Source organism: Cervus canadensis, chromosome 5 (assembly GCF_019320065.1).
Source record: "Cervus canadensis isolate Bull #8, Minnesota chromosome 5, ASM1932006v1, whole genome shotgun sequence".
Lineage (NCBI taxonomy): Eukaryota > Metazoa > Chordata > Mammalia > Artiodactyla > Cervidae > Cervus > Cervus canadensis.
In genome coordinates, this window is record NC_057390.1 from 61,205,675 (window position 1) to 61,277,763 (window position 72,089).

Consider the following 72,089-nt stretch of genomic DNA (forward strand, 5'->3'; position numbering starts at 1 on the left):
TGTTTAGCTGTTGTGAAAGTAATAAATGCTTATTTTTTAAAATCAGTGGCACAGTATTTCATGAAACAAAATGGTATAGTTTCTCCTCATTTCTCTTGTTTTACCCACTCTCCAACCTATCCCCTAGTGATAACCACTGTTCAATTTTCTTTTATCATTTTGAACATTACTGGGCTTATTCAGACATTTATATTGTACTTTAAAAATGCAAATGAAAGTATACAGTGTATTTTTTATTTATTTTTTTAAATAAAATTTGGGGAACACCTTGCCCTGACAATACATAAAGGCACATCTTCTTTTAATCAGCTATAATAGAGGTCTATTTCACAGTTTGCATACATGATTTAGCACATCTTCTAATAGAAATAGTTAAGGTGTTGTTGTGGTCTGAATGTCTGTCTCTCCCAAATTCATATATTGAAAACCTAATGCCCAAGATGCCCAAGGTATTAGGAACTGGGGCCTCTAGAAGGTGATTATGTCATGAGGGAGCCCTCTTGAATGAGATGAATTTTTTTTTTTTTTTTTGAAAAAAAGACCTCCCTAAGGTCCAGGGGCTAAGACTCCACACTCCGAATGCACGGGGCCTGTGTTCGACCCCTGATCAGGGAACTAGATCCCATATGAGGCCACTGAGTTCACATTCTGCAATTGAAGGTCCTGTGGGCTGCAGCCAAGACCAGGTGCAGCCAAATAAATACTTTTTAAAAGGGCTCAGGGAGCTAGCTAACCCCTCTGCCACATGAGGATACAGTAAGTCTGTGATGTGGAAGGGACCCCTCACTTGACCAGGCTAGCACACTGACCTTGGACTTGCAGCTCCTAGAACTGTAAGAAATAAATCTCTATTGTTTGTAAGCCACCCTGTCTGTGATATTTGTTATCTCAGCCTGAACGAACTAAAACAACTGTTTATTTTTACCAGAAATAGATGATTTCTAAGATTCCTTTCAGTGTTACGATTCTATAGTCACACATCTATTGGTTAGCTTCCTGCACTTCCTACATTCACTCAACAAATATTTATGGGGACATATCATGTGACAGAAACTATTTTTCACAACTCCGTATGAATGAATTATGAATAAGTGATTTGAACGTGCTGTGTTCAGTGCATTTCCCGTATACAAACAGACTTAAGTTCCAATGGATGCCTTCTTAGCAATACCCAGAACAGCAAACAATGGGTAAGAAGGAGAATTCAGAAGTCACAACCCGTAGTTGACTCTGGAAAAGTGGGCATGTATTATTTTCTTGAAGAAGTGTGCAGAGGATCTTCTGTAATCCTCCATATAGTGACTAAACATCTGAACTTGCTCCACTGAAATAGCCCAAAAATCTTAATTTTGCCACCAGGCCTACTTGCTAAAAACTAACTCTGTGAGAGTGTGGCTCAGCGGAAATCTGCCTGCAATTCTAGAGACATAGGAGGATGTGAGCTCAATCCCTGGGTCGGGAAGATCCTCTGGAGAAAGAAATGGCAACCCACTCCAGTATTCTTGCCTGTAGAATCCCATGGACAGAGGTGCCTGGTGGATTACAGTCCATAGGGTCTCAAGAGTCAGACATGAATTAATGACTAAACCACCACCACCAGGACTATATGTATTCAAAGAGCTTGTCCTTTAGATTATGTATTTTATTCTTTTCACACACTAGTAGAAGGTGATATTGGCATAGGCATACCATCATCATTAATAAAAATAAGATATTCTTGGGACTTCCCTGATGATCCAGTGGCTGGGAGTCCACGCTCCCGTAACTGTGGGCTCAGGATCCATCCCTGGTCAGGGAACTAGATCCCATATGCCACAACTAAAGATCCCACATGCCGCAACAAAGATCAAAGATCCTGTGTTCTGCAACTTAAAACCCAGCATAGCCAAATAAATAAAAATAAACATTAAAAAAAAGTAAGCTATGGGATTCTTTGGGAGTCAGCAAGGGACACCTGGTCTAGGTCAGAGAAGTCTTTGGAAAAAAAAAGAATAATATATTCTTAACTCTTAATTCATATTATTAGGAAGAGTAATACATATCTATTACATATTTGCTGCTCCCTCTGTAGCAATACCAAGTCCTTTACATACATTTTCTCTAATCCTTAGATCTCTCCTGCAAGGTTGATACCAATGTCCCCATTGAACAGCAGAGGAGAAGTAGGGAAGTCAGGATTCCTCCATAGACTATTTCCCCCTCACTGAGTTGTCCTAGTGTCACTTGGAAATGCCAGACACAAGCTTTTTGTAAAATCTTAGCTAGAGATTTAAAAAAGAAAACCAGAGGGCTTTAGTTAACGGAGAGACCTCAGAAAAGATCCTTGATTAGATTAATATTTAATATTCTTTGAAAACTATTAAACCACCACCCAACTACCCCCATCCAACTTCACGCTCCTGAAATTCCCTTAGATTGAGATATTCTCATCACTGCTTCAGTTTGTGATTTGAAATCTTAGTCTTCAGGCAGCTGGTTTTCCCTGTAGTTTTGTTTTACAATCACTGAGCAACTCTTTGCCGTAAGAAGTGAAGACTTTCCCTCTGCCAACCCAATTACACAGCAGCATCGCGCATAGCCCTCTGATGTAAATGCCTCTCTACGTGCCAGTCAACACTTAATTATCCACCTGAAGATTATCTATGTCAGAATTGTCTCCTGCTAATTTTTAATCCCCAAATGAGTTTCTCTTGCTGCCCAGGGTGGCCTTTCCTGACAGCGATGAGTGTCTGTCCAGAAAGTGATGCTAATATTGACAATAACTTGTGTAAGATCTAATTAAAGGATGTGAATCTGCTGCCCAAAAATTCAAAAAATTAAAAATATGATCCCTCCTGAGGCCAAAGAAGAGATGGTTGGGGATTATCTGTTGTGTTGGATTTTCTGCACTGCCACGCCCTCCCTCTGGCATGTAGAATTGAGAACTGGCTGCCCAACATGTTTTCAATGACTGTTTTTAGAGTGAAGCTATTGATGAGCAAGACTGTTGTCATAGCACATGTCAAACTTGGTAATTATCATATTTTCTTACAACAAGCTCTACAGCTGCTCTTCTATGGTTCATTTGTCTCTAAAACTTGGGAAATAATTGCTTTCAGTCAGGAATTTACAAGAACAAAACCAACTATGCTGGTGCAAATGATTAGATACTCTGCGTTTTCTAGTAATCAAATCATAACTTGAAGGGAATTTTAGGTCTTCTCCAGCCATACCCAGCTACTCTTTTATAAGCTCACTATGTAATGAAAAGAACCAGATGCTTTAATGCTAAATTGCCCCAACCCCTCCATAAGAGAATGTTCTGGTAAAGACAAAAATTTTCTGCAGGGTGCCAGCACTAATTCCCCAGATTTGGGACCTTGCTTTTTCTAAGGGTAAATAAACCTAAACTGTTCTAGCTCAAGACGAAATTCTCAGGTACTTGTGAGTGGTAAATATCTCATAGACCCATCAAACAAAGACATGCCTTGCAACACTGTCAGGGCTTCTTAACAAAAAGAGAGATGTTTGGGTCTTTGTGAAAGAAGCACGTAACCCAGAGCAACCAGTAAATGCCAGGTTTCATTGATATTTCTTGTGCAATCTTTAGGCCAAATACAAAGCTTGTACTCTACCCCATAGTGTTTAGGTTATCTTGAAATTGCTTTTTCTCTTACAATGTGGAGTTAAATTGATGCCCTCCTCAGGTGTTTCACAGTACTTACCCTGTAGTTTCCCATACCACCTGGTGAACAGCCTCATTTACCACCTAGGGATATGAAGACCTGAAGTTATAAAACAGAGATCTTAAAAAAAAAAAAAAAAAAAACTCCTTTCTAATGACGCAGTTTCAGATATCAATTTGAGCAACAAGGGGGATACTGCTAGATCTCAAGATGCACTCAGACACAGGTGCCAGCATTCTCATTTCCATGTTCTCAGCCAAAAGAAAGGCAAGATTTCTGATTGTTCCTTTTATTGAAGACTGTCCAAGGGACCACAGGGATCCAGGATGCATTTGGAAACTGATCTGAGGGTCGGAAGACATCTCTAAACCAAAGTGGTTTCATATCATATGATCTGTCTCAAGCAGAGAATTTTGCAGTATTGAGTTGGCCTAAAGATGATTTAATTTATCACTTTTTCCTATATAGTTATAAACTAAGCCTCAGAGAGTATCGATAGCTGCCCAGGGTAAGATGCAATCTCTGCGTTTACCAGTCTAACTGGGGAGAAAAACCATACACTTGAAACAAGCCTGATCTATACAAGCCACCATGGGCTGAAAAACTAAATTGTGTGTTACAGAAACCCCAAGGGAACAGTAAGTGTTCAAAAACAATAGGAGAAGATCCCATGGATGGTGTGAGAATTTGAAGAATGGACAGAGTCAAGACCAAGAAAAATGGAATAGGAAGGTTTTCCCAAAAAGTAACTATGGAGAAAAGCAGGACTTGAAATGTAGACACAGACATGGGCCTCTGGTGGCATGTGGGGAGAGGTTTCCAGAAGTGAAGAAACCAGCTAAACAAGTCCATCTCAGCTTTAAGTCACCCTGTTGGCAATATTATAGGGTAAGCCTCCTTGAACAAGCCGACCATACTGTTTGGAAGACATTTGAGGAAATCTGATCATCTTTATAACAAGCAAATATGTAAAGGCTTCTTTATTTAAAAAACAGCATGCATAGCTAAACCCTCATCATAGTCCTTCCTTGTAAAACTTTGTAAAATCCTTTTATAAAGAAAAAAAATGTAGACTGTAAGATGGTAACGATAACCCTATATGCAAAACAGAAAAAGAGACACAGAAGTACAGAACAGACTTTTGAACTCTGTGGGAGAAGGTGAGGGTGGGATGTTTCAAAAGAACAGCATGTATATTATCTATGGTGAAACAGATCACCAGCCCAGGTGGGATGCATGAGACAAGTGCTCGGGCCTGGTGCACTGGGAAGACCCAGAGGAATCGGGTGGAGAGGGACGTGGGAGGGGGGATCGGGATGGGGAATACGTGTAACTCTATGGCTGATTCATATCAATGTATGACAAAACCCACTGAAATGTTGTGAAGTAATTAGCCTCCAACTAATAAAATAAATAAATAAATAAAAAGAAAAAAAGTGTAGACTGCAGACATCTCAGTTCCTGCAGTTAATATCAGGCATCTTAGGCATCTGGCATGTGCATCATCTTTTGGGATAACCTGAAAATATTGCCACAATGTGTCAAGTGGCATCACAGGGACTTGAATGTTAAAGAGCCAACAATGGGCTTGGGGTCTAATACCCAGGTGTTCAGGAGTCTGGTAGCCAGCCAGATTAATTTTCCTTTCTTGTTTTGCAATTCTTGTAAGGCATCTTCAGTTCTTGAGGAATGAAATGTGGGAGATGTTTATGCTTTTGAAGCAATAAGAGGAAATAATTATTAGTGGAGCAAGTATGAATGGGAAATAAGGCTGGCACAGTGGCTCTGATGGAATGATGACATGCAACAGCTGGGAGAATGTAGCACTCTTAGGAAAAGCCTAGAATTATTTGGAAGAGAACTCTTTTCAAGTTACACTGGATGGAAGACTGGGATTTTGTTACCTGTGTATAAAGTTACAGAAAATGGACTTGGCAGGGGGGCCAGGGGAGTCATACTACATTAAACGTAGTGACCAGTAGTATACATTTATAGATACATACTAGAAATGGACCACATATTTGGTATCACCCCTGGGCAGTGCTGCTCTTCTTTTTCTATCTGTCTCATCACCCTATGCTCTGCTTGCTTTATGCTCTGATAAGAGCCAGGACTGATCCAAAGCCACAGAAGCCCTCTTCTGAAATCCATATACAGTGGATGCTGCAGTATCCATCTAGGTCTCCTTCGCTGGGATGTACATCCATCCCTCAGCTTCCCATTTCTGGATGAACTGGCCTTCCAGGTGGCGCTAGTGGTAAAGAACCTGCCTGCCAATGCAGGGAATGTAAGAGACAAAGATTCGATCCCTGAGTTGGGGTGATCCCCTGTGGGAGGGCATGGCAACCCACTCCAGTATTCCTGCCTGGAGAATCCCCATGGACAGAGGAGCCTGGCAATCTACAGTCCATGGGGTCACAAAGAGTTGGACATGACTGAGCAACTTGGCACATGGATGAACAGGAGTCATCTCCATGGGGAAGTATTCCTCTTCCCTTGCCAGCAACCAATACATGACTGGCATAGTGGTGCCAAATACCAAGCCCCTTACCTCAAGATCAACAGGACTTCCCTGGCCATCCAATGGATAAGACTCCGTGCTCCCAATGCAGGGAGCCTAGGGTTCGATCCCTGGTTGGGGAACCAAGATCCCACATTCTGCAACTAAGCCTGTGTGCCACAACAAAGACCCAGTATAGCCAAAAAGAAAGAAAAAAAAATCCTGTTGTGTGGGGGCAGTTCATCCTCCAGACCTGCCAATAGGGTCACTCTGAAGATAGTCTCCAGCTGAGACCCTATCCTTCCTTTGTTCTCTTCTGCCCTTTCTTGCTTCATACTCCTTCTCCTAAGAGCACTTTCCCACTAAAATCACTTAACCAAGAATCCCCACCACACACTCTGCTTCTGGAGAACCCATCTTAAGACACCACAGAACATGGGACACAGCAGGAGGAGGATGGATTCTGGGCAGGGTTTGGAAAGGACAGGGAAGAAGCAGGAAAAACCATGAAGCTTGGAAGTGGCAGGTGGCGGTGGGAAAGTTGTTAAGTCAGTCCGACTCTTTGCAACCCCATGGACTGTAGCCTGCCAGGTTCCTCTGTCCATGGGATTCTCCAGGCAAGAATACTGGAGTGGGTTGCCATGTCCTCTACCAGGGGATCTTCCCAACCCAGGGATTGAACCCAGGCCTCCTGCATTTAATGTGATCTCTTGCATTGCAGGCAGATTCTTTACCAACTGAACCATCAGGAAAGCCTGTAAGTGGCAGGAGATAAGGGAGTGTCAGGGCCCAGATAGGGGTAAGGAGGGGTGGTATTAGGGCTGAAAGAAGTGGCTGCAGCAAGTGGAGAAGGAAGATGCATAGGAAGCCAGCAGCGAGAGGCTCCGTGTCAGCAAAGCTATTTCCTCTGCGACTGGGGCCTCCTCTGGGGACACACCCTGCCCAGAGACTGCTAAGTGCTGTGCTCTTAGCTCCCAGCAGAAGCAGAGATTTCAGGGACTATTCCTGCTTGAACTTGCCCATTCTGTCATGGTAAGAGGAGGTCTCCAGCTGATCTATTTGTTAATCCCCTGGATTAAGCTCACATAAAGAGTGAAAACACCACTAGGGGAGAATTCCTACAGCTTCCTGCTGGCAAACAAGATTTGCCTGCAGCTAATGGGCATGCCCAGCTCCACCGACAGCTACTATAAACCCTGGGTAGGGTTTGAGAGAAAAGGAGGGTGGGGGCAGCCAAAAGAGAAGGGGAAAAGACCAGGAGAGGGAATGAAAAGGAGAAAGACAGGGGACATGGCAGCGGGGGAGGGGTCTCTCCCTTCCACAGCAGCCTCTGGAATGCGTTCTCTGCACCCAAGACGGAAGGAGACAGTTGTCTTGATCTTTTAGCACCATTGGCAGCAAACAGAAAGAAAACACTAAGCCCTTTTGATACTATTTTGAGCAGAAGAGGTTTGAGGAAGAAAGAGATGTCTTCACTACTTGGGTTATTTACTACTTGATTATTTTACTCCTTTACTACTTGATTATTCTCCATGCCCTTGAGATATAAACAAACAAACAAATAACAACAACAACAAAAAACTATGGGGAAAAGTAACCACATTTCTTAAACTTGAGTGAAAACCCTAATCAAGAGTCATCCATGGTTTTGGGATACATTAGTATATCTCTCCATGAGCTTCTGAAAAAGAGTCTCAAACCTAAGACTGAAATGCTGAAGGGAGGTTTGCATTAAGTGCCTTACTGTTTGGAGGTGAGAGAAATTGAATTTTGGAAATTGCTGGGGCTATACTATGCTTTATTGAAAGTTCAAACCTGGTTAGATGCATTAGGTGGTTAGGATTCATTTAACAACTATTTCTTGAGCATTTCCTATGAATCATCTCTTGTACTGGGTGCTAGCAATATGGAGGAATATGAGCCCATCCCCAAAAGTTAGAAGCCACTGATCTAGACCAAACTTCATTTTCTAGACACAGAAAGTTTACCCAAATAACTGTGACTTTGGGAAAGACTTTGCCAAACTGAGACTTTAATCAAGGACATCTATGTCTTCCTAAGTTATAATCAGACCAGTCTCACTTCCTGGTCTTTTCTTCCCTGCTTGTATGAAGGGCAGTAGGTGAATATGGGCTCTCAAGTCAGCCTGGCTCTAGCACTAACGATTTGCTTGAGCTTGCATAGTGTATTTGTTTCTTTAATCCTGGGTTACCAAATCTTTTTCTTTTTTTAAAAAAATAATTTCCACTTTCTTTTTTTAATGAAGTACAGTTGATTTCTATCATTATATTAGTTTCAGGTCTACAGCATAGTGGTTTGGTACTTTTGCAAATTATACTCCATTATAGGTTATTGCAAAGATAATGGCTACAGTTTCCTTCACTGTAGCCTTTCTCCTGATCTGTTTCACACTTAGCGTTTTATATCTGTTAACTCCATTCACCTCATTTGTTCCTCACTCTCTCCCACTTTCCTTTGGTAACCACACATTTATTTTCTGAATCTGTGAGTCTGTTTCTGTTTTGCCTAGGCATTCATTTGTATTATTTTCTTTTAGTTTCCACATATATGAGTGATATATTTGTCTTTCTCTGATATATGTCACTTAGTATGATAATCTCCAGGTCCATTCATATTGCTGCAAATGGAAGAATTTCATTCCTTTTTAAGGCTGAGTAATGGGTGTGTGTATGTGTCTCCACACCGTCTTAATCCAATCATCTGTTGATGGGCACTTCAGTTTGCTTCCATGTCTTGGCTGTTGTAAACAGTGCTGCTATGAACACCAGGGCACATGAATCTTTTTGAGTCAGAGCTTTCATTTTTTCCAGATATATATACAGTAGTGGAATTGCTGGATCATGTGGTAGTCCTGTTTTAGTTTTTGGGGGACCCTCCATTGTGTTCTCCATAGTGGCTGTATCAATTTACATTCCCACCAACAGTGTAAGAGTGTCTCCTTTTCTCCACATCTCCAAAATTTGTTATTTGTAGACTTTTTGGTGACGGCCATTCTGACAGAAATGAGGTAATACTTCATTGTAGTTTCAATTTCCATTTCTTTAATAGTGAGCAATGTTGCGTGTATTTCATATATTTATTAGCCACCTATATGTCTTCTTTAGAAAAATGTCCATTCAGGTCTTCTAACTGTTTTTAAGATGAAATCAAAACTAACATGCCTGTATCCATCAGAGTTCTTTGTTTTGAGTGATATAAACTAACAAAGGTTGATTTAGACAGGAAGGAATTTACTGCAAGAATAAGAGGGAGCTCAAGGGGAAGGCTTCTTTGTGGCTCAACTTCAGGAACAGCACCCATATTATATTTTATGTTTCTAACAAAACATCAAAGACTGGAGAACCAGACTCAGAAATGGCAGAAAGAAGGGATCTAGGCAATAGCCAGACCACAGCCAAAATGATGCTCTAAAGCTAGTTGGTGGAGACTTTGTCACTGCAGCTGCTGACACGGAATAGTGGAATTTATCCACCACTACTATTAGCCTTGGACACTGGCTGCCACCCCGTGAACACTGCAGCCCCTGGGAGCTGCATGCTGAAACCACCTATGTCACCACTATCTGAGAAACAAATTCTCAACTTTCTTGCCTTTCTTATCCCTAACTACCATCTTAAAGTCTGAGGCAGATATCACTCTTTGGCTGAGTGTAGGTCATATGCCCACACCCCAGCTGCAAGGAAGTCTCGTACAACAAGTATCTGAACATTTTTTAGCTTCTGTACTGAGATATTCCATCTAAATTCATATTATCAGTAATTTCTCAAACACAGAAAATGAGTTCAAAGGTTGGACAACTCTCCAAATAAAACTCACATGGTTCCACTACTCTATAAGATTGACATAAGGATTAAATAAGATAATACAAAGATTAATAAGAAGATATAGAGCTCAACAAAGGTTCAATTAATGTTCATTTTTATCATCACCTTATGGGGCTTCCCTGGTGGCTCAGAGGGTAAAGCGTCTGCCTGCAATGCGGGAGACCTGGGTTCGATCCCTGGGTTGGAAAGATCCCCTGGAAAAGGAAATGGCAACCCACTCTAGTATTGTTGCCTGGGAAATCCCATGGACAGAGGAGCCTGGTAGGCCACAGACCATGGGGTCGCAAAGACTGAGCGACTTTGCTTGCTTGCTTGCTTGCTTCACCACTATTCTTATTGTAAGAGTCAGGCCATCTGCTCTTCATATCATATCAGTTGTTCATAATGCCTGTAGCTGAGAAGGGTGAATGGTAAAAGTATAGCGAAAATTAAGGAAATGAAGGGTAATGACAGAAGGGTAAGGGAAAAGATTGGAAGACAGAAACAAGGGAAAGAAACGGGCACTTTCTTTTCTTTACTGATTCCTGGAGAGAAATTAATTACCCAGGAAAAAGAGCCTGACAGGACTTAACACAGAGATGTAGCAATAAGGAGAGTTGTGTTATTCAGAGCCCTGGACCTCAGATATGACCTTTCCTAGCCAAGGGACCCAGACTGAAAGAACACAACAGTTGAAGACAAATGAAGAGGCTCAGAAAGAAATGTTGTTGGTCTTGTTATAAATAAACCCTTATAGCTTGTATCCGTTTGGTGGTGGTAGTGATGGAGATGTGTGTATATAGACGCATGTGTTTATTTACTTTAATAAAGGCGTTTCTTTTTTAATTAATTATTTATTTCCGGCTGTGCTGAGACTTTGTTGTTTTGCTTGGTCTTTCTCTAGTTGCAGGGGCTACTTTTTGTCTCAGTGCACAGGCTTCCCACAGCAGTGGCTTCTCTTGTGGTGGAACACAGGCTCTAAACACACAGGCTTCAGTAGTTGCAGCACATAGGCTCGGTAGTTGTGGCTCTCAACCACAGGCTTCGCTGCTGAATGGCATGTGGAATCTTCCTGAACCAGGGATTAAGCCCGTGATCCTGCATTGGCAGGTAGATGCCCATCCAACGTACCACCAGGGAAGTGCTGCATGAGTTTGTTCTGTCGTGTTTTAAATTTATAGAAGAGAATTGAGATTTGAATTTTAAGGGGATTTTGATTTTTGTTTTGGCAGCTCCCGTTTCCTCTCCTCCCACTCAGATATGCAAAGACACACAAATCACAGTTGAGGTTGGCTGCAAACAGTGCCTCCCGGGGTATTTCCCTTGGTTTCATCAGGGCTTAGCTGACTTCTGATACCTGGTAGAGAATCCTGGTTAAAGGATCAATTGATGATGATAATTATTCTAGGACAGTAATTCCCAATCCTTGTAAGTATAAGTGTAAATATGAGAACTGCCCTGGCAGAGGGTAAGCATTGCTTGTCTGTGCATCTGCTTCTTTTGTTTGGAAATTGGCCTCTCCCTCTGTCCATGTGACTCTAGTAGGGCTATGAATCAAGGGACTTCATCTCTCCTCCCCTTTCAGGGGTCAGCACATAATTCATGCTGACCAATCAGATGATCATCTCCACCTTACCTCTTGTGGTGAGTCCAGAGAGGGATCCACGAAGTAGTGTTGGGCAATCACACTTTGTTTAATCATAGTTCGAAGTTAATACGGATGTTGGGATAAAGTCTCCCTGGAGTTCACAAGTCTTCAGGACCACGTGATCATGTGACAAGGACCCTCTCATCACCCTTTGGACAAACCACACCTGAGGATGAAGCCAAGCAAAGGCATACAGAGTTCAGCTTATCTCTGAGTTACCTGAGCCAATAACTTTTCCTTTTGGTTTTAGTTAGTATGAGTTAGAATTTTTTTACTGGCAATTGGGAGACTTTCATACCAAACTGCACCCCCCCCTCCAATTGCTTTAGACTCCTATGTGATATGAATTGAACTTTTAGCATGGTTTGATCAAACATATAATGATAAAAATGGCTATAATCTCAAAGCTTTTAAAATAGTTTTGATGCTATTAATCATAATAGCATCTACCAATATTCTTTTTAAAATAACAATCTATGTGTGAGACATGTTATTTATTCAGACCCTAGAGAATGCTTAAACACTAAGTAGACTCATGGATCACTAGCAGTAATTATTTTGGCTCCCTATCCAAGGCTGAGAATCACTGTTTTTAAGCTCTCAGACTTTCAATACAATACTACAGAAAAAGCACTTCTAAGTTTTACCATAGTTTAAAGAGCTCTAACCCCTTTGTCTACTTCTAAAGAAAATACCGTGAAAGAGCCATTTGATAAGCCTTTGTACCCAAACAGAGTCTGGTCTGAAGTCTCCAAAAATACAAGGCCATCATCTATGAGGACACAAGATCCACCTGTGAGCTGCAAAAATTCAGGAACTTGCCTGGGGACCACACTGGGGTCACCACTCACCATCAGAAGTAACATTCACCATGAACCGGATGCTCAACTTTGCAGTGGCATGCAGGTCACACTCCCAAGACCAAAACCGCTCTTGACGTTCGAAAGCAGTGCCAGGAGCCATTAGTGATGTATTTGACATTCTATCAGAAAATTCCACCAAAGCTCCCTTTTCTATTAAAAGCCACTCAGGGGAAAAAAAAAAAAAAAAAAAAATGGTGGAAACCCTAACAATAAAAGCAACCATTTACTAGAAAGACCAATGTAACCCTTCAAAAAGCTGACTGGATGGTATGAAGCTCACTAGCTGTTCAATTTCCTTTTTGACCCGTTTTTAAAGTTACAACAATTTTCAAAGCTATTTATATAGCTGAGGATCTCTATAAAAATTTCTACACATTTTCAATTTAACAAAGAACAGACTGCTAGACCATGCTGGGGTCAAGAGGGACTGGGAGTGAGGTGAGGGAAGCCCATATACCCCACTTCAATTTAGCTATGAGAAATGGGAGTTTTGCTGCACTAGGAAAACATCCATCCCTCAAGCAAAAACCTCAGCAGAAAAGTAAGGGGCAATAAATGCAGGTCCCAGCCCTGTAGCAAGTGGATCAAATGCTACCTGGGCCTTTGGCATCAGGGTAACACTCTAGAACTAAGATGATTGGAATTGGTGCTTTTCAGGCAATTATAGCATCCCCCAAGTCTTTTCTACCTCCTGGCAGCGCAGTGTGGCAGTCTCTGACTTGAGGCACCACTTCTGTCATGGGATCAAATGCTCAGATTTTAAAAACTAAAGTTTGATGTGGATGAACAACTGCCTATAAAATGCATTAAGCTCTTTCCCTGTAATGTATTTAATTTCACACTGACTGCCGGTATTACCTCTGAATGGATTACGGCGGGGGGCGGCCATTGTCCCACTGAACGACACGGGTTAAATAATACCTTGGTGTCTAGAGCCGCTTCGGGACCATTTCATACAGGCTAATACATGAAATGAATACCCAGCTTTTCTGCAAGCGATTTGGTTGGGTTAAAAAGGACACGTTGAATTGGTTTACAGCACGGGATCATTTACGGCACTATTTGGATTGTACCTTTGCCTACAGTAACATTTGCACCTGCATTTTGCCATTCTCAGCAGCGGGGCATAATCGCACCCTTACTGCTGGAAGGCATTTGGTGCTCAGAGTCTATTTACTTAACAACCTCGGGAATACGACTCCACTCCTGGGTCAGCCACTTAAATTTGGCTTCATGTTTAGATAATGACTTTGTGCTCTTGTCCAAGCCCGGGGAAATGCTATAGATAAGCTCCAACATTGCCAGCCCCTGCTCCAAGTTGACTTGATTCTTTTTCAAGAGCACTTGCACCCTTTAAGCGCATTTCCAAAGTTATCCCCTCACGTAGGCAGGATAATCACCTCATTTCATGAAGCACTTCTCAGGCCATAGACACTGGAATCGTTTGAGTCTGAGCCAAATGGGGCCAGGAGGAGGTTTTACAATGAAGCCGTTTCTCTCTGCCCCTTTGGTTGCACCTGTAACATAAACAGCCAGGGAGAGGGAAGCACTTTTAAAGCCACTTAACTGGGCGTCTGCTACCCTGGGTTTTGCTTCTGTGTCTGCATTGGTTTGGGACTTGCCCCAGCAAGAGAGGCATCCTGGCACATGCTTGAGACCTTGGGTAGACTCACCTTGGGGCTAATTATACAATTGTAGATGCTTATTTTTAAAAGAGGTTTCAAGTGCAAGAGAGTGAAGAGGGTTCTTTTATTTCCCCTGTATTTTTGTTGCCATTTAAAAAAAAGTTAGGAAAGTATTAAAGCTTTGCTCATCTTTTTTTTTTTCTGTCCCTTGGCTTTTGAGTCTGAAAAGAATGCTGGAAGTCTTCAGAGGCCTGGTTGGAACAGAGAGTGTTAATTCTTCCATATCTAAGCCTCTTTGTCGAAATTCCCTTTGTCTCCTGCCCCAAGTCATTAAACACTAATCCCATCACTCTCCCTAATCCGCCGCACTGAAGCTGGAGTTCAGTTTCCGAAACTGTCTTTGTGGCTCTCCTAATAGACAGCTCCTCTGGATTGCCGTCGGTTCAGGCACATTTAGAGCAGCCCATTTCAGCTCCTTAATGAAGTGCCCTTAATGAATCTTTTCCTCCTTCATGCAGTGAGCACGGGCTTCAATTGGTTTAGTGTTAAGTAGGGGAAGATGCCGAGTCATCTCAGGGGCCTCTGCAAAATATGACTGTCAAAGGCAAAAGCCTAGGAAACAGGCCATTGAGGGCGACAGCCACTGAAGTGCTCATTTAATTACTAAGGATTTACAAAAGAAAATCTGCCCTTTGTAGCTAACAAAGGACAAGGAACTAAGAAGAGATAGTAAAGGGTTTTTCCAACAAATGATAAAAGGGGAAACATGGTTGAGTAAAGCCACAGGGCATGTAGAGGACTCTTTCACGTTTGCTACCCAGGCTTACCTTTCTCAACATTAGGGATGCTCGGAGGTACTCAAGTGGACTTTTCTATCCTGCCAAGCGATGGAGGCCAGAGAGTAAGTCCGATAAATTTTTCAGGGACAAAATGCCACTACAATGATGATCCACTCCACTAAATTTAAGACAAAGTGGGACTTGAAAAACAACATTGAGGGGGAAAAAAACAATGGGAAAAAAATGTTCCCAAGGAGTTTTGTTTGCCTTTTTTTCCCTACTTGGGTAAATTGTTTACAGTCTTAACAGTTAAAGTTAGCTTGGCTCTCACATTCCTCCAATGCAGCAGATGTAAATGAAAACTCTGAATGGCCCTTGATCACTTTTTGTTTTCAAAATATGTTGACGCATTTTATGGGTAGCTCGGCACTTGTTTCTCCTTTGGTGAGAATATTTATTACATGATAAATATATATCTCTATGATACACTCTATTTATTACATGACGAAATTATTCATATGATAAAACTGGTAAAATTAATAGCTGGTTTCTGTGTTGCAAATATATATGTTTAAAATTCCACAATATCATGCGCTATTGCTCTAGGTTAAGGAATAAAAAGAAAAACAAGTTAATGGAGAAATAAATCCGTCCAATTGGCTGTAATTTATTTGGTACTAAAGGCATATTACTCCAGCTGACAACAATTAATATAATTGTGGCTGAATTCTTCGGTCACAGTGTCTGCATGCTAGCGAAGTCACAGCATCAAGTGACCCACAAAGAACCCACAGGTAGTAGACACTCAGAAAGACTTCTTAGCAGACTGCTGAGTTAACTGATTAATTGGACCAAGTCATCTAGCCCTGCAGAGTAGACTGAGAGGAACTTCAAGGTTTTTTTAGTAAATGTATAAATGTCACCTAGATGCCATCATGAAATCACTTAGTAGATTTAACAAAATTGAGATCACAAGGCACAAAAGGCTTAGTTTTCTGATTTGGCAGCACAGGATGGCCTTGTAAAGATGCTGTCAGATACTGACAGCACAAGTCTGAGCTTCTGAAATCCCAAGTTCCCCTCTTAATGCCAAGACTCCAAACCCTCTTCATTGTACATGGCAGGTGACATCTTGGCTTTATCTTTATTGAGCATTTTGATAAAACTTCTTATCCTCTTATTCTTACCAGACCTGATAGTTCTCTTCACTGTAACAAAAACAAAAACCCCAAAACTAACTTTGAACTCCCTAATGAAAACAAATCAGATACATTTACTAACTGGATAAATCAGAACAAAGTGACTCATCTCAGAATGAAACCACAAACATTCTCCTCACAGATAAAAACAACTGCATTTAGCATTTGGGCTGTGTTTCAAATTCCAGTGCATGTCTACTGTTGGCAATAAAAGTTACACTTGGACATTGTTAAAATGTGCTCATGTGTTCAGTGCTTCTACTTTCCTCTTAACTGACTTGCCAAATCTTTTTCTTTGGGGAATCAAACAGCTCTTACACGCATTGAGGAAAAATTTCCTGTGCCGCAAGTTAAAATAAAAAAACCCTACATAGCATCAGTTGAGTTTATGGGAGCCACAGAGGCAACATGAGGCCAACACAGTGACCAGCTGAGTGCCAGCTGTCCCTGGGAGCACCAGCCCTTGAAAGTCAGTATTCCCTGAAGCTGGGCTGCCCATGGTGCATTAGATCATGATGGCTACATCCTAGCAGAACTTTTTATTTAATCCTTCTCTTCCTTTCCAGACCCCCTCCCCGCCCCCCTTTTTTTCATTCTCATTTTGCACAGGCAAGCTGCATGAATCTAGTTTCAAATGAAAACAACATTGAAAAATGGAACCAGGGTGGCGTATTGGGAAGATCTCCAGCAGGCTGTACACTGGGGATTTTTTACTTTACTCTGAACCTCATTCTCTCAACTGTAATTTTGGGGGGAAGGGTGGTGGTGGATTTGATTACAAATCTTTTTTTCCTGAGGGGGGATATATATACTGGCAAAACATTTTGGTACTTCAGGCTTTTCTTTTTAAGAAAAGATGCCTCACTGAGCTTTTGAATTAATAAGCGTTGGAAGCGCTATGTTTTTCCTTGTGTTGGCTGTTAGTGGCATTCACTGGAGAAAGAAATGGCAACCCACTCCAGTATGCCTGCTTGGAAAATCCCACAGACAGAGGGGCCCAGTGGGCTGCAGTCTATGGGGTCACAGAGTCAGACACAACTTAGCATCTAAACAACAACAACAGTGGCATTCGTTGACCAGTACCAGCAATCTAGAGTTCAAATTTGTCAGGGACACTGCAAACTCAACTGAGAAAAGAAAAGATGGATAAGGAATCTCATCATTTATCAAGGTTTATAGGTAGCTCACACCTTGGTATCTACTCCTCCAGAAAGTAAAACAAGAAAACACTGATCTGTTTCTTCCATGATTTCACAGAAATCAAGAGGCCCATTGCCATGTGTCTGATATGCCCCTCTATATCCCTAGCACATGCTATAGTGCCCTACACTTATTTCTGGGATGAATCAATAAATCTACCAAGTTGTAAACAGCCTGCAACATTATCTAAACAGAAATTTAAGTTGGACATCAAAAATAGTTAAGATATAATATTATTTCCTACAGGATTTCCCAAACGGATTCTGCTGTTTTGCTTTGGAATCACAGGTCATTCACAGAAGGGAGATTTGAATGGCTAGGTCATTACTTAAGAAATGCATACACTTGTTATTAATCAGAGATATGTGAATTATGAGTTGAAACAAAGATGAAGTTTTATTCTGCACTTAACAGAATAGAAAAATGTAGTGAAAGAGAATAATGCCAATTGGTGAGGATGACATAAGGCCATGAGAACTCTCAGAGACTGTAAACTGATGAACCATTCTGGGAAGTAACCTGGAAGGACTCATGTCCCATGATCGAGCATTCCCACATACCAGCCAGATAAATACACAGAGCCTTATGGGAGCACCTATCATTCCCCACTCTATTATTTATAGTAGTGGTGGGTTTAAGGCAATCTAGAAGTCCATCTCTAGGAGAAGATGGGGAGGTATTCTAAGCAACAGACAGAATTAATAAATTAGAGATAAATACACAATATGGATAAATTATGAAAACAGTTTTTGAGTGAGAAAATGGTAAGAAATGAGATCTATGCCACAATTTCATATAAGCAAATTACAAAAACATCACCAACCAATGCAATAAGAATACATACAAATCCATGTGAATATATCAAACATCTTAGAATGCCAGTCTATTAGAGGAAAAGAAACAGGAGTATTAGGAATGAAGGAAAAATAATTGTAGCAAGTGTGAGATTCCTCAGGGACCAATGCTAGTAGTGTGCAAAGAACTCCTGAGAATGATTAACTTACCTTTCTGACCCTGGAGTGTGAAAAAAAAAGGAATGTTTGTTTTGAAAAAAATAGAAATAAACTAGTCTATTATTTTCTTCCTCCTCAAGAAAACAGCATCTCTCAGAACAAATGTTAGACTTACACAAACTTGATTTAAAAATACATCAGGGAAAGGGCTTCAGATTTCCTTGACAAATGGTCAAGAATTGAGCAGAGGTGTCAATGGTCTTCAAAATATATAAAGCAAAAACTTTAGAACAATATTAGCTGCTGTAACAAATAGGCCTCGAAATTTCGATGGTTCAACTCAGAATAACTTTATTCCTTGCTCATGTAACAGTCCAATGTTCTGTGCCATGATTTCAGTCAGGGACCTCGACTGGAAGATGCTGTGCTATCTTCAAGACATGGTTTCCATGGTCTCCCCAGAGCCTCTCTCTGTAGCATCATTTAGAAGGGAGAAAGAGAGGAGTGCATACAGGAGATTTCTATTGGTCATGTCAACTTGCATTCCATTGGCTATAATTCAGTCAGATGGCCACACCCTCTGTAAGAAAGCCTAGAAAATATGGTGTAGCTGTGTTCCTAGGAAAAAGAGAACACACATTTTAATCAGTTGCTAGCACTCCCTAGTATGACATGACTTCAACAGCATTATCAGTTTCTCTCAAAACCAGAGCCACTGAGATGTACATTTGAGCCAGTGAACACCACTTAACTAGTTTTTAAAATCTGAGAGATGAATGAGGAGGTAAAAGGGAGACAGCTCTACCTGTTGTCTTAAAGTTTTTTTCTTAAAAAACTTTTTCTTTTTAAATCAATAGCATGGCGAGATGTGTGCTGCAACCTTTCTGTAAGGCAATATGATGATACATATCTGAAATCTCTGAGGTTCATAGCAATTCCACTCCCAGGACATGTAAGCAGGGGAGCTCGGTGTCTAGAACACAAGCCTTGGCAACTACTAGAAACAAGTTTAAGTCTATATACTTACCTCTAAGCCTACAACTTTTATCTATAAAGTTAGGGTAGTAAAAATATATACCTCATCAGTTAAAAGACCAAATGAGATAATGCATGTAAAGCCTTCTTGAGTACAGTGCCTGGCATGTAAGAAACACCCTGTAATACTACTGAGTAAATAATCACCGATGTGTGCCGCTTGGACTCAGAAATGCTCATCAGAGATTTGCTACTAATTATTACATATTGAGGAAAACCTCAGAAAGGCCTAAACTAGGAGACTGGTTGAATAAATGATGGCAAATCAATGTGCATCCCTGAAAAGATATAGGAAATAATTCAGTAACAAGAAAAAAATGTTTCCTATATGTTGAGGTAAAGTGATTAGAAAATGGACTGTAGGGACTTTTCTGGTGGTCCAGTGGTTAAGAATCTACCTTGCAATGCAAGGGAGGCAGCTTCAATCCTGGGTCAGGGAACTAGGATCCCACACACCACAGAGAAGCTAATCCCGTGTGCTATAATTACAGAGCCTGAGTGCCACGACTAGAGAGTCTGTGTGCAGAAATAGAAGATCCAACGTGAAGCAACAGAGATCCCCTAGGCTACAACTACAACCCAACGCAGGCAAATAGACAAATACCTTAAAAATAAATAAATAAAATGGACTGTAAAGTGTGACCCACAGGTACAGATAAATGTGTATGTAAATTTATACACAGAACACGGACTGCAAAGGTATACTCTCAAAATGTTGATGATGGTTCTCTCTGAATGGGGCTGGGAGCAGGTTAAGTGACCTTGTTTTTCCTTTGTAGACCAGTGCTTCCTAGATTTTCCTCAATGAACTTGTATTGCTTTAGAAAAACGGAGCTTTTAAATTCCAGGACATGCTTAACGTGTGAGCATGATTTCTCCTCCCTTATTCACAACAAGTCTTCAAATACAAAGAAAAGTTGTGAAAACTTTTCAGGACCACTTTTTTCCCATCCTCTAGATTTAACAATTGTTTACATTTTGCTTTTTATTGAAGTATTTTGAAATAAATATAGTTATACAATGTCATAAGTTTCCGCATGAATATCTAAAAAGAAAGATTCTTACTAAAACAGAAATAATAGTATTTTATGTTTTAGAAATGGTAAAATGGCTAGATGCTTCTGTTCTTAGGCATATTTTTAAAAGTTAGAGATTTTATGAGACAGGGCCTCAGAAAGTCTAGTTATTAGACCAGGCTACGCATAGACTTACTACATTCTATTAAATCACTGGAGTCCGCTTTTCTCATTTGTGAAATAAAGTTGTCATGCTAAATAACAGTTTCCACTTTAAAAATCATATTTTCTTTGGGGGCAAGGAGAGAAACAAGTGAATTTCCACAATTAAGTTTGAGGGTCAGAGCCATCCCAAGAGCTAGCATGGAGGAAAATTTGAAATGAGGGGACTGGAGACCAGAGATATTAAGAGATTTTTCTAATTTATCCAATAAATAAACACACCTGTGACCTTTTGCTTAACTAAAGTAAACTCTTGAAACCCCTCCAACTCCCAGGCATGAGTTTCTGTATTTTAGTTTATCCAAGTCTTTTCATAGCTGCTTTGACTGTTTCATTCTTGTCATTGTGCTTTCCTGTAGCAGGGCCGGCGGGGTAGACCTTGGCCAAGAACATATCCAAGGAGCCCTCTGCCATTCAGTATAATACAAAGAAGTGCTGGGCCAGGGCCCCCTGCTCTGCATTTACATCACAAAGCCCAGCGTTCTGCACAGCTCCTCTCAGTGAGAGGCCCTTGGAAAATGTCAAATTCAGATCCAGCTTGGGATCCTACTGGCTGGGAACTTGGTTCTTGTGCACCCTGTGGTAGGGAACTAATCTCAATCCCTCAGTTTCCTGCCCCCGAAATAGAACTCACCCCTCCCTGCAGGAAACATGACAAAAATTCATTGTTTCAGGATTTATTCAGATGCTTGATTCATTGTGTAACAAATGGCAGTTGCAACTCCAGCCTGAGGACTAATGAGGATAAACTTGGACTGGAAAAGTTACCTCTGTAAACCAGGTGCAACTTCTATCATCTTCACATGGAATCTGCTTCCAGGCTCCCTATTTGACGGAAGAACACCAATGAAAAGTCTGGAAACCTAGATTCTCAATTTTCTCTGCTCTTAACTGCTATGTGGGCAACCCCTGAGCTTCCCAGGAACTCAGTTTCCTAATTTATAAAATGGAAGAGTTGGGCTCCCCTGGTGGTTCAAGTCCTGGAGACCTGGGTTCAGTCGCTGGGTCGGGAAGATCTCCTGGAGAAGGGAATGGCTACCCACTCCAGTTGTCTTGCCTGGAAAATTCCATGGGCAGAGGGGCCTGGTGGGCTACAGTTCATGGGGTCACAGAGAATCAGACAAGACTGAGTAGCTAACACTTTCATTTTTTCACTAGTTCTGATTCCTTTAAAGATACGTAGAATAACGTTTCTAAGGGTATTTTTCCCCCTTTTCTGGAAAAAAGTCAATATTTCACCTGTTTTTTATTTATTTATTTTAATTGAAGGTTAATTGCTTTACAGAATTTTGTTGTTTTCTGTCAAACCTCAACATGAACCAGCCATAGGTATACATATATCCCCTCCCTTTTGAACCTGCCTCCCATCTCCCTCCCCATCCCACCTCTCTAGGTTGATACAGAGACCCTGTTTGAGTTTCCTGAGACGTACAGCAAATTCCCATTGGCTATTTTACAAAAGTCATTTAAAAAGAATACATGAAGACTATCCATTCAACCACATTCCCTGTCCTTAAGGCAACTTCTTTACTAAATCTTTATATTTCCAAAAATAGCCTACTGAATTAAAAATACACATATGGCCAAATCTCCAATTCAATTTCTAAAAATTTATCCTACTGATAGACAGGAACATGTGTGTGAAGACACACATCGTGTTGCTTCTTGTATTATGGTCATTACTAGCCCACTATAATAACCTGAATGTTCATTAAGTATATTGTCATGCAATCATACTGAGCCCATTTTAAAAAAAAAAGGAAGTAGACTTATATGAACCTGAATCATGACAGTTTTTATGTTGCAAGTAACAGAAGATCCACTGCAAACTTGATTTAAATAATAAAGGAGATTTATTAGGTCCTATAAATGAAAAATCCTCAAGGACTCAGTTTTTTCCCATCTCTCTGCTGTTCTATCAGGGATAATAGCTTCTGGCCAAGCCTGGTTCTTTCCGATGGTGGGGGACCTATCAACCATAATTAGGGTTTCTAGTTCCATTCTAAGGCAAAGAGAGTGCCTATGCCCCAGCATTCCAAGTAAGGGTCTGGAAGTTCCCTTGGATTATACAAGCTGATATCTGCCATGAGAATGCAAAGTAATGATTAGCTTTGGCCAGTCAGTCCTGGATTCAGTGCTTCCTGGAAGTTTTGTGGGAAGCACAGACAAGTAAATGAAAATCTGAGCATTACAGGAAAGGAGGGGAGAATGGATGCCCAGTAAGCAGCCATCAAATGTCCACTATGATACTGGAGTATGAAATAGTTTCCAAGATACTTTGTTAAATGGAAAAGGCAAGATACAGAGGTGTGAGTACAATATGCTACCATTTGTAGTAGAAAATCGTACATGCATATTTTTTAACCTTTTTTTTAATTGAAATATAGTAATTTGCGATGTGTTAGTTTCAGATATACAGCAGAGTGATTCAGTTACACACAAATATATAAATATATATTTTCTTTTTCAGATTCTTTTCCATTATAGGTTATTATAAGATATTGAATATAATTCCCTGTGCTATGTGATAGGTCATTGTTGTTTATTTTATACACAGTACTGTGTCTATGTTAATCTCAAACTCCTAATATATCTCTCCTCTCCTCCCCCTGCTATCCCTTCCAGCAATCCTACGTTTTCTGTATTTGTGAGTCTATTTCTGTTTTGTAAATAAGTTCATTTATATCATTTTTAAGATTCACATATAAATGTTATCAGTTACTATTTGTCTGTATCTGACTTACTCCTCTCCGCTGCTTTTGCCTTCCAACTCTGGACGATATTATCTTCAGGATTCTCAAGAAATGAAGAGTCTTCAGCAAAAAAAAAACAAAAAACAAACAAACAAACACCAAAACAACTAACTCACTATGCAAATAATAAGAAATTAGAAACATGTATGTGTTTGTATGAATCAATTTACAAATGTCACTTATCCTGAAAGAGGTTTTAAACAATGCCCAAGAGCTAGTCACTGGGAACTCCAGTAAGTGACATAAATCCATGGATTTTTCTTTTCATACCAAGTTTCAGAAATACCTAGGGCTGCTCAATCAGTCACTCACTCAAAACTGCAAGGAATTCTGACAGTTTCTGATGGTTTCCTGAATGCCTACTATATATTCATGGAGTCAGATCATTGGTATAAATTGAGTTTTAGTAAACTGAAGAAAAATTGGAAAAACATCTGTGCTGTAAGGGTGCCTCCCTCCTGGGAAAGGATGAGAGAACTTTACATCATCAGCCTATAGCACTGAGTATGAAGCCAGGAATGACTTCAAAAACCCATTGCAAACTGCCAGCACTACTTTTGCAAAAAATAAAATTAAGATGTGTGTGTATGTGTAAAGTGCTAGACGTAAGAACTCATTTTTACAATGGATTAGAGGGTTTCAAATGTTTTCATAAGCGGAAAATGTATCAAAAATGAGAACTGGAGTTACAAATGCAGTGGTCAAAGCTAATGGTTCCCTTTGACACACAAGAGAGAGGGCTTTGCTTGGAAATAACTAGACATTCACTCATTCATTCAACAAACTTCTAATTTAATGCCTGCTCTGGACAAGGTACTGTGCTAAGAGCTGACGAAATAGGGACATGAACCACAAGGAAACCAGTAGAAAAACTATACTTGGAAAGCAGGTAATTATGAAGTGTGGGCAAGACAAGAGAGAAAAGTTATAAACATTGATGGATGCCAAGTACTTGTAGGAGGAAAACTATTACAGAGGGGTTACTGTTGCTCATTCAATATTAAGTCATCAGAAAATAAATGTGGATGAGGTAAAATGGCACAGTAATTAAACACATGAACTCTGAGGTCAAAAAGCCCGGATATAATGTCTGGTTACACCACTGACCAGCTGCATCAACTGGTAACATTACTTAACTCTGCTCCTTGGTCTCTGTAAGATAATGGAAACAGAGTTCTTGGCATAGTTCTTAGCATTGAATTTATGCCCCCAAAATTTAGCTATCATTGTTATTATTATTAGAGTTGAGTTGAATCACTGTTTAGTATTATCTATTTCTCTGCTTTATTTTATTATGCATGCAACAGGATAGACTGTTAACAGATTTACAAACATTTTTTAAGGGGTAGAGGCAGAAGGAGGACTGCAGAGAAATTACCCATTTACATTAAAGTTGCATTTACCTATATTTATTCATTAGCAACCCAGCAATTTTACCTTTTTGATATCACCCTGGCCTCTTTTTTTTTTTTTTTTTTCACAGTATTTGTTAATTGTTTATTTATTGAGAGACTATTTCTCACCCCAGATAGTCATAGTTTCATAGTTCAGGAACACAGGAAAGTGACAAACTTCCATGGAACTCAATCCAAGAAATTCTTTATATTCCAAATCACTTTGCACTCTGAAAAATACCAGCCTTCCTCATCTCCTCAAAATCTTTCATGGAATCATAATTTCTGTAGAAATCTGCATATGCCTTCTTTCTTCGTTCAGCCACAGCAAACTTATAGAAAGTTGCAAACCCCAGAGAGACCATGAATGCTCCAACAATATGAAATCGCAGACGTTTGGCCAAGAGGCCACGCATCTGAGGTTTTGCCAAAGCAGTGGACATGGTAGTTCTCCTTCTCGGCGGCTCAACAGCAACGTCCTTCCAGGCTGCCACCCTGGCCTCTTAATGTTGATTCTATGGCCTTTAAATGAGGTCTTTATTGGCAAAATGGCTGCTTATAATTTAATAACTCGTTTGGCTTGTTCCAACTTTAACGTCACTTCTAACATGTTAGATGATTGTAAGCTGTTATTTTTCTGATCTTCTCATGCAGCTCTAATCTCATCTTATACAGCATCCCTTTTAAAGAACAACAAAATTATTTGAGTGGGCTTCCCTGGTAGGCTCAAAAGGTAAAGAATCTGCCTGCAATATAAGAGATGCAGGTTCAGTCCATGGGTTAGAAAGATACCCTGGAGAAAGAAATGTCTACCCACTCCAGTATCCTTGCCTGGGAAGTTTCATGGACAGAGGAGCCTGGCAGGCTACAGTCCATGGGGTTGCAAAGAGTTGGACACAACTAAGCATGCATACACATACTCTGTGACAGGGGGACAACGAGATAGGAGGAGAAAGAAGCAACTTAGAACAACCATAAATTAGCTGTGAATCAAAGTGTTTATTTTCTGGAAGACTGATTTTTTCTATGCTTTACCCTATTTTATTAAAAATAGTGATAAAAAATGACCTCATATCTCCCTAAACCATCCCTTGGAATGGGATACAATTCAGTCTGAAAGCCAAAAAACACATGATCATTTTGATGAAATATTGTCATTTATAAAGTACAGGTCTCCAAGAAAGATGATACCAAAAACTCCAAAGTAAGTCATCAATATGAGTAACTGAAGGGCTAAGGAGGGAACCAAGAAGAAACTGCTACACGTGGGAAATAGAGTGATTTATGCCTCATTCCAGCTGCCCTGTGACTGATGCTAAACCTCTTAGAAATGGGACTGGATTAGGAAGACAACTTTTCTCTGTCAATTCAAGACTCCACATTAAAACAAGGTGAGGTGACCCATGACCATGTTTAACATTGATTAATCCCCCAATGTGACATGTACATATAGAAAGTATGACTTTCAGCCCTCTGGAATGTATCATTTACGAAAATAGTGGGAAATACTATACAGAAAGGAAGGACCAGCAGTGAATGGGAATGAGAAAAATCCCCTCACACACACACACACACAAATTAATAACACTATGTTTACTCCTTAATGCTCTCATTTTTTTGGTTGTATTTGCATCTTAACTTTCTTGATATGTCTCCCAACACACACACACACACACACACACACACACGGAGGAGAGACAGAGAGAGGAAAAAACAGCTAGATCATCTGGATCCATTTAGGGACTGAATTTCCTAAGTGCCAGTGAGATAAACAGACCCTATAATATAGTTGTCACCTGAACAAACCAATGTTTGATCAATGGTCCATTTGCTTGGTGGAGTGTGAACCTTGCCTGAGAGCTGAAATGACAAATATTAGTAAATTATTATCATCACCTATCATCAGACAGTTGGTTCATTGTCCTATGTGGAGTGAATTATGAATTAGGAATCTATATGTAGCTATAAACAGCACCACAGCATGACCAGATCATTGAACAATTGATTCCGCTGCTCCATGCTTTCTGAATAGATCAAATTCCTGTTCTGGAACCAGTGAACCCATGGTGGTATCCCTGGTCCAGGAGCTCTTAACACTGAGACCAGTGTTGGTAGCCTTTAATCATTTTTAACAATTAAAATCAGTTGGAAAAATAAGCGTGCACCATCACTAAAAGTATACTTCATCATTTGTAAATTAAGAATCACACATTATGAAACATTAAATAGAAATTAGAAAAGAATGATCTTTTATGACTTAAACAAAGTCATGCTATTTTATTTATTAGTAATGCAAAACAACTTTCCACTCTCACCTAAATATTAATATGTACAGTTTGTTATTGAAGATTTCTTATTCTTGTTCAAAATCTGTTTTGTTTTTAATACTTAATTAAATACTTAATAAAATACTTAATTTTATTATCTGTCAAAAACTGAAACAGTTTCTTTGCAAAGATCTATAGATCTGAATAGAAGGAGCACATCAGTAGTTACACTTTCCAAAGCTTTGTGTTTATACTTGGCCTTCAACCACACCCTCCAATTATTAAAGCATTTCTGTTGAAATTCCAAAAGTGAATTTCCTTCATCCCTGTTAAAAGTGAATCAGGAGGTGTGGCATGTTAATATGGTTAACACACTCAATCAAAATTCACTGAAACTCTTTATCTGGAGGATTTGAAAACAGATCAGATAATTTTAGTTTTCAAGTCTTTAAACTGTAGAGGTACAAGAAATTTTGTAGGAGATATACATGATATTTTCAAGAATAAAAATCACATGAAGTTGGAACTATTTCTAAGCATCCATTTTTCACATGTTTTCTTTATTGAACCAAGCTTCTTTCAAAAGGCAGTGCCTTCTCCCTTGGTGTTAAAAGCATCATTAGGTTAAGGGAAGGTTCAGAGTGGATGCAAATACCAATTTCAAGCAGTCTTTCTGATGATTTTTTTCTGACTTCTGATCAGATCTAACTGCCTGCATCATTACTTTTTCCTTATAGTTAGATTAATGAGGAGTTTGTTTGAGGAGCAAGAGAAGGCCAATTCTGCCATACGCTTGCTGTGCATTTGTGCATGCACTATTTGTAAAGTATTATCTTCAGTTGATGATTTTCTTGCTGGAATCTTTTAAAGCTACTTGTCCATTTAGTGAGAATTAATTTAAACTGATATTATTAGCTATAATTGCCAGTTAGGATGACATAGGTATAAACTATAACATGTCTCTACGTGCTGAGTGAACAAACAAGGATACTGTGGATCAACCAGAGGCTTGGGAATTTCCACTCCTTCTTAGAATGCTCACTTACCACATGAAACTATGGTAATGGATGAATGAGGCCACATGCGTCAGCCCATATGTTAAATACTTTCAAAATTAACATTTTTTATTTTTGCTAAAAATATTTATAGGGTCTTATACTTTCTTCCTACACCTACCTCACTGGATTATTTTACACAGCCCACTTTGGGGACTACTGGTCTACACAACTGCTTTGCTTTCAGAGCTTTTACATACGGCTATTCTGTCCCTGGGCCACTCTGCTCTCCACAACCCCGGCAGTGGTTAACTGCTATTTATCCTCCAAGTTTCTTGCTCATGGAAACATTCCCAGATCTTCACTGTCCTCTCAGTTTAGGCCCGGTCTTTTCTGTTACAAAGCTTTCATAGAATCATATTGCCTTCTTTCAAGAGCCCTTCATAGCACATAGTTACAGATTCATCTGTGTGATCAAGAATAGCCTCTCTGCTCTATAGAAACTATAAACTCCATGAAAGCATGGGTCACACTCATTTTCTATTGTATGTGCAACCCCTAGCATAGTGCTTCCCAAATATTCAGCATCCAGTGAGTATATGTAGGATAAGTGAGTAAATGACTTATAGACTATGAATCTGGAACTTATTCATATACATATTCATATATAAGGCATCTTGTTTTATCCCTTGTTTTTTTAAAAGGGAAACTTTAATGTAAGAGGGATATATGTTGGTGAAAATATGGAGGAAAAAGGAAACTTTGCACACTGCTGGTGGGAATATAAACTGGTACAGCCGTTATGGAAAAGAGTATCATGGTTCCTTAAAAATTAAAAATAGAATTACCATATGATCCAACCATTTTGGTTCTGGATATATATCCAAAGGAAATAAAATAAATATCTCAGAGAGACATCTGCATTCCCATATTTATTACAGAATTATTCATAACAGCAAGTTGTGAGAATAATCTGTCAACGGATGAATGGATAAAGATATCATATTGTATATAGTGGAATATTACTCAGTCATAAAGAAGAAGGTAATCCTGCCATTTGTGACAACATGGGTGGGCCCAAAGGGCATTATTTTTAGTGAAATAAGCCAAACACAGACAAATAGTGCATGACATCACTTTTGTGTGGAATCTAAAACTAAATTAGACTCAAAGAAGCAGAAATTAGCATGGTGGTTGCCAGAGGCTGGAGGATATGGGAAACAGGCAGATGTTGGCCAAAAGATACAAACTTTCAGCTATAAGATGAATAAATTCTGAGAGTTTAATCTACAGGATGGTATTATAGTTAGTAATATTGTAGCATATTCTTGAGATTTGTGAAGACTGTAGATTGCAAGCATTCTCACCCCCACAAAAAGAGGTAAGTATATGAAGTGAAAGATGTGTTAAATTAACACATTAAATTAACACAAGTTAATAACTTGATTGTGGTAAATATTTCACAATGCACACATATATCAAATCATCACATTGTATACTTCAATACATATAATATTATTTGTCAATTATACCTTAATAAATGGAGAAGGAAATGGCAACCCAACCCAGTATTCTTGCCTGGGAAATCCCATGGACAGAGGAGCCTGGCGGGCTACAGTCCATGGGGTTGCCAAGAGTCAGACATGAGTTAGCAACTAAACAGCCACAGCAGTGCCTTAATAAAAGGAAAGAAAAAAGAGTCAGGTGGCATCCTCCAGGTCACATCATTAGTTGAGAACAGTCAGAGGAGGAAGACCTGGCTCTTGGTCCCCAGGGCCAGTGATTTTTCTATGCATCCCAAAAGATGCTAAAGTAAAGCTATTCTTGGAAAGTACCTTTTTACCTAGATAATCAGACTCCCTGAGACCAAAAGTTTTCTTGAAGGGGTATCTAAAATAAATTTACAGGAATAAAGTTTTAAAAACAATAAGACAAAGAATCGCATAGAAAAGCTTTATAAAATAGGCCATGAATTGGCAATTCATGGAAGAAGAAATCTAAATTACCAATTAACAAGTAAAAGTATATGTAACCTAACAGAAGCATAATCTAAATTTAAAATAAGCTCTTTTTTCACATCAGAATGCTAAAGTTTAGAAAAGAATGATCATACCACTGGCTATTTGTCAAGAATGTGAGAAAAATGAACACTCATAAATTCTTTGTGAGAGCATAAATTGGTGCTACAAGGCCTGGACGAAACTGTGCTCACACACCGCAAACATGCAAAAAGTTTCTCAGAAGACGATCATGTTCTTCCCACCGGAAGTTGTGGAGAAGTAGGTGGAGCATCCAGCATCCCTTTCTCTCAAAGCATGGGGCAGATCCAACCAGGGGGAATATGTGTCCAGGATTCTTAAGGAGCAATCGAAAGCTCTAACTATTATTATTTTTTTTTTTATTGAAGTATACTTGAAAGGGGAGTTCCCTGGCTGCCCAGCGGTTAGGACTCCAAGCTTTCACTGCAGTGACCCAGAATTTAATCCCTGGTGGAGGACCTAAGGATCCCCACAAGCCATATAGCCAAAAAAAAAAAAAAAAAAAAGGATAGTTCATTTACAATGTACAGCAAACTGAATCCATTTTACATATATATATATACATATATTTTTTATGTCATTTTTTATTGAAGTATGGTTGATTCATGATTGTTCAGCAAAGAAATTCATTTATACCTAAATATATTCTTTTATAGATTCTTTTCCATTATAAGTTATTACAAGATATTGACTATAGTTCCCTGTGCTATACCCTAGATCCTTGTGAGCTCTAACTGTTGCTAAATGAATGTGCTAGAGCCTTTGTTGTGTCAGTCAGGTGCAATAGGTTAAGAACCTTGTTTCCTTAAAACTGTGGCCCTTCTGGGTCTCCTTTCCCAGCACCCTGCACCTACACTTAACACCCATCTGCGATCCCACTCGCTCAGCACATCCCAGATCACTCAGCCTGATGTAATCTCACCTCGTCTAAACCAGGGCTGGGTGTGTTCATCCAGTGAAACTGATGAGGGGCCAAGTGACAACAGCTCCTTTCTCTCTTTCATCAGTTATTTGAATGTTGGCTGACTGCTTGGCTTTTGTTTGTGTCGTTTTCCAGATTGGGCAGGGATGTCATAAGAAACTGCTTCCTAGGATCCACATTAACCTTGACGTAGCAGACATCTAACATTCTTGCACATTTGAAAAACTGCAAACAAGAAAGCCAGGAAGACCAGGAGTCTCTTTTTTCAGTTTCATGGCTTCTGTATGCATGCTTTTCACTCCTCTTCCAGAGTTGACAGGATACCCCTCATGAAAAGGAATTCAACCTTTAAAATGAATACTGAAATTCAAAAACATTGAATATTAGTTTATAAGCCCAAGAAGAGTGAAAAACTATACAGTAGCCAATAGTGTGAGTGAACAATGAGAAAAAAGGAAAAATTGCTTTCCACTAGAGAATGATGTTCCTGTTTCACCATCCAATAAACTATCTTGAAAAAATGGGGTGAAAACTTAGAAAGATAACCAGGCTTTTCAACTAGAAATAGATGTGGCATGTGTGTGTTTTAAATTAAGAAATGAAATTCAAGGCTCCTTTGCTTAATGAAGCCAGCCCTTTCATCTTTTAAAATGACAGTTAAAGTCAAAACGGGAGTTTTGGGTGGGGGGATGGAAATTTAGGACCTCCCTTCAGACATTAATAAACACTACTCCACATTCTAAAACGATTAGATCTAATTTGGCATAATTGCTGAACTTTCCTGAGCAAAGACCTGCAACTCAGTTGTTGTAACTGCTACACTCTTTTCACAAAGAGCAATCACCTCAGTACTGGGCTCAAGGTTCATGCCTTCAGAGAGGCGTTGTGAGGAAATAGATTCTTGGCCTCGTATATTAACAGAGAATTTTTATTTTCTCAAATTCACCTTAGGAGTGGAACAGAACACAGATTTGAGAAAACCACGGAGGTGTTTTCTGGGACGCTGTCTTGATGAAAATTCATGTGAGGACAAAGAAGACATTTGTTTTACTCCCTCTCAGGCAAATTTCACTCTACGTTTGTTGAAGTTTAAAATTGTATTGACCTCAACATTTTTTCACCCTAAGGACCTCTGCTTTCTTATGGTGACTTTCTGTCCAGCTTGTCTCATCTGGCTAATTTAGATCTTAACCCCTCAAGGCAGACAACATGTATTTTCCAGTGTTTTCCTTAGAGCAACATCATGCTGATAAGTTCAGTAAATCTTGAACAGCAATACATTTTTCATGGTCACCTCCTCTAACTCCTGTTTGCTATGCTGGCCTCCCAATTTCAATGTGTGTGGTTCACTGTTCTTTCACGAAGCTATTGGAGTGGCTAGGAATTTTTCTAATTCAAGTTTTGATGATTCACTTGGGATCTATTCCTAATATATAGCAAGAGGGAAAAAGCAAGGGAGGAAGGGAGGGTCATTTTGATCAATATTGATTATAACGAAAGCAAGGGTAGCCCTTCTTTCACAGTTAGACTGTTGAGGACCACCAATGTTTGAAAACAAAGTATTTAACCTTTCTTATGTCAAATATATTTAAAAAGTATTCTTCTTCTTCCTCACCCCATTTGCCATAAAGAGATTAACCAGTAAGTTGAGAGACTCCAATGCCAAATACATTTTCCCCCAAGATGTTTAGTGGTGATATTCTTAAAAATTGTTTTACCTTCATACATACCAAGAAGCATCAAAATGAATTAGAAAAATAAACGTAAAAAATCTTTTCAGATTAGAAGTCTCTCCCTGGTCATGCCAATTTGTTAATATTAATAGGTGTTTCTTCGGGAGAGCCTGAGAACCTGCACGGTAGAACATGCTAGTCTTATGCCGACTCTCGTGCTTACAATGAATCATTGAATAAATTATTACCATCCATGGAGACTGCCTCTTTGGATAATTAGCAATTTCAATCTAAGAAAGATACTGTAAAGTACACTTCAGCTTCGACATCAATAGACAAAACGCTGGGGTAAGTAGCTAAATTAGACTGCTTTAAATACTATCTAGAACTTTTATTTCAATTACATGCCCTTAGAAATTTCTACCTAAAACTAGATGATACATAAGCCTTTTTAGCATATAGTAGCAAACTGAGATTTTATAACAGAGAAATGAGATTTCACTATACTTTTAGAAATTTGTCAAATAAAAGACCTTTAGGTAGAATTTATTCTATATGCGTAAATAAACAGAATGTAGAAATTGTGCCAACTTTTCTCACAGACTCCCCCCACCCCAGTTTTGTGTATGACCTTATAGTAAAAAGAGAATACTCCCTATGGTCACTAATTTGATTATATCTCCGTCTGTGAATTAAGTTGATGACTGTATTTCACTTGGGAAATTCAATGCTCTATAGTTGAAATACAGGTTTTATGACCTCAGCCCTGCTCTCTATTTTGTAGCTTAATAAAATCTATAGGAATTTAAGAGTAGGCAGAAGATTTTCTGAGACTTGCATTCTTGCTGCATTGTGACTAAAACTGAAGCTTAAACAAGTGTATAAGCAAGTGAAGCTTATATTTCAAAAGTATTTTTATTTTTGCAAATAATACAATTTTATGTAAATTATTTCAGTTGTTATTTCATAACAACAAAAGTCAAAAGACAGAAAAAATGGTACAAAAACATTTGGAATCAAACAGGGGAAAAATTCTTTTTCTTGGGCATGATAAAAAATAAACCTAGACAAAATTTAACTCCTGTTTCCTTAGCCTTTCACAAAACACTCAGGGAAGGCTTACCAACTAAAAAACAAAAGAAGAAGAGTTGTTAAAAATCATTTAATCAGCTCATTACAATGCACAGTCTCTGAGGTGATTTTCACAAATACATAGACATTTAGAAAAGAGATTATTATAAAATGTAAAGCAGAAGTAATTTATAGATGTATGCAATTAAAGCAATACTACTTTACTAATATGACATTCTCCAGAAAAGCTCAAAGCACATTTTTAATAATTGGAATCTTAGAATTATCATTTTGGAAAGGTCTGTATCCTCTATTTGACCACTAGAATTGAAAAAAAAGGGGGGTAGCCTTTTTTTTTTTAATGGCTTCATCTTGCACTCTGAGAAATGTGTTTTAAAATTAAGTGACCAGAAGACATTACCACTGGCAAAGCATTAGCAGGGAAGAAACCTCGATAAAATTAACAGGAAGACACTGAATCATTTCTTCTGTTAGTGAAAGTCATAGGCAAAAGTTCTAAAATTATACAATTACAAAAATAAATCAAGTGAGTGTGTCATTTCTGCTTTTCTACATTAATAAATTAACCATGTAACATTGTTCAAAATTATGTCAGTTACGCATATAATAATCTTTTAAATTAATGAAGTGATGAAGCGGTTTGATGACACCCATGATTTACAGGGCTGCTTTTAGCTAATGTTAAAAGCCTTTCATTTAATAAATTGCCCCCTTGAGAAATTACCAAAAATGAATATTTTCTATGCTAAATGTTTCAAGGTTTACACTTTTTCAATATATTAACAAATGGCAAGGGAGACGCATTTTTCAAAATCTATCTTCTTTTACATATATTTAATTGAAATTAATTAGTATATGACTTTAAAAGGAAATGATTATACAAGATTATTTATGAGAATTTTTGTGAAGCAATAAAGCTGAATTTAAACAATGAAATTAATCATATGCTTACAAAATTTTGATGATAAATTGGGAATCATTTCCTCTTTCATGAAAGAGGAACAAGTCTATGAAATCTATGTTCTCAAAATATGGTGTAAAACTCCACACTCTGAGCTTAATCATTGCCTTCATTGTTTGTTTGCAGTTTTTATTAAGATTGAACTATATTGCTAGTAAGGATTTGCAATTTTTATCATTATTTTTACTTTGTTCACTTTTACCTAAACATTGCTTCATGAATTGTTATATGTGATTTCAGCTCCAGAATATTTCTTAGTTCAATCATGAATAACAATCGTCAGACCTTCCAATCAAAATATATCATTTACATTGTCTTGTAGTTTTATGTGGCCTCAGAGACGTGTCTGAATACAAGAAAAATCATATCTTGTGGACAAATGTTCTATAAGTTTGTTAGGAGAGCAAAATAGATTTCAGTCAAGCCAGGATATGCTTGCATGTGATAACAGCAAAAGAGAAAAGGAGCTAAATATAACTAGGAAAGAAAAAGCCTGAAATTGATGTTCTCTGTACTTATGGATTTGTTTTCATAATGTGGAGACTGGTTTTTATTCCACTTCTGAATTAGTAATGTGCCTAGTACTTTGGGCCAATTTCTTTTCAAAGCATTTGCAGTTCCAGCCTGGAAACAAGAATAATTAATTTGTGCTTCTTGAGTCCAATGGATGCAATTTTAGGCAGGCAGATGTCAAGGAAATAATTTTTAAAATTCTTATAATCGATGGCAATGAAATGGAGAATTGCCTGTTGGCATTTCAAATGATTTTAAGGAATTTCAAACTTTCATCGATGAATTTTTAATGTGCACTAATCATGGATGCTCGGGGGGCTGCAGTCTGTGCACAGTGAAACAGAACTCAAAGCCTATTATTATTTTTCTTTAAAAATGGCTTCAAGACTTTTAGTTCCTTTATAACATGCAACAGCATCGAACTAGTCATGAGTACAATTATTGGAATGAGTTCCATTTTTAAGAGTTAATTTAAAAAATGGAAAAGAATCAGTGATCTTTGCACTACACGTACCCTGTGTAGGACATTGGCAGGAGGATGCTATTTACTATTAGAGCTACATGCGGGTCCTATCACTTCCCCTGATGAGCCGGCACAACCTACAGACGTCTCTTTGCATTTGGGAGAAACATCACAAGAGCTTTAGGATGACAATTGCAAAATATTACATGCCTCAAAGTTAGAGATATCTGATACTGTTGGCACTGATACTGAACTCTGTTTTTGTTTGGGTTATTTCTAAGAAGTGCCTACAATGAGTACAAAGTTATATGGTATAGGCATTTATTAAAATCTTTTCCTGGACGAACTAAAACCTATTGAAATCTCAACAGGAGGGGTGGAAGGAATATGGAGAGCTTTCCAATGCTTTCTGAGGACCCTACAGATCAAAGGATAATTTTGAAATAAAAGTTTAACTTCTGGTAAATCACCCCCCATGTTCTAAACCACACTAACTATGGGAAATAAAATGTTAGATCTCTGGACCTTAGTTTTATCTGTTCTTCAAATGGAGTCATGGTATCTATTTTTAGCAAGAATTACAGCATCCTTTTTTCCTACCTCTGCTGAACTGTAGAAACAATGAAATAATATACGAAAGCATTTTAACTCTTTGAAAGAACTGTGCTATAGAGATTCAAGTAACTTAGAAATTTTCCAAGCCCTTTGAAGGTAGATAATGGTGTAAAAAGCTTACAGATTAAAAATACATTTATGGTATATACCTAGATAGGTACAGATTAGAAATTTTCTTGTGATTTGATAGCAGATTTTCTTTTTTAAGTATGTTCAATTAGATTAATAAATTCATATTCTTTGCACACTCCAAAAAAATGCCAGGAGGAAGAGGCCAAGAAACTTACCCAGAAGTAGAAGAAAGGCCTCACCCCCACACCCACCCCACCTCCAGAATGTTCTAAATAGAAACTTCAGTGGAAATTTGGCATCTTCTGTTTACTCCTGATAGAAACAGATGCACAGTGGCTGAGTAGCATAACGCTATACCTGCATCCTTTTTCTTTTCAAAGATCCATTTAGAAGTCGGGCAAATCTTTCACTTTTTACAACAAAGAGCATAGCGAGTCTGCCCGTTTTTGAAAACAGAGTGTAGGACGTACGCTCACAGACAAGGACCCAATAAAATGCTCTATTTATTGGCTAAGCATTAACGGCGTCTCTTATTTTACTCCTGTGACCCTCTCTGGCAGTTAGTCACACATTCCAATTGAGCCAACTCCACAAAGATATCCCTCATGTGTAAGGAAAGTGAGGCGCCTAATTGGCCATCGACCTCTGGCTTCCAGCTCCCCTGGTGTCACAACCCAGCAGCTCCCAATCCGTCACCCCTAGAGCCACACAACCTGTGCCAAGTGGACCAAGGTGGACAAGGCTGAGCCTGAGGTTCAGAGCCGGTTCCCTGGCCCACCGGAGTCCCCAGTCCAGTGATCAAAGCCTCAACAAGTGCTGTCATCCTCACCTGAGTCAGTGCTGGTCAAAATACAGTGCGCAGAAAAGTGGATGTTACCAGAACAACTTTTAGTGCTTGGTTTTTATTTTCTTTAGTTTTACTATTACTTTCTCTTCATAGCTATGGTATTGCAATCCCACTTATGATAATGATACCAAATTCCCCTTCAAAACACACATATTTGTTTTTTAAAGAAGATTTCAAGAAATTTATGAAATAATAGCATGGGAAGGCAAAGATATGGCAATAATTGTGTAAGTGATTTGTGACTAGCTGAAGAGGAGAAAACACTGAACTAGAGGATGCTAAAGCAATTATGGGAAAAGAATAACCACTCTCTCCTTTCAGCTAGCTTTTCATCAAAATGATTAGAATTCAATGATGAAGTAGCTTCCTCTGTGTGTGTGTGTGTGTGTGTGTTTTAATCGATCTCTTTACAACTCTTAGTAGCAAGTAGATAAGGTAGGTTTCTATCACCATTTTACAGATGGAGAAACTGAGGATGAAAAGGCTCAAGTTATTCACTTAAAATCACACAGCTAATTAAGTGCTGAGCAAGAAAGAGTGAGCCTTCAAAATAAATAAGGCTTTCTGCTCCAAAGAGAATATACTTTTCAGTTTAACATTTTATTCGATTACAAAGGTCACATGGGGACGGCAGAGTTAAGTATTGCCTTTGTATTAAATTTTTGCATTCACTCACTGAGCATTATTTCTATACCTTTTCCAACTGTACATCAGACATAATAGGAAAATTCCTTGTGAGCAATATAGGATATGAATCCAACTGAACTAATTAGCTCACAATGGTGTTAGGAGGTTAACTGTCTGATGGTGATAAAACATTTTATTGACGGAAAATGCCATATTAAATCCCCCAAATTACCATTGCACATATCACTATTAAGTATTTATATTCAACAAGTTTACAGGTAAAGAAAAATATGAATATCATGCAGTTATTCCATTTCTGATCAGTCCTTGGAGAGGTAATATTTAATCCTGTCTCTCACACTATAGGGCTATCAGCATTTGTCAGGGAGGGCTGATGAATCAGGTAGTCAATAGGCATTTAGAGATAGGCAAACACATATATTCAGGAAATGCTGCCATTTTGTCATTTTATAGGAACGAAGAAGTATTCAAATAAAACTTGGTTTGCCACTGTGTTTGTTTTTTTTTTTTTTTTAAAAACAGAAGTCATAATTTCTGAAAGCAAAATTTGTAGCTTCAATTGCAGATTTAGTCATCTCAGTCTGTACCATGAGACCACAAATTGTATGACATCCTTAAATTAAAGTGGCTCCTCAGAAACGTAAATATTTCCACATGAAAGGTACACGCCAAGTCAAAGTTACACAAACATGTAGATTGCCAATAAAGTTTCCAGTATCACCAGCCATTCAAAGGCATTCAAGACTGCAGCATGGGAAGCTGTCGTTTCTAGAAGGCAAAAAACGATAAACAAGAAGATATTCTAGCCCTGTGATTTTTCAATGAAATAGCCAATCTGAAGCTTCTCAACTAGGAAATCTGACCTGGTGTTTTGTAAGAAGACCGCTTCATAGTGTGATTCGTATTTTTTTCAAAGGAACAAAACTTCTGCTTGTTTGCATGGTCTGCCTTTGCGCTTTCTAAGAGACTATTTCCTCCAGTGATACGGACACTAACAATTCGGTACAAGGTAGGCGTGTGATCTGACATAAAGTTCTGAAGTGTAAAGAAATGTAACCTAATCTCAAAGTGAAAAGCGAGAGACCACATCCACAAGCGTAATTATTAGACCACCACCGACCTTTCATGCTGAAATTAGTAAGCATTCTCATTTTCCATACGCAATCACTTACTCTCCATCCCCTGCTATTAGTGTTTCAAGAAGCAAGGACATTTAAATGAAAAAAAGAAAAAAAAAAAAAAGCCCTTTGTTAATTTGAAGCTGAGAATTCAATCCACTAATATTGACAAAAGTGTCCTCTTGATAACTGCCATTCTCCAATAAGACAGCATCACAGGAGACTCACGGAGGAAGGAGCTGGTTAATGTGATTCTATTCTGTATCTCCGTATTGGTAGAAAGTAACATTTTTTATTGCAAAGTGTTATATTTAAGGCCTTTTGAACCACAGCTCTCTTGTAGATAAAAATCACACAGAAAACTCATTTGTGAATGACCCAATCTGAACAGTAACTTCAATGGTATTTTGGCATCTTCTAGGTCCTTTAAAAATCTCAGGTGGTGAATGGTTTACATGACATGCAAACAGCTCGGAACCTGCTAGCTTACAGGAGATCAGGACAAGCAACTAGCTGGTCTCAAGCATCCTAGTTCTGATTAGACAGCAAAAGGATTAACAATGGCTGAGTATGTACGTTTTGCTTATCAAAAATGTTATTATGGGGGTGGGGGAGCAGGATCTGGCCCAGGCATCAGTCCACAGCTTTTACCCTCTCAGCTGGGACAGTGACTCGTAGCCAGACTCCTCATACCTATAGCAGAAGGTACTTCCTCCCCTTCTCAAAGTGGTAGGAAAACTCCTCAAAATAATGACTCCTCTCACAAAGTCACAGCCAGCTGGCTGTCATTATAGCTGTGAAACTGTCCCACCCATCTGTGCACAATGAGGGTGGCTAACTCTGCTGAAGAGCAGGCTGATGGGCTGGACATTAGAGTGAAACAGAGAGGTCACACGGCCTCGTGGAGGTGCCCCAGGAAGCAGAGGCGAGGGAGTGTCCCAGCAACAGAGAAGGAGGGAACCAAACCACTTCCCATTGTATTTTACCTCCACCCCTTGATAGCCTCGTGATCCTGATGACGCCAGACTTGTGTCAGCGCCGGGTAGGCCTAACACACGTGCGATGTTGGGGTGGATGGAGCTTTCGTGAAGTTCACATGTGTCTCAGCTCTCCACCACTTCTCGCTGTCTCTCCTCCCACTGTCAAGACCAGCCATCCCCTCTTCCCACTCTGCTGCAGTGTCCTCAAGCGCTTTGAAGAAGGTGAGAGTTGAAACTGGAAGATCCCACTTAATCTTGATGAGGATAAAGGGAAAACTCATGGTGGGGACCAGGAAACCGGGCAACAGTATTTTTTGCAATGCCAGTTCCTTTCCTCATTAGAACCAAATCGTGCTGCTGCATGCTCAATTGCTTCAGCCATGACTGACTTTTTACAGTTCAATGGACCATACCCCTCCAGGCTCCTCTGTCCATGGGATTTTCCAGGCAAGAATACTGAAGTGGGTTGCCATGCCTTCCTCCAGGGGATCGTCCCGACCCAAGATTAGAACCTGAATTTCTTATGTCTCCTTCATTAGCAGGTGGGTTCTGTACCACTAGCGCCACCTGGGAAGCCCAGAACCAAATCATAGTGGTTTAATTCTAAATATTTATTAAGTGGCTCCTATACACAGGCCACTGAAACATAAAGAGCGGACAGCGAAAATCATCACATAATAAGAAAGACAGAACAAAGCTGTGAGGTCCTTCAGTCCTGCCAGTATAACCTTACTCAGAGGTCGGGAGGGGGCAACCAAGCCTAGAATCAAATGGTTTGCATAAAATTAATACTGAATGAGGGGAGAGGAACCAAAACTTTATAACATTCACCAAAGTAAAATTTCTGAATCAGGACTGACTAGCAGAATCGTTCTCACAATAGTCATCTCAAAACTTCTGGATCAGATGCTCAGGCTAGAAACTAGACATGTAACTTTAACATTTTTCTGAGATAATTTTGACCTGTGTCCTCTGGAAGAGAATAGCTATAAACTAGTAGTTCTCAAACCTAGCTGATTAATTCTAAGAATCACCTGGGGTCTTAAAATTATGGATTGCTGGTTTCTACCCCACCCTGAGTTGGTCAGAATCTTGAGAGGTGGAACCCCAGAATATGAACTGTTGAAAGCCCCTATCTGATTCTGATTATCAGCTAGGTTTTGGAATGGTTGCTTTAGAGCATCCCAAGAAAGTCTCAACACTTGTTGAGTTCTAGAGCCCCACTGAATAGCACCACATTCAAACTGGGAAATCTGGAGGGAAGGGGTTCCCTGGTAATCCAGGGGTTAAGAATTTGCCTCTCAATGCAGGGGGACGCAGATTTGATCCCTGGTCAGGGAACTAAGATCCCACATGCTGCAGAGCACCTAAGCCCACACACTGCAGCTACTGATCCCACACATTCTGGAACCCGTGTTCCTCAACAAGAGAAGCCACTGCAACGCGAAGCCACAATGAAGACCAGCACAGCCAAAACAAAAAATGAACAAAGAAACAAATAAAACAAACAAGAAGGAGAATCTGCATTTGGACAAATGCCAAAGGCTGTTCTGCTGTATTGTGATCAGTTAACTGCAAACACAAGGAAGAGACGGATCTCAGGTTTCAGACGTGAAGCCTGTATCCTTCTCATCCAATCATTTATTCAAGTGTGCATGCTAAGTCGCTTCAGTCATGTCTGACTCTTTGTGACCCTATGGACTGTAGCCCGCCAGGCTCCTCTATCCATGGGATTCTCCAGGCAAGAATCCTGGAGTCGGTTGCCAGGCCTTCCTCCAGGGGACCTTCCCGACCTATTGACTGAACCCACGTCACTTACCTCTCTCGCGTCAGTAGGCAGGTTCTTTACCACTTGCGTCACCTGGGCAGCCCCATTTATTTATACAGCCCCCCAAAAATAAATATACTAAGCCTCACAGATATGCCAGGCACTGTTTTAAAACATGAAATTAATGATCTAGTGATGAGGATAAAAGCACAATAATTATAATGCACTGTAGCAAGTGTAGAAATAAAGATATGTTTTTTGCAAAGTGACATATGAACACAAAGGAGGGAAGTAACTAACTCAGCCTGGAGGAAATCAGGAAGGTTTTCCAGAAGAAAGTTAGCTTGAATTTAAAAATAACACAGGAATTCAGTTAGAAAAAAATCTTATATAAAATAGTCGCAGTGTTTCCAAAAGTGTGTTCCTCAGACCAGCACTCTCAGAGCCCTCAGGGGGGTATCCCTGAAGTTGCCGCCCACAACTCCACAATCAGAATTTCTTGGCGTGGCACAAGGAATATTCCTTTCTATTGAGCTCTCTGGGTGATTCTGCAAAACAGTAGCTTGTGAAAACTACTGAAGAGACAGTTGAAAAAGCTGGGTTTATTCCAGGAAATATAAGTGCCTGATGTCAAAATGGAGACTATTTTTTGAAGCTTTTAAAACCAAGTGACACACCTGCTTCTGGCCAGCATGGTGGTAACAGGGACCGGATGCACCCTTCTACCTCAGGAAACCGAAAACAGAACAGAAAAGAAAAAAGGAAAGAAAAAAAACAAGAAAGAAACAAGCAAGCAAACAAACGATAGTTTTCAAGGCAACGTGTATCAAGGAATAAAGGACCGAGATCCTCGGGAGAGAGGAAAAAATGACGTGAGCCTTACGCTTGTGTTGAGGTTTCCAAGCTGTGGTGCAGGAAGGAGAAGCCCAGAGGGAGCAGGGCAGACTCTCTGAGGTGAGGGAACAGAGCTAGAACGCAGTCAGAGCTGGTAGGACAGAGGCCCGGGAGGAGAAGAATGAGAAGGATGCTACTCTACATGGGAATGAGGGGCTATTTTGAATACCTCCATGCAACCAAATTCAACAACTTGATTAAATGGACACATTTCTTTCAGGATACACTTACCAACATTTACTCAGAAAGGCACAGAGAACCTATATATCCCTACCTATTAAAAAATTAAAATTGTAGTTAAGACCTTCCCAATAAAAAACAAACAAGAAAACGAACAAACAACAACAGTCCCAAATAGCTTCACTTGTGAATTTTACTAAGCACTTAAAGAGAAATCATCCCAACTCTGCCCAAACTATTTCAGAGAGTTGAGAATGAGGGAATATATCTCAATTCATTTTATGAGGCCTGATTTACCATGATGCCAACACAACACCAAAACTATTTTTCCATATGCATGAAAAAAATGTTAATTTGGACTTCATTAAAATAAAAAACTTCTGCCTGGCAAAAGACACTGTTAAGAGACTAAAAAGACAAGCCATAGCCTGGGAAAATAGATATCTGACAGAGGTCTTATATTCAAAATATACAAAGAACTTGTAAAACTCAACAATAAGAAAAAATACACCCCAGTTCTGACAAACAACATACCAACTAGGATATACAGGTGGCAAAAAGTCATATGAAAAGATGTTGAACATCGTTTGCCAGTAGGGAATTGCAAATTAAAGCAACAACATGATACTACTACACATCAATTAGAATGACTAAAATCCAAAAATCTGACAATACCAAATGCTGACAAAGATGCAGAGAGCAATAGGTGCCCCCATTCATTGCTGGTGGGAATGCAAATGATACAGTCACTTTGGACAATAGTTTGGCAGCTTCTTATAAAGTTAAATATACACTTGCCATATGACCGAACAACTCTACTCCTAGGTATTTATGTAAGTATTTGAAAACATATGTCCACACAAAACTTGACAAATTTCTAGCATGTTTATTCATAATTATCCAAAACTGGAAGCAATTAAGATGTCTTTCATTTGTAAATGGATGAACAAACTTTGATACATCCACAAAATGGAATTTTATTAAGTAATTTTTAAAAGTGAGTTATTTAAGCCACAAAAATAGATGAAGGAGTTTTAAACACATATTGCTAAGTGAAAGAAGTCATTCTGAAGAAGTCACATACTCTACAATTCCAACTATATGATATCCTAAGATAAAATTAAACAGAAAGTAAATAGATCAATGGTTTCCAAAGAGAGAGGGTTGAATAGATGAATCATGGGTTTTTTTTTCCCCACAGTGGTGAGATGGTTTTGTATGACACCAGTATTCTTGTCTGGAGAATCCCATAGACAAAGGAGCCTGGCGGGCTACAGTCCATCGGCTCGCAAAGAGTCGGACACGACTGAGTGACGAACACACACACACACACACACACACATAAGGATAGATACATCATATTATGCATTTGTGAGGACTCCTATTTACAAATGGAGAAACAATGTATTAAATTTTTTTTTTAATTATTTGAGAGGTCCTGCATCCTAAAATGGCATATAGACTATGGTAAAGAATCCAGCTATGATACAAATGTAGCATACAAATGAAAAAAGTTCAAAGAAGGAGATGGGACAAATGCTAACCTAAGTAACTTTGGAAAAGAGTATAGTGTGTAAAGCAAAAGGTAAAAGAAACTACACGTAAGCACTATACTCCAGGTGACAAAGGTATTTCCAACAGAGGTACAGGTTAAAAATTCTGGTACTGCTACCTCTTCAAGTATATTGGAATTGAACAATTTAGTAAGTGGAAAACTTAAATCTCATCACTGATGAAGTGGGAGTTTACAGATGATCAAGGGAGGAAGCCCAAATGGTCTATGTGGTAGTGGATTAGAGCTGAAAATATCACTAGGATACATGTTTAACTTTATGTATATACATGAATCGCTCAGTCGTGTCTGACTCTTTGTGACTCCATGAACTATAGCCCGCCAGGCTCCTCTGTCCATGGGATTCTCCAGGCAAGAATACTGCAGTAGGTTGCCATGCCCTTTTCCTGACCCAGGGATCTATACCTTTATATATAATAGGTCAAATTTTTTAAAGACAAAAAATATGAAGTACTCAGGGATAAATCGAACAAAAAATATAGAAGAATTATCACTGAAAAAGGATCCCTGGTGGGTCAGCTGGTAAAGAATCTGCCTGCAAGGTAGGAGACCTGGGTTCAATCCCTGGGTTGGGAAGATCCCCTGGAGAAGGGAACTGCTACCCACTCCAGTATTCTGGCCTGGAGAATTCCATGGACTGTGTATAGTCCATGAGGTTGCAAAGAGTCACACGTGACTGAGCGACTTTCACACTTCACACATACACATTTTTAAAATATTATTAACAGAAGGACCTACATAAATTAACAGATAGACTGCATTTCATAGTGAAAAGACTCATTATTCTTTTTCACCAAATTGATCTATATATTCAACACAAATTCTTATCAAAATCTCAGCAGACTTTTTCATAAAAACTGAAAATCTGATTCTAAAATTCCCATGGAAATATAAAATACCTAGAATAGCCAAAACAATTTTGAAAAACAGAGCACTAACTCTACTTGATTTTAAGATTTCTTATAAATTTACTGAAATCAAAACAATATGGCAATCATGTAAAGGGAGACAAACGAATCAGTGAAACAGAATAGAGAGCTGAGAAATAGACCCACAAATACATGAACAGCTGATTTTTTTAAATGTGCAAAGGCAAATCAGTGAAGAAAATCATTTTGTCAGCAAATATTGCTGAAACAATTGATAATTTCATAAACAAAAAAGAACTTTAACCCAAACTTCATACCATATAAAAAATTAACTCAAAATGGATCATAAATCTAAATTTAAAGCTAAAACTATAAAACTCTTAAAAGAAACAGCTTTATGACCTTGGATTAGGCAATGGTTTTTTAGATGTGACACCAAAAGCACAAAAAGCAAAGAAAAAGTAGATAAGTTGGATTTCATCAAAATTTTCAAAAAAGGATGTGCAAAAAGGTGAAAAGGCAGTAATAGGGAGGAAGAAAATATTTGCAAATCATATATCTGATAAAGAATTTATATCTAGAATGCATAAAGAAAACTTAAACCTCGATGATGAAAACAAGCCAATTTAAAATTGAGAAATGATTTGAACAGAAATTTCTCCAATAAAGTTATACAAATAACCAATAAGTACATGAAAAGATGTACAATATCTTTAGTCATTAAGGAAATGCAAATAAAAAACACAGTGAGTTAACACTATATGTGTAGTAGAGTAACTGAAACTAACAAGGCTGACAATACTAGGTGTTGGCTAGGATGTGGAGACCTGAGCATTCATACTCCTGGTGGACATGTAAAATGGGACAGTCTATTAGAAAAATTGTTTGGCTGTTTCTTAAAAAGTTTAATACGCACATAGCGTATGATTTAGCAATTCCAATCCTTGGTATTTACCCAAGAGAAATAAAAACATTAGCCTATCAAAGATTTTTACACAAAGGCTTATAGAAGTTTTATTTATAATAACTCCAAACTAGAAATAACCTAAGTCTTCATCAATAGGCAATTGCCTATATAAAAATTAACTCAAAATTAACTTATATTGCCACCAATAGGCAACACCTATATAATGTTGTATAGATATACTGCTCATCCCTAAAGACAAATAAAGATACAACAACATGGGGATGAAATAATTATACCAATAAAATAATTATACCAATAACTCAGACAGTAAAGGAACATATAAGATTCCATTTATATGAAGTTTAAGAAACTGCAAACTAATATATGGCAACAGAAAGTAGATCATTGGTTCCCTGGAACCAGGGAAGATTTACAAAGAGGTAAGAGAAAACTCCTGAGGGTGATGGATGTATCTACTCTCTTAACTGTGACAATAGTTTCAACGATTTACACATATTTTTAAAATTATCAAATTGTGCGTTTGAAATATATATTCTCTATTGTATGTTCATTATTTCTCAGTAAAGCTGTCTTTTTACAAGTTTGACTATCAAGGAAAAACAGGTGCATGTAGATGAATCAGAGATTTGAGGAAGCCATCTTTCTCTCATCTTTCTTCTTCCCCAAACTATATTAAAAATTAGCCTCAGGAAAGGTTTTTCTATCATATGCTCCTGTTTTCAATGTCTTTTGTTCCCACTGGGTACTCAAAACCAACAATCAGTGAAATATCTCATAGGATAATAGTCATCTTAACCTCTATTTCTAGAAATTGCTGTATACTTGGTAACACGTTCACATATATTATCTAATTTTTACCCTTATAGATGTGATGTACAGAGAGTGGGCATGCTTTGATATGGCTATTTGCCAAATGAAGGCAAATGAAGAGGAACAAGGAAGTCCAAGATCAGAGCTATATACCTGTGTAAGGCAACACACCTCCTTACTCGCCAGTCAGTTTTCAATGACAGTAAATGAAGTAGAATCAGAGAAGGAAGGCTCAGCAAAGGGTCTCACTGTTTCTGCTACAGGGAGCCCAGTAACACCTTTTAGATGGCATTTCGCACCTTCATCTTGCTCTTTTAACACAACTACAATAGATTACATGAATCAATTATTTTTGTTTGTTGTGGGCTCCTGGAATCAAAGTAAACTGAATGATAATTGTGTGTGTTAGTCACTCAGTCCTGTCCAATTCTTTGCGACCCCATGGACTGTAGCCCACTGCCAGGCTCCTCTATCCATGGAATTCTCCAGACAAGAATACTGGAACAGGTTGCCATTCCCTTCTCCAGGGGAACTTTCCGACCCAGGGATCAAACCTGGGTCTCCTACATTGAATGATAATTAACGACCATTAAAATTTATCAGGTTATTTATGGAGTTATATTTACTGCATTATTGTGTACTTACAAGCCTATATGGTGGCTCCAACCATGAGCCTCTCCATCTGATGGAGGAGGAAACAGGCACAGAGTTTCAGAAGCTTGAGCAAAGTCAACAAGTTGATGAGGGAAGAACACCTCAGAGAGTACGACTTCAAAGCTTCGTCTTATCCCCAGTAAGACAATTTGTGCAATATTAATATATGTAAATTAAGACATCTCCAGATTGTGTTTTTAATAGATCAGGAAGCCATAAATTGGATTGGAAGCTGCCTGTTCATACAATTTTAGATCTGCCCCTGGCAGAAGCACTCTCCCTTCCAGTGTTGGAGTGAGGCAAAAGGAAAGCTGACAGCTGCAAAATAGTATATCCAAAATCCAGAGGATGAGAGAGAAGATGGCAGCACTCACTTTCCCAATCATCCTTACCCCTTCTCCTAGGCTTTTGTTTTGCTGTACATTCTATTTCTATTTTATCGGTGCCTTGACCTTCAAAGACTTGTAATTTAAACAAAAAGAGACAAAACACCTGAGTCCCTTCCGAATTCTGTTTCTTCATTCTCCGTAATTGTTTAGCAAAGAACTCCACTTCTTTCAACTTACTGTTTCTTGTTTATCTCAAAGAGGAGAGCTGACTTTTTGGGAAAAAAAAAAAAAAAATCAGTATTTCTGGTTCAGCTACTATCGAAATACGTGGTCAGTTGGGGGGAGGGGTTCAATTTCCTTACCCATAAGTAAGAGGGTCACCTGCACCAGATAGCCTCAAAGAGGCTGTTCTAGCTTTCCAAGTCAGTGACCTCAGGTCTCCCTGTTTCTTTCCTGTCTGGTTTGAGTACCCAGAATTTGACATTTTCAAGGTGCTTTCTTTGCTCCTCCTAGTGGGAAGGAACCTTCTGTCTTGCTTCCTGTGCCTTTCCTTGCTATTCTAAATCCTGTGTCTGAACAAAAGATTTCAATAGTTCCGGGCTGCCCTGGGTCAGAGGGAACCCAGGTTAAATTACAGCTCACAGATATGCAAAGTAGTGCTTTCGGTAAGGGCGCTGTGAGTGATGTGGACAGCAAACCAAATCGCTCACTTTGAGAAAACCCTCAAATCAGTAGAAGGAACTTGGTATATGCTGGACGGTCACTGCAGAATTTTTCCAGCCCACAGATATTTAAACTTCTCTGAAATCATTCTTGTTTGAATAAAACTTTCAGTTCAAAGAGTACAGATACTGAATGAGTAAAAAAAAGTCCAAAATATAGCTTTTAGATGGCTAATAATGCTGGGATTTTTTTTTTTTTGAGAAACTTTTAGAACTTTAATAATAGAAATTACGTTCTTAGATTTCCGGTTATATAAAGAGGTCGTTGATTAAAAAAATAACTTAAATGTAGTAAAAATAAAGATTAGAAATGGAATTAACCTGTAATTTGCATTGCCTTAATCTCCTTTTTTTTAATTTTTCCCTTGCTGTACAAAAAATATCTAGCACAGTAGAGAAATGTAGTTCCTCAGGAGAATATAAGAAACTTTACAGAAAAGTATATGATGTACACATTACTAGGAGATAAAGATTTGAAAAGGGGGATGGGCTTAAACATGATATCTGATACCTTTTTTCCTGTTTAAAGTGATTTTAATTCCTTTTTTTTAAGTGTAAGAAATTTACATTTGGTTTTACTGACTTACCGTGTTGAAAACTTCAACCTTAAAACTGCATCACACAGACTTTAAATGTTTGTTTAGTGATTTCATAAACTTTATTATTTATGTGGAAGTTAAAATATCTTAAAATCAGACTGAAGCTACTCAGCTCTTTTAATCACCTTTGTTACTGACTTAGGGAGTGATTAATCCTCCATTTTTTTTCTGTATAAAAAAGAGACCGATGCTTTTTGGAAAATGATTCTTAAAATATGAAAATGTTGTAGCTAACAAAGTAACTCTATATATTCTATATAAACAAGGAATATACAATATAAACCAGAAGATACCAACCAAGAAATAAGTTGATATGAATTAAGCACAGTCCAAAAATTTTTTTAAGTCCAAAAATAAAATTAGAATAAATGCTAACCACCCTTACCAAAAATTAAATACGAAAAGATTAATAGCATTTATAATTTTAGAGACATAATATTTTATATATATGGATGTTAATCTGTTTTAAATACGTTCTTATAAAAGTAATAATTAAAAAAAATTTTTTTAAAGAGAGACACCCAGAAATACAGAACTACAAAGAAGAAGCTTTCTAGACATTTTCTATAAATACTCATATGTAAATTTGCTTAAATGATATGATAATGATGAAACTTATTTTTTTCATTTGAGAATATGTAGTGATTCTCTTTCATCTTACCACATCTAGATTTGGTTAATTCATTCCATGGTTGAAAGCATTGTATCTTATAGATACAGTATAATTTATTTAAAGAATCATCTCAATATACTTTTCTATTTTTTACAGTTTTTCTTTATTACAAGTAAGGTTAAAATGAAAATTCATTCACATATATCTTTGTTCACTTACAAAACACACACTCACACAAGTATATCTGCAGTGATCTTGAAATGCTGAGTTCAAGAATGTGGACATTTACATTTTTATAGATAATGCTACATTGGCCTAAAAATGGTCTCCCAATGCATTCTCTTCCTCAGAATATATGAAAATTCCTGTTTCCTCTGCCTTTCACCAACTAGTGGGTCTTAGTAGTTTCTTTTCATCGTTGTCCAACTGATATGTGAGACAACTTATTGTTTTAATTTGTGTTTCTTTAATTGTGGGTGAAATTGAATACTTCTTTTATGATGTTTATTATTTGAGATTTTTCTCCTAAACCACTTATTCTTCCCTCTATCCACTTTTCTAGTAAATTACAGGTATTCTCTCTAGTTTGCAAGATAAATTGCTTAATAAAATTAGTTTTTTTCTGTTCTGTAAAACATCACTTCCCATTTTGTTGTGTTTTCATTTTGGTTATGACGCTTCATAGAGTGCAGGTATTTGACTTTTATCTAAATGGGACTGATCCATTTAACAAATATTTACTGCATATTTACTATGTGCTAAGGACACAAAGGTGACCAAAACAGACATTGAACCTGCATCGACCTTAATAATACATTGGAGAAGCAAACATTGATCAACTAATAAAAAAGCATGTAATTTCAAATAAAGGGAAGGTATCAAAAGCAATCTTTTCCTTTCTAGCTTCCAGATTGTTCATGCTGTATTTATACATCATAATTATGGTCTAGAAATTTTTGTTTTGTTTTGCAAGTATATTTAAACAAATGTGGAATTTATTTCAGGAGTGAGAGTAAAGCAGAAATCCTACTTTTCTTCCTCTCTCTTTTTTTTAAAACATGGTTAGGCCATGTGCCACTTATTAACTGGACTATATATTCCCCAGTGATTAGAGACGACACATTAATCACATCCCAGTTAGTACTTGAGTGTATTATATTTTTGTAAATCCATTGCCCATTTTAATTTTCTTTTATAACTTGAGTATTCACACTTACTTATTCCTCTAAATTTTGATGGTATTCTAATGAACATTTTGCCTAATCGATAGAATAATTTAGTGACAATAAACACCTTAAGCCTTCCTATCCATGAAACAGATAATGCCTTCCCATTTAAGTCTTCTTTTTTATTTCTTTCCAGTAGAATTTCAAGGTTGGTTTTAAATTGGCTACCATTTATTTTATTTACTCTTCAGTTTTCTTTTCTAACTCATAATACTATTTACACACTTTGATGGCTTGTTTTAAAGAGTTACTGTTCCCTTTACTTTGTTTGACAGTTCATAGCAGCACTTGCAAACAAAAGCAGCTTTTTATTTCTTGGAGTGTGTCTTTCTCCAGACTTGACTTTAGTATCATTTTGTCATCATGTCTCTTCCCTTCTTCCTTTCTTTCTTGCATTATTTTTGATCAATGCTAACTTCCCCCCTCCCCAGATTACTATCATTTGATGAGTACAGCTCTATACAGACTTTCTTTTGGTCAGGATATGGCATATACGGATTCACAGTGACTCCCCCTGCCTCCTCAACTGGACTCTGTGTGTAGATTCTTTGGTTTGAAGTCTGTGTGCTAAGAGTTTCTGTCTAGACTCAATTTCTATCATCTAAGGGAGATAGACCAGAGGCTGAACTATGACTAGTGGACAGATTCTGTTTTCTTTTTCTGTAATAATGCTTTAAATCTTCTCACTAGAATGCACTTTCCTACTTAGAAGTTTATCTTCTTCCTTTGGGGACTTTTAGATTCCCACAACCAGCCCCCCACTCCCAATTCAAGGAACAGAAGACATCTACTTTTTCAAAAAGAAATACTAAAATTTCTTTTCCAGCCTCAACCCTCCCCACCAAAAGAGGAGCCTCCATTTCTTTCCCATCCCTGGAGTCTGGTGAAAGTCTCTCAGTCATGTCCAACTCTTTGTAACCCCATGGACCATACAGTCCATGGAATTCTCCAGGCCAGAATACTGGAGTGGGTAGCCTTTCACTTCTCCAGGGGATCTTCCCAACCCAGAATTCGAACTCAGGTTTCCCACATTGCAGGCAGATTCTTTACCAGCTGAGCCACAAGGGAAGCCCAAGAATACTGGAGTGGGTAGCCTATCCCTTCTCCAAGGGATCTTTCCCAACCCAGGAATCGAACTGAGGTCTCCTGCATTGCAGGCATATTCTTTACCAACTCAGCTATGAGGGACTAGAGCATGAGGGAATACTGGAAGAAGGATGTTGAAGTGAGCAAAATCTTAGGACATTAGCAATGGCAATATTACTCTACAGTAGATCTCCATAGGAAATCTTAAGAAGCCTAAAAGGGCTTTGACGCTGCTCCTCTCTAGGCCATTAATGCCCTGAGAGGCTTTCATCCTATTTCTTATTTACTACCTCTCAGTGATCCCACTTCAGACTACTTTCCCGTCTTCCTATCAACAGAGAAAAGTACAGTGGCCAGTCCTGGTGGTTCTTTCCATCTTGGTTATGCTCTAGAAGGGCCTCTTTGTTTTTCCTCCCCTTGAGGGAACCACACACCAACCCAGTCACCTTCCCTGCAAATGAAGGGTGTAAAAGTGAGTTACTGAGGAAAGTGCCCTTTCACAGGTTCCCTAGAGTACTGGATCCAGAATGAGATCCAGAAGAATGAGATCCAGGACTCCTAATACCTCTGTCTTCACACACTTTATCAAGCTTACTTAAGGAATGCTGTAGAGATTTCTTTGCTATCGTTTGTTTTCAAGTTCTGGAAGCAGAACAGAACTGTCATCTTGCTAGTCCCCTGCCAATTTCTGGATGTCTTAAGGATCCCGGTTTACACTTGCCCCCAAGAAGGCTTTCCTGGTGGCTCAGACAGTAAAGAAACCGCCTGCAATGCAGGAGACGTGAATTCGATGCCTGGGTTGGGAAGATCCCCTGGTGAAGGAAACAGCAACCCATTCCAGCATTCTTGCCTAGAGAATCCTGTGGACAGAGAAGCCTGGTGGGCTGTAGTCCACAGGCTCGCAAAGAGTTGGACATGGCCGAAGTTACTTAGCACAAGAGGGCTACCATTCACGCCTCAAATCCACGCAATCTTTACTTTTCAATCATTCTTTCACTGCATTTATTTGTGAGGAGGGAATGATTACTCCTATTCATTTCCAAAGGAAGGGGAACTTCAAATGCTCATTAAGTCAAAGTACAGAAGAAAGTTTTCCAAAGTCTTCCTCGCTGCCCCCTTTCATATTTCTCAGAAAGATCAGTGTTTCTAATCAGTGAATCTGGAGAGAAAAACAAGAACCAAGCTTAGACGCCCAGCCTCTACTGAGTGCTGAGTTTTCTTTCAATTTCAGGCAGCCTATGCTCAGATCTCACATACTTATGCAGCTGTGGTTTGGGAAGACTTTGTTGGGTAAGCCTGTTTAATGAAATAGACAAGAAATGTATTAGCCAGCCTATATCTAAGCCTTGTTTTCCAATTGTAATTTTCCCCCAAAGCTGATATTTCTCCATCATGCTCCTATGTGAATCTTTCCATTGATTCCTAACTGAGGGGTTTGGAGATGAACAAGAGTGTTAATTCCTCTAACCCCCAACACTCCCTGCTTTACTCAGGTTTGTAGGGCTTGTAAACCCTAAGAACAGAAAGCGCCCTTTCCCTTTGCCTGATCCAAGAACCCTAATTTTAAAAATATACTTTCATGGAGAACTAGCTACTAAAATGTTGAAGATCAAGAGCTTACACTATTGAGACATAATGAATTTATTATTTCCATGAAAGTCTTTGCACCGTTTCTCGTCCACCCTGGAAATTTGGGAAAATTTCCAAATTATATGCCCCTGGAACACTCTTGGAAATCAATCTTTATTGAGACTTTTTCTAGTTCAGCCTCCAAGTGGTTGTTTTAATTTCTCTAGGACGTTTACCTGCAATCAGAGTACAGTAAGGCTTGTAGCAGCTGAGAATAGAGAGGTCAGGAGATCAGGCTTTGAGTGAAATTCTACTAACAAGAGAGATTTGAAAGCTTGTCTACTTGCTATTATTTTGCAAACAATAGATCTCATTATTTAAATTGACCAAATATGGAAATGCGTTCACTTGTACAAAAAAGGATATTTTAAATTAAAGGCAAACTTTTAAAAAGCAGACATTTAGTTATAAACTGTGTACTTGTTTCACCCATGAGAATTTGTCACTGTGAAAATCCAGGCGGAAGATGACACAAAAACCTTACATGCAAAATCTCAGAACAGCCTGGGAGGTAACACCAGCAGCTCTGAGAAGCATTTATTCCCTACAGTTCGGCCACAGGAAAATCCAATCTGAATATCCTTTACCCACTCGGAGAAACCGATCTGGTCTTCTCGTCTCAATCATCTTTTAAGAAATTTTTGGTTCCACAAAGGAAAGGATCTTCCAGAAACTAATTTTTCACTTGCCCATAGCTTCCAAATTTGCATATACCCATCAGTTTCAATGAAACTCACGACTTAAAAAGTCCAAGTTAAAAAAAAATATCAATCAAGAGAAAAGAAAGACATATCTACAAATGACTGCTTTTTCTGATTTAAAAACAAATCGTGCACATTCACTATAGAAACCTTGAAAATTAGAAAAAAGTAAATATCGTTCACCATCTTATAATCACATTAATATATTTATGAATTTCTGCTGATTTTTCCCTTAGGTACAAACATACATAATCATGACTAATTTTAGTTTTGTCTTTTTATTTTTATTCAGAAACATCATACACGTTAGTTTCATACATTCCTTCAAATAAGAAAGAGGATTCAAAAGTTTCAAAGCTACGATATCCCAGAGAAATTCACTGAAAAAGTGAATAGACAATTCAAAAAGGAAGGACAAGAGCTGCAGGTAATAAGAAATGCACTTTTAAATATAGGGATTCATTTTTACCTAAAAGTTTTGGTAAAAGGAACATTTAAACCATTGTATCCAATGATGACGTGTAATTCAGCAAAAAAAAATCTTTAAAGCCATAAAATTTTTAATATATTTTAAAGACCTAGAATTCTAACTTCCAGGTACCTATCTAAAAAAATGTAGAGAAGTCTACATGCACACACATGCAGGTATACACACATACAAACACAATGCCTTGTAGCTTGATTTATAATAGTGGAGGAAAAAAAACTAGAAAAAAAGTAAATATCCAAAAATAGGTAGCACTTAACTATAGTATGGTACACTTAGACTTTGTAATATTAAGTAGACATTAAAAATGGATACTAAGTTTATATCATAATTTGAAAGAGTTACTACAATGGAAAGCAAAAGCATATAATTTCTATAAAAATATACATCTGAAGAAAGAAAGTACTTTTAGTTATGTTTGGATGGTGGCTTTAAGGACACTTTTTCTTTCTTCTTTAGTATCAATATTTCTTTTTCAGCACCATTTTGATAATAATTTAATTTTTAATATGCTAGAGTCACTGCAATTGTGACATAATCAGAAGGGACTGGAAAAAAGAAGAAAAGGAGATAATTATTACCCAAATACCTAAGCAGTTGCATACACTAAAATGTGAACCTTTTTTGTCTCATTTTTTATGTTAATTATCATAAATGCTTATTCTATTCTTGATAAAAGTTCACGGAATGTCCCATGAATTGACCTCAGCTATGGATTGAGGTGAGGGTGGGGAGGAGTCATTTTCATTCTATTTGAAAGTATAGCTCCATAGAACAACTTCCAAAATAAAACCAGCAGCTAAACCAGTACATGAACTGCCCATGAAGGTAACTAGTACTGATCACATACTTCCTCAGGATCCCCTGTTTGTCTTCCTTAATCCAGATCCTGGAACAGAAGTTATCAATATGTGATTTATCAGATAAATACCTTAATTAATGAATGAAGCAGGGTATATAGACTGGTCCATTTAAAACACGGCAGTAACTTTTAATGCCTGCTAGGAAACACTGAGTATCACTTTCATGTTTGACAACTGCTTTTGAAGGACTGGCTGCATTTAAAAAATCAAATACCACCAACTGAGAAAGAGACTCCAGTCTCTAGAAACTGGGGCAAATCTCACAGACCAACTTGACTCCTAGCTTCAAACTCAAAGTCTGCTATGATCCCATTCAAATGAATGACGCTATGTTCAGTTATTAATTATACTGCTGCTATAAGAATGGCAAATGGCATTGCATAAGCCGCATCCTCAGAGAGATTTAGATCCTTCTGACCTGCCCTTAGAATACCACTAGTCCAGCTTGTTCGTCACTGTAATGTCCCATCAAAGTCAATGTTGCAAATATTGAATATTCTAAGACTTCTAATGGGACTTTTGCTCATGATTAGGGAATATGAGAAAGCCTAAGTACAGAGTAATTTGCAAAGTAATAACAATGTTTCCTACACAGGTGATAGCTCAGAGGAGATGTAATTGGATAGAATTACCCCATTCCAAGAATAATACTTTGTACTTTATGTCATATTATCATGGGAAGATCTTGAAGAGATTTATGAACATTGATTAAACATCAGAACACCATTTTTAAGGAGACAGAATTAACATTATTTTACAGAGCCCAGAGAGGGATGGTTTCCTTTGCCAAAGCACACAGCAGATAGTCAAGGAATAATCCCAGTCTGCAGTGGCTTGATCCTAGGACTACTGTTCCAGCCTTTGGGAAGATTTCACTTCTATAACATGTTATAACTTAAATGGTAAAAGGAAGAAACAAAAGACAGGGCTTTTGTTTTCAGTGTATCTTATAATTTCCATGAAGGAATGTATTTCTGATTGTCAGAGTCGGAAAATACTTAAATCATTTCTCTTGAGCCCCTGAATTTTGACTAGGCAAGTTCTGTTTATAATTATTTTGCCCTCCCCCTTTCAGCTGTAAACATGTGGCATCAGCAGAATCAAATGCAAAATTCACAAATCACTGGGGCTGGGAGGAATATCAAAAATAGAGTCAAAGCATCCTGATTTCCAGACGAGGAGCCTTAAGCCCAAGGGGGATGGGAAGGATGGAAAAAAGGTCTCTGTTCAAACAATGAAGAGAGCTTCTTCCATTGCAGAAATGTCTCTCATTGCAAGGAATGCCCACACATGGCTCCCAAGGCCCTTACTGCTTCCTTAGCTTGCTGGGCAATTGAGCATCTCAAGTTGAATGTATGTAAGTGATTTTGGGTCCAAGCATAAAAGTGAAACTGATAGCAAAAGATGCAAGTTTTCAGCTCAGTGTAACTCAACATAAAAGATGTATCAGACTCCCAAGTTCTGATTCGACTGCTATAACAACTGGTTTTCAGTAGCCTTGGATGTTACCAAAATGAAAGACTGTGTACAGAAGCACCTATCCCAGTGCCTGGAATAGAGGAAGCCTTCAGTAAATGCTATGCCTTGTACTCTGAACAGCCCTCCGCCTCCTTCAACCCTACCTGGAGCCTGAGCTCTAAAACTGCTTGATCCACATATCTGTATGTCCTTTAATATACTGCAGAGCAGATTTTATTTGTATTTGCAAGGAGCTGCAATACTCCATCAAATGTTTCTTTAAAAGCTTATAAATTATTCTTTAGGCTTTCTTAAAAAAAATAAACATTGAAATGAATATGTGTGCATTAAAGTTCATAATCAATAAAGGATGATCAGGGGTGGGGTTAGAGAAAGTGTATACCCACAAATGAGTCAGACTAACGGCTGTCACAGGAGTCTGTGTTAGGGCAGAAGGCCTATAGATCTCTAAAGATGGAGATTCTCAATTTATAAGTTCCCCACTCCACTCCCCAGCCCCCGTGAAATTCCTGTTATGGGGGAGATGAGTAAGACTCTCCTTATGCAGAAAGTGAATCCCTCTTTCTATATGCTCAACAAGCCCCAGAGGAATCAGAACACAGGAACTGAAATCACATTTGTTGTTGTTATTGTTGCTTTTGTTTTGAGCGTACCTCTGCAATTCAGATGACCAATTAATCCCATGAAAAAAGGTTCTGATGACCCAGTGATATTTCTTTTATTATACTATGTTTTAAATATCTTTCCATCAATTTCAACATTTGAAATTCTGAAAAGTAATAAAAAATATGATGACAATGATGGTGATGATGAGTGGGTAATGTGACTATATGTGCTTAACCATATTTAAAAAATAGAAACCATGACAAGGCTGATCAGCCTTGCTATTCTCTTTTGGAAGACACAAAATGTCTAATATTTAAACCTTGGTCCCTCCCTCCCCACAGCATGACAGATTATTCTTCCCATAATCAAAAGATTTCACTGTAGTCTAGGAGAAAATATTTTGGAAGTGAAACGATGTCTTTAATATTTCCAAGTAAAAGAATTCATATCTGATAAAAGCAATACTTTTAGATATGTCATATGCAAAAAGGGTACCATGTAATTAGAAGTGAATTTAGACAGAAAGACAGAAAGATGAGATGTAAAAGCAGATAATTAGTGCACTGTTATAATTAGCAAATACTTCTCAATCCCATGGTAACTGTGCTCTGAAAAGGACTCCTGCCGATTAACTAATATTTCCTGAAAGCAGTTCTCTTCTCTCTTTTTAAATGGGAAGTTTGAATTGCTATCTCCTTGAAAACTATGCCATAATATGTCATAAATGGATTTATGTCTATGTAGTAGTTTTTAAATGTGAAAAGGCATACCAAATATAAGAACAAAACTGATATTCTATTTACAGAATGAAAGGTTATGATAAATCTACATAATAATCTTTTGTTCTCTATATAATTTTGAGGGTGATCTTTCAAAAGTATATATTCCTGTGCAAAAAAAAATAACTTTGAAATCGGAGGAGCAAACATTTTACACTGAGCATATTTCATTAATTCAAAATGTCTGGATACTAGAAATAGTGAAACTTTCTGGAGATGGGTTCCAAAAGTTTAAATATTTCTAATTTATAGTCGATAATAAGAGAGAAAGAGAAAAGAACTAAAAAATTCAACCAGAAGGAAAAGTTTTCTAATTTTTTTTCTCATGCTCTTCCTACCAAATATTTAGCTTAATAAAAGGATGCAGCTACAGAGATTTTTTTCCATTGATACCATAACTCAGTACACAGCGTTTGATCCTAAACAGTTGTGTGACTTTAAACTTTATCTGTGAAACAGAAATGATAATAACAGGTCCTCTCAGGGTTTGGGGGAATAAAGAAAGGTTTTAGGCATGGAGACAGGGCATGCTTTGCAAATCATCAAATGTTTTTTTTAAATTAGGGACAAAAATTAAACTCTTAATTTTATTCCCGAACATCAAAGACCTGATTAAGGCAGATAATTAACGTCACCCAAATCATATTGTTGTAAACAGAACAGTATAAAACCAAAAAAGTCAGCAAAGCTTCACCAATTACAGGCAATAGGACCAAAAAGTTATTCAAACACTTCTCAATCAACCTCATATTGACTGGGACAAGCAGTGACATATGGTGACATTAGTGAGAAGGGCAACCTGACAACAGAACAGAGAGGAAAGACCGATTTATGAAATTGGCAACAGACTTGCCTTTTTATCACTATCCTCAAAAATGTCAGCGACAATGAGAAAAGCAGAAAAACACTGAACCTGTTTTTGGACCTCAAGCCTTCTTGAAAGTTTCCAAAAGAACAAGGGTAGGACAGTGAGGGTGGCCTTGCTATCTGAGTTAATTGAACATATAAAGTAACTCAGTTAACTGAGTGTGTAAAACAAACCTGAGCAGTTTAGAATATCCACGACAATTACTCAGATTTTTCAAGAAAGTATTCCTCAAGAGAGGAATCTGTTGTACCATTGAAAGGTCCCCTAAACACAGGGATGAGAACAAACCTGATTAGTGCTAACATTTGTTCTGGCACAAACAAGGTGTGACAGAATCTCTAAGACCACTTACTGTTCTCTGGAATCATTCTCAAGTAGCAGGTACATTAGAGATTATGCAGTGAGAACTAGCCCATCCTAAAAAGACTAGGGTTTGAAGCTTTTAAATTGTGCCCATTTAGAATTATTGGGGTGGAAAGATTTTGATTAAAAAAAAGCGATAGGCAAAAGAAAAAAAATTTGCTGATTAATACCAGCAATAGTAGTAGACATTTTTAGAAAGTGTTTTTAATCAGCTCCTCAGTATGGGGTTAACCGACTGTGTCAGCAGAACTAAATTACAGACTCATAGGGAAATGAAAAGCAAAGAAAAAGAAGAGAATTTTGAAACAAGTTCAAACTATTCCTTCCTGGGATAAAAGGCTACAAGCATTGAGGAAGGCTCATTGGTTGAGTGTCTCAAACAAATAAGCCCTAAACATTGAATTTAAGAGTATCCGAAAATAAGTAATACTTTTCAGTCTAAATTAGCTTAAGATAAAAAGGAGGTGCTGGCTTCAATCTTAGAAAGGCAAAAATACCCCCTGAAACTATCACAGCATTGTTAAAATCGGCTATACTCCAATATAAAATAAAAGGTGTTTTTTTTTTAAAAAAGAAATGCAAAAACCCAAAACTAAAGAGAGTTAAATGCTCAAAGAGAAAGAAAAATTGGTAGCTGCCAGGTAAAAAATCACAAGTTAGGAACTAACCGGCTGTGAGCATTTGGTTCTTATCCGGTCAGGGTGTGGTTGGTCCCATGTCGCCAAATATTGTTGGCAGCACAGTATCACTGGGGACTTAAATATGGCTGTTTGACCTTCAAAGCAGGGGTTTCCAGAGCATCTGAAGCTCAGCCACACTCCTCATCTCGCTGGGCTACTGATTTAGAATCACGGTAAAATGACAGTTTTTAAAAGAGCCATAACTATCCATTTCCAACTTTGTGGTTTTTAAGTTCTTAAGCATTCTGGTTGTGCTAAGCAAAAGCTTTTTGGTTTTGATTTTCCTTAGTTGTTAGGATGGTCAGGTGTTTATGTTGTTTCAATAAATTATTATTTCAACTTAATTCCATGTTTAGAAAAAAACAAAGCAGAATAAAGGCTTCCAGCAAATGGCACTTGATTTGCTAAGATATGCGACCACTATTAGGCATAAAGAAACGAGATCTATGAACAAATTACCACTTGCCCTACAAATTTGCCTGGAGTAGGAAATGGCAGCCCACTCCAGTATTCTGGCTTGGAAAATTCCATGGAAGGAGGAGCCTGGCAGGCTAGAGTCCTTGGAATTAGAAAGAGTCAGACTCGACTGAGCACACACTGCTCCCACCCAACACACAAATTCACTTTACAGGGCTGCACAGAAAAGTGAAATCAGGGAACTAGAGAGTGTCTCCAGAAGTTGCCTGGCCAATGGAGAAAGAATGAAGTGTTTTAACCTCTAAACCACATTAAAGAATGTCCAGACAAAATCGAATGGCAACAAGAAATAATCCAATGCTTTTGACATCTTTCTGTTTACCTTAGTTCTTTCAAGTATAGCCTTCAACAAAGACCTAACTTGTCATTTTCAAACTTTGAGAGTAATATCTGGAGTTTACAATGCCTGAAGGTATTAAGGAATTCTTCTGACACTTGATTTCCCTGTAGGGAGGATCTCAAAAGAGGGGGGAGTAGAGAATGAATAAATTGAAAAACAGTAAGTCCAAAGTAGAGGCATTTATGTTTTCGTGCCCTGGAATATAAAGCACAGGATTTCAGGTTGCAGTGTTTTGAAGGTTTTTATGAGAATTTATTGTCATTTTTCCAAAAGCTAGTATGTTTTTCAAAAATTGCACATTATTATCTAAAATTTGGGCCTTACAAACATCTAAAATTGAAGTGATTATATTTCAAAATGCTTTCATGTAAAATGGAGGCTTCACATAGTTCACCAATATCAGCAAGTTAGCAATTACAGGCTTATAAGATACAATCCCACTTGAAATACCAGAGCTGAATTATAAAACATTAGTGATTTCTTCCTGAAATGTGTTTACTTTTTTCCAAATCATTAGTGTTCACTTCTTTCTCTGCCAACTGCCTCTTCTTTATGTTCAGTGTTGTGTGTGACAGTTATTAAACAGTACTTGGTCATGCTGATACACTAAGAAAACCCTGTTTAGAACATAGCACATTGAACATATTTAAGATGACCTTTGGTCATTGTTTCCCAAAGTGCAGTAAAGATGATTTAGAAACATGTACTCAGGCAAATTGTTTGAAATTTATTATTGGATTTATTGTACAAAAAAAGGAAAAATACAAAAGAATCCTATGATACAAAAGTTTCATTTTAAAATATATTTATGTGTTTTATTTTAGGTGAGACAATTTCTTTTTAAGAACAAGCAAACAGTAATTCAGAATGCATTGATGCAGGTCACAACCCCTATGGTTGTATATAAATGGTTGAAGTCAAGGCATGGAATCATTGCTTTAGGATAACTTCCTCCAATTCAATGCCAAGAAATCAACTTCAAAAAATTTACTGTGAAATAGGCAATATTGTGATGTCTTAATGCTAAACTTTTTGATCATTATGAAGTTACACATTTTCTGTCTAATTTTATAACACAGAATCATTAAAATTTAAGAATCAAAAGTAGACTTAAAGAACAAGACAATACAATGCTCAGAATTTCAGACTTCAGTGTTTTGAAGATTTTTATGAGAAATTATTGTCATTTTTATGAAATCATTTTGCAGGTGATCACCTTCTTCAAATGCAAGCAGTCCATTAGTGACTGAGTTACAATTTGGTTTTGAGTTTTTTAAAGATATTTTGATGTAGATCATTCTTAAAGTCTTTATTGAAGTTGTTACAGTATTGCTTCTGTTTATTTCTTTTGACCACAAGGCATATGGGGTCTTAGCTCCCTGACTCAGAATGGAACCCCCTGCATTGGAAAACAAGGTACCCTGAGTTACAGTTTGAACCCGTGTCATAAGTTTCCATGTGGCACAGTGGTAAAGAATCCACCTGCCAATGCAGGAGATACAGGAGATGCGGGTTCAGTCCTTGGGTTGGGAAGATCACCTGGAGAAAGAAATGGCAACCCACTCCAGTATTCTTGCCTGGAAAATTCCATGGACAGAGAAGTTTGGTGGGCTACAGTTCATGGGGTTGCAAAGAATTGGATGTGACTGAGCACACATGTGCATCGTAAGTCTCAGCTCTGTCACTCAACCCCACAGTCACTGCCCAGAATCCTGGTTGGGAATATGTGTAAGTGCAAAGAGATTTTTCTAATAAAACCAATTTCCAAAGTCATTCTTTGTTTCAGCCTACAATCACTAATTAGTTGAGAATAAAACAGCTTATAGTGCAGTATATCACAAAGGTCTGGATTCCTCAAAAGATTTTTAACTCAAAGATATGTGAATCAACAAGTGCCTAAGAAAATGCTTATCATGAAAGTTAGGCTAGGACAGAACTAAGGTCTAACTTCAAAGAGCGTTAGGCTATTTTTTTCTTAATAGTAAGTTAAAAACAACAGCACAGTAGACTTCACGGTGTTTTCACAAAATAAATGCAGACGGCTGCAGATAACAAGCCTACAAGCAGGATTTTTGTACCAAACACTCAAATCAAGGCAAAATTCAAGGTTACAAAAATTTTTTTAATGAAAGGCTAAAAGTAATCAAAGAATGGGGAGAAGAGAGTGATAAATAATTGATTTGTTTTAGGAGTCAAATTTGAAACTAAAAATAAAAATATTTAAGAATTAGAAGTGACTACTCAATAATATATCTTGCCCATAAATGATACAGGATGTCTTTGTAAAGGGTTTGATTGCCTGGATCTTGGTTGTAGTGGGGGTTCAGGAAAGCATGGGTAAAGTGCTGTTTTTGTAAACTTGTAACCTAAACATCTCCATGAGTTAGGATGTCTGTTTAGACTCCAAGAAGCTCCTTCTCACATCCTTAAAAGGCAAGTTGCTGAGGAGAGACAGAGTGAGTTAGATGGGATGTTGCTTTTAATCCTGGGGTAAATAAGGCCTTGAATGTCCCCACTCCTGCCCTGGGTGACCTGCCTCAATTTTCTTATTAGGGTCACTCAGTCACAAGAGGTCAAAGCAAAGGGAAGGAGTTGTTTGGTTGTTTGTTTGTTTGGGGGTTTGGGGCTGGCTGGAGAAAAGCTGAGCCTATGAGACCCAGCATCATCACCACCATATACAAGCTCTCCTGGTTTTTTTTTTTTTTTTTTTTTCTCTCAGTTCCCTGGAGCGAACCTCCACAGGGCAGCAAGATCCCAGGCTGCTGCTCTCTGAAAGTGGCTGGTGATGGACTCAGGGTTGGGGCAGGGAAGGAGGACAGAGCCAGCCCCCAGCCCCACGCTCACCCACACTTCACCATCAACTTCACAGGAGATACAGGAACCCTCCAGTGATCTTAGGAAAGAAAAGACAGAAAGTCTTCTTCTATAGCTGTGATTTTAAGTGTTGGGAAATACATATACATATATCCAGAGAAGACTGACACTTGCAGAAAAGAGAGAAGACATTGGATAGGCCACCGAACCGCTCCTGCTCTCAGCTTGCTCATCTGTGAAATGGGCAAATGAAACGAAATGTCTTGACTTAGTCTCTGATCCTTTTTGGTGAGCAAAGGACAGTGAAAAAATAGGCCCAATGCAGACCGATGATCCCTTTTACCCTGTTTGGGATGGTGGCTCACGCTTCCCATGACAGGATGGTCATTTCTGAGATGGCCTAGGGGACATTTTGTAAGAGGGCCCTACTGTTCGCCTCTCGCCTTAATGCTTACTCCGAGACACACACACACACACACACACACACACACACACACACACACACACACACACACACACACACTCTTTCTCTTTTCCCCAAGGGAATTGTTTGCGATTGAACAAGTGGAAGCATAAATAGCTTTGCGGAACTATTTAGATAAGTCAATATACAGTTATGTAAAAGTCTATGATAAGGCTCCCTTGGAAGCGGAAAGCACTGCGGAATAGGAGCGCATTTCTCTATCCTCCGCGAGGCCAGTGTGGGAGGCTGTTTTACTGTGTCTTGGGGGCCGACAGGACTGGATTCGCTTCCATCTCAGATGCTTTCCTAGATTCTGTTTTCTCTGTTTCTGCCGCAGTCTCTCTTTCCCTCTTTGTGTTTCTGTCGCCGTCACTGTGTTTCTCCCCACTTTCCTTCCACCTCCCTCTTCCTCGCAGCACCCTCCTCCCCTCGCTCCCCGGACGGGGGTCAGCCGCCTCCCTCCGAGGTGTGAGCGCCGCGCGAGGAGCGGGCGGTGCGGCCGCGAGAGGCAGGCGCGCCCGTGGTGACTCCCTTCTTCCGCCCGGCAGGAGCGGCTGGAACCCGGAGAAGGAACCGCATCCATCCGCACGCGGTTCTCCAGCGGCCGCTCATCCCATTAGCGCACCTGAAATAATAACCTGGCCCACAAACGCGCGTTTGTTCCAGCCCGCCTCCGAGAGGGCCGCCAGGGGCGCAGGGGGCCCCGGAGGTGGGGAGGGGCGGGTCCCCGGAGGCTCCGGGGTCCGGGAGGGCTCCCCCACCCAAACTGCTTCGCAGAGTCCACTCGGCCTCAGAAGAAGAAGAGGCAGACCGATGGCACCCTAGGGCTCACGGCGCCTCTGGGAGGAGCCGTCCAGGAACCGAGGCAAGAAGCTTCCAGAATTAGGCTAATTGGCGAGGGGCGGCGGGGTGAGCCCGAGTCCCCGAATCCAGGTGGGGCGAGAGGCGCCCTCGGGTGCTCAGCCCCAAGAACCGGCGAGCAGATCCCGGTATTCCGAGTCGCCGCGCCCGGGTCCGCGGATCCTTGCGCTCCGGTTCCAGGGCCGCTACCCAGGCAGCGCACGCCTGACCCCACCCACCCCCCTCCGGCACAGGCTGGGACGAACCCCAACGAGACCGGATCGCGGTCTAGAATGGGGGACGAGGATGCACTGGCCGGAGAGGGGATCTTTTCACCTGTAGCTCTTTCCAGATGGTTCGGGGCCCCCGGGGAACAGGCCCCCAGCCCCGCCGCCCCGTACCCAACCCAGGGTGAGCACATTGGGGGCCCCCGACGCGGGCAGCGTATCCTGCCGGGCCCCCCACCCGCCCTGGAGAGTCTGCGCTCCCGGGGATGCAGGCAGGCCCAGGGGTCCGGGTGGCTCGGCTCGCGGGGACCCGGCTACGCTGCGGGCGCCGAGGGATCTGGCTCCCCGCCACGCACAGGCGACCCGACAGCCCCGCAGAAGGCTCAGCGGTGGAAGGACCCACTCAGTAAAGAGTCCCGGAAGTGGCCGCCGATCTGCCAGTAAATGAGGTTATCCTGGATGAGCTCTCGGAAGAGGGGGAACCTCTCAGGGCTGTGGGCTTGGCTGTGAACCGGTTTCTTTGCAGCTTATACGTCGACTTCTCTCTCAAGTTATGTGTTCAGATTGGCCCTTTCTTGCGTACATCACCTAGAAAAAGGATAATGATTTTTTAGCAAGCATAGCCAGAGTCTGACGTTATTTTATTTTTTAAAGACAAGGAAAGATATTTATTTTTGCCATTTTAAAAATAAGAGCACGGAAAAGTACGTTTTCGAATATTAACAAGTGAATAACTACTCGGCGGGCGTCCTTCAGTTCCTTCTAGTTCTTGGCTTCTCTGAGTTTTTTACGATACCAGAATTCTTTCTGAACTGCAGGAAGCCTTCGCTAGTTTTCTTACTCATTGGATAACTCAATGAAATGTTAAAATATTTATTTTTGAATAATCAGTACGATTTTTGCCTGAAGGTTTTCACAAAATACGTGCCTTTATGCGCTCCAGCATGGAATCTAGTCATGACCATTCTGGCTCCTCCTGTTGCTTCAAAGGTAAAATGTTCGCGTTTAGCGACTGGAGTCGGTCGCCAGCACTCAGTACTTCCACTACTAGTTTAGAATTTATCAAACGCATGAAGACCTGTGATTGGTTCCTGTAAGAACTGTCTACGTTTTCCAGTTATTGTTAGTAGGGTCCTTATTGTTGTTTTAATCTGAACTATTGGAACCAAATGGCATCTTATAAAATAAACTTTCACAATCCAATTGATTATGCTAAAGATGAAACGACACCCACCACAGCCATCACCACCGACATCTCCCACCCTCACCCCCAATCACCACCATCTCTGTAGACCAACTGAAACCATCCTGTTCTTTTACACTGGAATGCAAGCAGTCTCACTGCTTTAAATAGTCAATGTCAGCCCAGGTTCTCTGGCATATCTATATTTAACATAATATTTTAAAGTCATTCTGACATAGTGCCACATCAAAATGTATATTTGAAGTAGATCATTGAAACATATTTATGCATCAATAAAATATCCTAAATCTGCTCCTTTTCACTATTGGATTTTTATTAAAGGGCACCCTAATAACCAGTCATGTATTACTAAGCTTTTTCTTTCTTAATGCAATAAAGAAGTTTAACTTCAGAAAAGCAGATGAACAGTTTCAAGAGCCTGGTACCCAAGTCTATGCTTCTTCCACCAAAATCAGCTTGACTTCTCCATATTTTATTGGTGCTGGACTTTATCAGTTCTCTATAACTGTCATGGCAACCCACTCCAGTATCCTTGCCTGGAGAATCCCAGGGATGGAGGAGCCTGGTGGGCTGCTGTCTGTGGGGTCGCACAGAGTCGGACACGACTGAAGCGACTTAGCAGCAGCAGCAGCAGCAGCAGCATAACTGTCATTATTCAGAAGCTGTGTCAATATCAAACAGAGGTCAAAGTTAGCTTCATGAGGTTTTTTTCTTTTTCTTTTTTTTTGTACAAAGCTTCCATAATGCTAGAACTCCACAAATAGTTTTAGAATCACAACCAAAATGTATATAATATTTTTCAATGTTTAAGAGAACATCAATCTCTGTTACACAAAAGCATCTGACTGTGAATTTTACCCACACTTTCTCCCACAGGTGGTCTCCAAGTGAAAACACTGAAGTTTCACATTTTTATACAATAATGCCGACAAGGAACTGCGCTATAATTTTTCTAATTACCTATTTCATTCCTACCCTCCTAAAAGTACTTTTCTTAATTACTGAACAATGTCATGTTCTGGATTTTAAAAATTAATTTGTACACCCTGGATTACCTAGGCAGCAGATACATTTAACTTTGACTGTCAAGCAAATTCACACTCAAAGCCAAGCAACTATATACATGTATTTTTCAGAGATGCCTAGCTTGTCCCATTATCTTTCTTTTTCTTCCCAGGCTGACTCTGTGCACCCACACACATACACAGCTGTATTAAATGTAGGTTTTAGTTTTGTGCCTTAGTCAACAATGTCCTAAACTTGGATTTGAACACATGATTAGACCACAAAACCTGTCCTGTGAGTCTCAGTTGGGTCCTTTGGTCGTCTCCTATTACTCACCAGCATCAAATTATCCCCTCCCCCAAGTACTGGACAAGGAAAAAAGTTTCTTAAATCATAGAGACTGTAGTTTTTCCATTGTCCAGTAGACGGCACAAAAGATCAAGCCTTCAAATGCTGAACAATCCACCAAAGCTGTTTGGTTTGGTTTGGAGTGTGTTTGAGTGTACTATTCATTTCAACTAGTCAGTCTGCCAGCCAGCTAGCCAGTGCTGTATCTGTGAAGCAGAGAAGAATCCTCAAACTTAAGATAACTTTGCAAAGTTCTGAAATGTAGCGATATGAAAAAAAGATTTGTATATCTGCTCACCAAAATGCTGCTTTAGATAACGCACCAACCATTATAAATGAGGAGTTTGGAGGGAAATGTTATTGAGAAGTTTATTGTTTAAAAGTTACCTTTAAAGAAATGAAACTGAGATAAAATACAAGCCATTTTATTTTTAATTATCTTTTAATTGGTGAAAATATTTGCAACCTGAACCTTCAAAATTCTATATTGCAATTTTGCAGGGTGCATCTATACTTTTTGTTAAACTTAACACACAACTTAGACCAGAAAAATCAAGTATTGTATTTCACATGGGCTAATGTATACATGCATATATAATCTGTAGTAGAAAAGGGGAAGAAATTTTCTAGAAATTTTTTTAATAGCTTTTGGAGACTATTGGATGATGAAGCCATTAGAAATAACTTAGTTGAAACTTTCCTCTCCTAGAGCAATGTGTGACTGTAGCGAATATTTATATTTTACTAAAAGGCTTCTATTTCTCTTTTCATTCTGCAGACGCTCCTTATGTAGAAGTGGGGGGAGAGGGTAAAGTGTGGGCTAATAACTCATTTCCCAGTTAATTTTATTAAGAATTTATAGCACTGTTTAGAAAGTTTTAAGACAATCATAAATTTTATTAGGAATATTTTATTAAGCCCTCCATTTAATTAATAAAAGACCTCTATAACTTCTGAAAATGTCAGAGCTAGTAATTATGTTAACCAGTGTGATTTTTCCCCCTCTAGAGACCAAAGCGTTTTAATGATTTGAAATAGAAAAGTGGTAAGGAAAACACCCCCCCCCACCTCCAAAATTTTTTTGTTCACTTTTGCATTATCCAGTCAGAGTATAGTGAGTTAGGTATTCTCCCTGTGATGGCTGTAGAGCCTCAGCTGACCTTTCATTGACTTCTGAACTGGACCCAGACATTCTTTGTTTTCTGAAGCAAAATGCAGTAAACAAACCTCCGGGTTCTTATAGCCAGGATTGCTTTGGGGCACTTGATTAACGTCTTCCCTAATCCTGTCGCTTAACCCCCTTTCATATCACCTAACCAGGTTTCTCCCTTTTATAGACCTCTAAATAGTTTATTTCACTTTTCTCACAGCCATTCATTAGCTTTGACTTCTTGGTACCTTTCTTATACCGCATCCAGACTCTTATCTCCAACATTCCTCTATTATCTCTACTAGATTCGAAATCTATTTCCTTTAAACTGTCATTCCCTCCTCTTATTTCTGTTTTTTGAAATGCAAATACTAATGTGAGGTGAGATTCAGAGGATAAATGTTCTTGAAGAACAAATCCTAAGCCTCCAGTCCACAGGACAACCTAAAGAGTAATCACAACATTTTAACAGGCATCTTAAAGTTAGGTGGCAGATGATAAACCCTTATCATTCTGTGAACACAGCTGCCAAACTCGATTGATTAACAGGCTTTTGTTTATTCTGGGCTGGCAAATACACACACATTTTACCTTAAGAGGTGCCTTTTTAATTTCTGAGGGTTTTGGAGCTGACTCATCAGTGTGAACTTCAGGGACAAAAGCCTAACTCAGTATATAGATCTTTCCATCGGCAGAATTCTTTATAGGAGAATAGAAAACTAGAGGGAAGTTCTTAGGGAGGACTGTACCAACAGTCTCTTTGCCAGAGGGTCTAAGCAATAGAGACCTAGGCCCCAGACTGCCCCTTTAGAGTCCTCATTCTCTATCTTTGGGAAGATGCTCTGGGATGAGAAGGGCAAGATGGGTATGGAAGGCCCAGGTAGAGGGGCAAATGCCAGAACTCTTCACCAGGCCAAGTTTTTGCAAAATAAAAGTACTTTTGCCTTAAAAAGTAAGTATCTGCCATAAGCTAAAGATAGGTACTGTCAGAGAAGAGGTATAAATATCAGCATTGGTTTTCTAAGATACCTAGAACTATCCTTTTACCTTTTCCTTTTAATAGATGATTAATTGCTGCTCTGCTAAAGTTTTTTTTTTTTTTTTTATGGCTACTATATTGCAATCCCAGACATAGTCTGTGCAGTTTCTCTCAGCAAGCCCCAACTGTAATAACTGTTTGCTAATTGTAAAATCCTTATCCAGAATGAGGTTTGGGCAAACAATTTGTACTACTATAATTACATTGTAAAAGTGTTTTAGTCTCTTGATTGTTCAAAATTAATCTTATAAAGGCCTAGGACCATCAGCTTCACAGTTATACTTGGAAAGGAAGGGAGGGAAGAAAGAAGACACTTTTCAAAGCTCATGAGTTTAGCTTAAGCCCACCAATTCAAAGTATGTCTTTCTTTAAGGAAAATCTGTTTGTAGGTAATTTAAAGTTGAAGATCATGGTTGAAAAGCACAATAGTCTTTCTACTACTTTAGGTTTGGGGTTGTGCTGGAAAAGGAGAGACTTACCTGAGTCTTCTTTTTCCATCCCAGCTAGAAAACAAAAGAGGAAACTTACCAGAAAGCATCAATACAAAATACATTCTATTGTCAAAGAACTATGTATATCAAAACTAGCCTCTTCACATTTGAAAACCTGGCCGCAGACCTGAGGTAACACCAAGCCTTAGTCTTTGCCCGAGAACCCCTAGGGCTGTTAAAGACTATGGTCATCAAAATGTATTTCGCAGTAAATTTCTCTCGGTTAGATTATACTTACACAATTCCCTTCGCAGTTCATTTTAGGATCATAAATGTAGCTGTGCCCGTGTCAGTGTTTGGCTTGACGCCCCCACCCCCTACTTCGTTCCCCACTGCCTCCACTCGCGCTTATGCCCAGCGGGCCTGCTGCAGAAAAAGAGCTCACAGCCCAGCCAGCAGCCGTCGGAAGGCGCCCAGGTGTTGGCCGAGACCGGCTGGGGTTCCAGGAAGGAGGCCGGCCCAGTTTGCTCCTCTCTGTAATCTGAAAAGGATTGCCTTTCCTGGCCCAGTCAGCGCAGCTTCCCCGAGAATTAAAACAGAGAAATCGCCTTCCTCGAGACCGGGAGTTTCTATTTTGGCCTGAAATTCTGTTTCCAAGTTCACGTTGGGGAATGGCTGGGGAGTGGGGGAGTGAGGAGGTGCGGGGTGGGGTGGTGGTGTCAGGCAGTGGCATAAAGGCGCTGGTAATTCACCTGGATCCTCTCCGCTCTGACACGCGGCCCTGCCTTAACCTCACGCGTGATGTATCGAGAAGTTAGCACCAGAAAACTCTACAGTTGTTTGCGATGGAGAAAAGTAAAGATCTTAAAACTTGGGGAGTGAGGTGGTAAAGAAGAAAAAGGAAGAGAGAGATGCAAACGATGAGGGATCCTAGGATGAGTAGTTAAAAGAGAACGCTTTCAAGGCAAAACGATTCCGCAGGCTTTGGGTGAACGTGTCTGTCCTTCGGACACACTTGGGGCGAGTTCGGAGTTGGGGAGGGGATGATGTGCACAAGGCTGGGAAAGCTAAGATGCTCGACTTTATCAAACCTCTACTCTTGGGGGGAACGGGGCGTTGACTCTTGAGAAGTATTAAAAGAAGCAATACTCGTCGCTTAGGGAG

General features: G+C 39.0%; 1 long non-coding RNA gene across 1 annotated transcript; it reads right to left on the bottom strand.

The window, feature by feature from the left end:
* Positions 1 to 18,809: 18,809 nt before the first annotated feature.
* Positions 18,810 to 42,613, bottom strand: LOC122442632. Its single transcript, XR_006269681.1, has 3 exons — positions 42,533 to 42,613; positions 21,298 to 21,354; positions 18,810 to 18,874 (listed from the first exon to the last, which is right to left on the bottom strand). It is a non-coding gene; the product is annotated as an uncharacterized LOC122442632 (long non-coding RNA).
* Positions 42,614 to 72,089: the final 29,476 nt, after the last annotated feature.